The sequence below is a fragment of the Ovis canadensis genome, chromosome 15 (genome assembly GCF_042477335.2).
Source record: "Ovis canadensis isolate MfBH-ARS-UI-01 breed Bighorn chromosome 15, ARS-UI_OviCan_v2, whole genome shotgun sequence".
NCBI lineage: Eukaryota > Metazoa > Chordata > Mammalia > Artiodactyla > Bovidae > Ovis > Ovis canadensis.
This window is the reverse complement of record NC_091259.1, coordinates 86,490,483-86,562,571: the sequence shown is the minus strand read 5'-3', so window position 1 is coordinate 86,562,571 and position 72,089 is coordinate 86,490,483. Positions and strand designations below refer to the sequence as shown.

General features: G+C 40.6%; 1 protein-coding gene across 1 annotated transcript; it reads left to right on the top strand.

The window, feature by feature from the left end:
- Window positions 1-23,038: 23,038 nt before the first annotated feature.
- LOC138420214 (fatty acid desaturase 2-like protein FADS2B) lies at window positions 23,039-67,730 on the top strand. The gene is made up of 12 exons (XM_069553343.1): window positions 23,039-23,359; window positions 37,813-37,923; window positions 47,432-47,629; window positions 49,776-49,877; window positions 53,089-53,214; window positions 58,208-58,268; window positions 60,879-60,952; window positions 61,114-61,211; window positions 62,844-62,940; window positions 64,831-64,910; window positions 66,150-66,275; window positions 67,670-67,730. The coding sequence occupies exons 1-12, from the start codon at window positions 23,039-23,041 to the stop codon at window positions 67,728-67,730; spliced, it is 1,455 nt and encodes a 484-aa protein (XP_069409444.1).
- The last annotated feature ends 4,359 nt before the right edge of the window (window positions 67,731-72,089 follow it).

Sequence of the window (72,089 nt, the reverse complement as noted above, 5' to 3'; positions counted from 1 at the left end):
AAGAGAACTAAGCACATCCAAAAGTATTAATACATCCAAATGATGGTTGACTAGTCTCTGTTGCTAGAGGTAGAAGATTCTCTTTCCTGCCTCAGTGATGATGTTCTCAAACACAAGGGAGAATCACTGCTTTCTTCCTGCCAGTTAAGTTAAAGCTGGATATTCTAGACCTTAGCTGCTAATGTGGGACTGGCCACATATAAGCTCAACACCACTGTTGTAAGTGGTTCTCTGCTCAGATTAAAGGACTTCACTTGATGAACTTGCCAGCAGCTGAAATGAAAAGGATTTTGAGTTAAGTTAGAACATAAATCACAAAGTGCCTATAAGGTCTCTGTGAAGGATTGCTTGCAAGCTCTTCTCCTAAGTTGCTGCTGATGAACTCAAATTCACTAAAACTACTGCTTCTCTGAAAGATCGACCTCTCTCTTTGAGACAGTGTTTATCAGGGTGGACAATAACTAGGATTCAAAGGACAAGTTAGCAATTCAGCTCCTGACTTGAAAAACAACTGTAGTAAGCCTTTCTCCAATCACAACAAAAATAACACTTAGAAGCTCATAAGTAACAAACCTGGCTTTTTGATTGAGCAAAATACTGTCAAGATTAACTAAGCAATGTCGAGAATTATTCCTATATGTTCAGTTCAGTTCAGTCCCTCAGTCGTTTCCAACCCTTTGCAACCCCATGAACCACAGCACGCTAGGACTCCCTGTCCAACACCAACTCCCAACGTTTGCACAAACTCATGTCCATTGAGTCTGTGATGCCATCCAAATATCTCATCCTCTGCTGTCCCCTTCTCCTCTCGCCTTCAAACTTTTCCAACATCAGGTCTTTTCCAATGAGTCAGCTCTTCCCATCAGGTGGCCAAAGTATTGGAGATTCAGCTTCAACAACAGTCCTTCTAGTGAACACCCAGGACTAATCTCCTTTAGGATGGACTGGTTGAGTCTCCTTGCAGTCCTAGGGGCTCTCAAGAGTCTTCTCCAACACCGCAGTTCAAAAGCATCAACTCTTCAGCACTCAGCTTTCTTTATAGTCGATTTCTCACATCCATGCATGACTACTGGAAAAAACATACCCTTGACTAGACGGAACTTGTTGGCAAAGTAATGTCTCTGCTTTTTAATATGCTATCTAGGTTAGTCATATCTTTCCTTCCAAGGAGTAAGCGTCTTTTAATTTCATGGCTGCAATCACAATCTGCACTGATTTTGAAGCCCAGAAAAATAAAGTCTGACACTGTTTCCACCGTTTCCCCGTCTATTTGCCATGAAGTGATAGGAATGGATGCCATGATCTTCTTTATCTGAATGTTGAGCTTTAAGCCAACTTTTTCACTCTCCTCTTTCACTTTCATTAAGAGGCTTTTTAGTTCTTCTTCACTTTCTGCATAAGGGTGGTGTCATCTGCATATCTGAGGTTATTGATATTTCTCCCAGGAATCTTAATTTCAGCTTGTGCTTCTCCCAGCCCAGCATTTCTCAGGATGTATCTGCATATAAGTTAAATAAACAGGGTGTCAATATAGAGCCTTGACATACTCCTTTTCCTATTTGGAACCAGTCTGTTGTTCCATGTCCAGTTCTAACTGTTGCTTCCTGACCTGCATACAGATTTCTGAAGAGGCACATCAGGTGATCTGGTATTCCCATCTCTTGTAGAATTTTCCACAGTTTATTGTGATCCACACAGTCAAAGGCTTTGGCACAGTCAATAAAACAGGAGTTGTTTTTTTTTTTTTTCTGGAACTCTCTTGCTTCCTTGATGATCCAGCAGATGTTGGCAATTTGATCTCTGGTTCCTCTGTCTTTTCTAAATCAACCTTTCACATCTGGAAGTTCACAGTTCATGAAGCCTTGCTTGGAGAATTTTGAGCATTACTCTGCTAGAGTGTGAGATGAGTGCAATTGTGTGGTAGTTTGAACATTCTTTGGCATTGCCTGTCTTTGGGATTGGAATGAAAACTGACCTTTTCCAGTCCTGTGGCCACTGCTGAGTTTTCTAATTTGTGGCATATTGAGTGCAGCACTTTCACAACATCATCTTTTAGGATTTGAAGTAGCTCAACTGGATTTCCATCACGTCCACTAGCTTTGTTCAAAGAAATGCTTCCTAAGGCCAACTTGACCTCGCATTCTAGGATGTCTGGATCTAGGGAATGATCACACCATTGTTATTATCTGGTTCATGAAGATCTTTTTTGTATAGTTCTTCTCTGTTCTCTTGCCACCTCTTCTTAATATCTTCTGCTTCATTAACTTTATATAAGAAAGAGATTGGTGCGTGGACAAATAAATACATTCAAGGTTGTGTTTATATTAGGCTCTCAATGGAGACCCAAGAGAGTAATAGAAGTTGTTATGCAAATATTAGGTATTGGCACGTGAGATGGACTAGAGGTAGAAATGAAGTTTGAAATAAGCTGTGTAGTATTTATTTATGACCTATATGAATCCAATATCTTAAAATAAAAATAAAGTCTGACACACTTAAATTTTTTTAGTGAGTGTTTATTGTAGTTCATGACAGAAAATGTGAGAGACGGAACGCAAAAACTCTTTTTCGGAGGTCTTTGATCTTTAAGTGGTGATAGTTCTTGCATAGATTTTAGGGTGCCTTTGAAACTTTGAAACTGTACACAAAATATTGAATCTCTTTGCAAATGTGTATATTTCTAGGGAACCTGTGTGACATTTTCCAAAAGACCTCATGATCCAAAACAATGTGATAAATCATGGTTTTGAGGATTCATAATAATCTCCAGACTTATTTTTTTGAATATCAAGATACTATACAACATGGTGGTTATGAATATGAGTTCTGGACACAAGAGAGCTGGAATCTTCACTCAACTACTTCATTTAACTAGCTGTGCATCACTGGTTAATTTATTAAAACTTCCTAACCTCACTTTTCTTTATTTTCAATAGAAAGAAAATAGCAATACTCTCCCAATGGCATTGTGAGGGTTAAAATAATGCATGTGAAAGCGTTAGTCACTCAGTGGTGTCTGACCCCTTGGACTGTCTGCCAGACTTCTCTGTCCATGGCATTCTCCAGGCAAGAACACTGGAGTGGGTAGCCAGTCCCTCTCCAGGGGATCTTTCCCATCCAAGGATCAAAACCAGATCTCTTGCATGGCAGGAAGATTTTTTACTATTCAAGATACATAATAAAAATATTATTATTAAAATAATTGAACTACATATTAGCACGGTGATTACTCAGCAAGCTTTGGGATGGGTCAAAACTAGCACTGTGTTTTGGACATGCTGAATTTGAGATGCTTGCAGGATATCTAAAGAGACATCCAGTATAAAGTTGGATGTAAGGGTCTGGAATGCTGGGAAAGGTCTCTGTTGTGTTATTAAGTTTAGTTTCTGTCTATGACTAGTCCCTTGTTTAGCTCATCTAATTTCATTGTCATATGGGGTTGACTCTCAGATTAATATATCCAGTAGAAGTCTTCCTAAACACACACTCCACACACCTATTCAGCAAATAATATTGGATATTTTATAGGCATCTCAAAATGAATATGTCACAAATCAAATTCTTGATCATCCTCTCTTAACCTGGCCCATTTATAGCCTTCCACATACTAGGTTTCCCTGGTGGTTCAGATGGTAAAGAATCTGCCTTCAATGCAAGAGAGCCAGGTTCAATTCCTGGGTCAGGAAGATACCCTGGAGAAGTGAATGGCTTACCCACTCCAGTCATCTTTCCTGAAGAATTCTATGGAGAGAGGAGCCACATATTAATTATCAATGTTTTCATTTTTCTGGTTACTCAAGCCAAAGATGTTGAAGTCACTCTGATTTTCTTCCTTCTCTTCCACCCCACATAAAATCCACCCCACCCACCAGAACAAGACCCAATTTCCCCTGCAGTGAGTCTCTCCCATTAGGAAACTTTCATAAGCCTATTATCCCTCTCCATCAGAGGATAGACAGACTGAAAATCACAATCACAGACAACTAACCAATCTAATTACATGGACCACAGCCTTGTCAAACTCAATGAAACTATGAGCCATGCCCTGTAGGGCTACCCAAGATGGATGGGTCGTGGTAGAATGTTCTGATGAAATGTGGTCCACTGGATAAGGGAATGGCATACCACTTCAGTATTCTTCCCTTGAGAACCCCATGGACAGGATGAAAAGGCAAAAAGATAGGACACTGAAAGATGAGCTCCCCAGGTCAGTAGGTACCAAAAATGCTACTGGAGATCAGTGAAGAAATAACTCCAGAAAGAATGAACAGACGAAGCCAAAGCAAAAAACATCACCTAGCTGTTGATATGACTGGTGATGAAAGCAAGGTCCAATGTTGTAAATAACAATATTGCATAAGAACCTGGAATGTTATGTCCATGAATCAGGCAAATTGGAAGTGGTCAAACAGGAGATGGCAAGAGTGAACATCGACATTTTAAAAATTAGTGAATTAAAATGTACTGGAATGGGTGAATTTAGCTCAGATGAAGACTATGTGTACTACTGTGGGCAAGAATCCCTTAGAAGAGATGGAGTAGCCATCATAGTAAACAAAAGAGTCTGAAATGTGGTACTTGGATGCAACCTCAAAAATGACAGAATGATCTCTGTTTGTTTCCAAGGCAAACCATTCAGTATCATGGTAATCCAAGACGATGCTCCTATCAGTAATGCTGAAGAAGCAGAAGTTGAATGGTTCTATGAAGACCTAAAGACCTTCTAGAACTAACACTCAAAAACATGTCCTTTTCATTATAGGGGACTAGAATGCAAAGCTAGGAAGACAAGAAACCCCTGGAGTAACAGGCAAATTGGCCTTGGAGTACAGAATGAAGCAGGGAAAATGCCAACAGAGTTTTGCCAAGAGAACACACTGGGCATAGCAAACATCCTCTTCCAACAACACACACAAAAAACTATACACATGGGCATCACCAGATGGTCAACACTGAAATCATATTGACTATATTCTTTGTAGCTAAAAATGGAGAAGCTCCATCAGTCAGCAGAAACAAGATGGGAGCTGACTGTGACTCAGATCATGAACTCCTTATTGCCAAATTCAGACTTAATTTGAACAAAATAGGTAAAACCAATAGATCATGCATGTATGACCTAAATCAACTCTCTTATGATTATACAGTGAAAATGGGAAATAGATTTAAGGGATCAAATATGACAGAGTGCCTGATGAACTATGGACAGAGGTTTGTACAAGAGGCAAGGATCAAGACCATCCCCATGGAAAAGAAATGCAAAGAAAGCAAAATAGCTGTCTGAGGAGGCCTTACAAATAGCTGTGAAAAGAAGGGAAACAAAAGGCAAAGGAGAAAAAGAGAGAAGCAAAAGGCAAAGGAGAAAAGGAAAATATACCCATTTAAATGAAGAGTTCCAAAGAATAGCCAGGAGAGATAAGAAAGCCTTCCTTGGTGATCACTGCAAAGAAATAGAAGAAAACAACAGAATGGGAAAGACTAGAGATCTCTTCAAGAAAATTAGAGACACCAACGGAACATTTCATGCCAAGATGGGCTCGATAAAGGACAGAAATGGTATGGACCTAACAGTAGCAGAAGATGTTAAGAAGAGGTGGCAAAAATACACAGAAAAACTGTACAAAAAAGATATTCACAGCCCAGATAATCATGATGGTGTGATCACTCACCTAGAGTCAGACATCCTGGAATGTAAATACAAGTGAGCCTTAGGAAGCATCATTATGAACAAAGCTAGTGGAGGGGGTGGAATTCCAGTGGAGCTATTTCAAATCCTAAAAGATGATGTTGTGAAAGTGCTGCACTCAATATGCCAGCACATTTGGAAAACTCAGCAGTGGCCACAGGACTGGAAAAGGTCAGTTTTCATTCCAATCCCAAAGAAAGGCAATGCCAAAGAATGCTCCAAAATACCCCACAATTGCACTCATCTCACATGCTAGTAAAGTAATGCTCAAAATTCTCCAAGCCAGGCTTCAACATTGCATGAACCATAAACTTTCACACGTTCAAGCTGGTTTTAGAAAAGGCAGAGGAATGAAAGATCAATTTCCAACATCTGCTGGATCATCAAAAAAGCAAGGGAGTTCCAGAAAAAGCATCTATTTATTCTTTATTGACTATGCCAAAATCTTTGACTGTGTGGATCACAATAAACTATGGGAAAATTCTGAAAGAGATGGGAATACCAGATCACCTGACATGCCTCTTCAGAAATCTGTATGCAGGTCAGGAAGCAACAGTTAGAATTGGACATGGAACAACAGACTGGTTCCAAATAGGAAAACGAATATGTCAAGGCTGTATACTGTCACCCTGTTTAACTTATATGCAGAGTACATCCTGAGAAATGCTGGGCTGGAAGAAGCACAAGCTGGAATTAAGATTTCTGGGAGAGGTATACAGATGACACCACCATTATGGCAGAAAGTGAAGAACTAAAAAGCCTCTTGATGAAAGTGAAAGAGGAGAGAGAAAAAGTTAGCTGAAAGCTCAACATTCAGAAAACAACGATCATGGCATCCATTTCTATCACTTCATGGCAAATAGATGGGGAAACAGTGTTAGACTTTATTTTTGGACTCTAAAATAAAAGTACTAAAAGTACTGCAGATGGTGATTGCAGCCATGAAGTAAAAAGACGTTTACTCCTTGGAAGGAAAGTTATGACCAACCTAGACAGCATATTAAAAATCAGACATTATTGTGCCACCTAAGGTCCGTCTTGACAAGGCTGTGGTTTTCCAGTGGTCATGCATGGATGTGAGAGCTGTAGTATAAAGAAGGCTGAGCACCGAAGAGTTGATGCTTTCGAGCTGTGGTGTTGGCGAAGACTCTTGAGAGTCCCTTGGACTGCAAGGAGATCCAAACAGTCCATCCTAAAGAGATCAGCCCTGAATGTTCATTGGAAGGACTAAACTGAAGATAAAACTCCAATACTTTGGCCACCTGATGTGAAGAGCTCACTCACTTGAAAAAATCCTGATGCTAGGTAAGATTGAAGGCTAGAGGAGAAGGGACAACAGAGGATGAGATGGTTGGATGGCATCATGGACTCAATAGACATGAGTCTGAGTAAACTCCGGGAGTTGGTGATTGACAGGGAGGCCTGGAGTGCTGCAGCCCATGGGGTCACAAAGAGTCAGACACGACTGAGCGGCTGAACTGAAACTGACTGTATCAATGGCATGATCTTCATTTTTTGAATGCTGAGTTTTAAGACAGCTTTCTGACTCTCCTCTTTCACCTTCATCAAGAGGTTCTTTGGTTCCTTTTCCCCTTCTGCATATAAGTGGTATTGTTTGCATATCTGAAGCTGTTAGAATTTCTCCTGGCAATCTTGATTTCAGCTTGTGCATCATCCAGCCTGGCATATTGCTAAATATTCTCTGCATAGAAGTCAAAGAAGGAGGTTGAAAAGTACAGCCTAGCATTTCACATGATGTACTCTTCATAGAAGTTAGGTAAACAGGGTGTTATTAACTAAGCAGAACTTAAATAAGGTTGCCAGGGTAATCTCTTCAATCTGGAGACATGACATATTACCCCATCCATCATTCATTCAATCATGTCTCTTTCAAACATCAGAAAAAATGAGAGCAGCAGAGGCAGAGCAAAAAGAATAAACTGAAACATGGGAGAGCTCTCGCCAGCCCTCAGAGGCACTAACAAGCACCTGTGCTATGCCTTGGAAAACTGAGCAGTCGCCACAGGAATGGAAAAGGTCAGTTTTCATTCCAATTCCAAAGAAAGGCAGTGCCATAGAATGTTCAAACTACTGCACAATTGCACGCATCTCACATGCTAGCAAAGTAATGCTCAAAATTCTCCAAGAGAGGCTTCAACAGTATGTGAACTGTGATCATCCAGATATGCCATCTGCATTTAGAACTGGGAGAAAAACCAGAGATCCAATTGCAAATATCCATTGACTCATCGAAAAAGCAAGAGAGTTCCAGAAAAAACAACTACTTTTGCTTTAGGGAATATGTCAAAGTCTTTTACTGTGTGGATCACAATAAACTGGAAAATTCTTGAAGAGACGGGAATACGAGACCACCTCACCTGCCTTCTGGGAAATCTGTATGCAGGTCAACAAGCAAGTTAGACCTGGACATGGAACAACAGACTGGTTTCAATTTGGGATAGGAGTACAGCAAGGCTGCTTATTTGTGTATTGCTATCATGCTTATTTAACTTATATGCAGAGTACATTATGTGAAATGTCAGGCTGGATGAAGAACAATCTGGGATCAAGATCGTTGGAAGAAATATCAATAACCTCAGAAATGCAGAGCACACCAACCTTATGGTAGAAAGCGAAGAAGAGCTAAAGCGCCTCTTGATGAAAGTGAAAGAGGAGAGTGAAAAACTTGGCTTAAAACTCAACATTCAAAAAACTAATATGATGGCATGAAGTCCCGTCACTTCATGGCAAATAGATGGGGAAATAATGGAAACAGTGAGAGACTTTACATATTCTCCAAAATCACTGCAGATGGTGACTGCAGCCATGAAATTAAAAGATGCTTGCTACTTGAAAGAAAAGCAATGACCAACCTAGAGAGCATATTAAAAACCGGAGACATTACTTTGCCAACAAAGTGCTGTAGAGTCATACTATGGTTTTTCCAGGAGTCATGTATGGATGTGAGAGTTAGAGGATAAAGAAAGCTGAGCACCAAAGAACTGATGATTTTGACCTGTGGTATTGGATAATACTCTTGAGACTTCGTTGGACTGCAAGGAGATCCAACCAATCAATCCTAAAAGAAATCAGTCCTGAATATTCATTGGAGGGACTGATGTTGAAGCTGAAACTTCAATACTTCGGCCACCTGATGCGAAGAACTGACTCATTGGAAAAGACCCTGATGCTGGGAAAGTCTGAAGGTAGGAAGAGAAGGGGATGCCAGAGGATGAGATGGCTGGATTGCATCACTGACTTGATGGACATGAATCTGAGCAAGCTCCAGGAGTTGGTGATAGACAGGGGAGCCCAGCATGCTATAGTCCTTTGGGTCACAAATAGTCGGACACAACTGAGCTACTGAACTGAACTGATCTGTGACTTGGAGCAATTTCTTAAATTATCAAAATCTGTTTCCATATTTGCAAAATAAGGATCATATGCCAAGCTTTGATCTACTGGCATTTGTATTGAGTAATAAAGACACTGGTGCATTTCAAAGTGTTTTTTAAGCTAAAGCCATTGCTATTATGGACACTGAAAAATACCATCAGTTGATTGCCCGCTATTTGGTACTGCAAGGTACAAATTTGAACAAGGCACATTCCCTGCCTTGTACTTTTAACTATCTAATGCAGTAATACTCCAGGTTCATCTGATTTGCTCTTTGCTTACTGCTCCTGCTTATCAGAATCAGTTTTCTTCATTCTGGGTAAATATATATATATATATATATATATATATATATATATACATATATACATATATATATATACATATACATATACATATATATATATATACACATTCCAGTTGAGAACAATCAGAGGGTTGATTTCAGTCCCTTACCTTGAAATGACTCATTTGATCATCTCCAATTCCCTGACCCATGAAAGCAGCACCTGCACAAAACTCTATTTCCTCAAACACCAGGTAGGTGAGAAATATAACACACGTGGGGTGGAGGGTGGGTGGGAATGGATCTCACAGAAAGCAAATGTCTCTCCAAATTCACATCTTAGACATCTCTGGTAAGCTCTTAAGTGCAAAGCAGAGTCTTTAAAGACTACCTTGTACAATGTCTGTAATATTGTATATAAATCTCCCAGTTTGTACACCTCATTAATTCAGTCTACATCTGCGTAGCAAGAAACTGAAGTAATCAACGAGATAGTGAACACTGGAAACTTTGCCATTGAGAGACCTGAATTACTCCTCTAAGCTGACATCACCCAAAGTGGTTGGGAGAAAACGCTTCTCTCCACCTAATTATGTTAAAGCTATACACACTCACAGACACAGACACACACAAACACACATAGAAAATGTTATGTAATATGACATTATAATATACAGTTTAAGTTAAGCCTCCCCCAGTCAGCTTAGATGGGGAGAAATGGAGTTCAAGGGAAGAAATATGTGAATTAGAACTTAATTTATACCACTGAACACATATTGGGCTTCCTTGATAGCATATTGTGTTTAGGGTCTAAGTACCTTAAATATTTCTATAAAATGAGAAAACCTCTATAAAATGAGAAAACCTCTATAAAATGAGAAAACCAAGGTTTAAAAAAAAACAAAACTATTTACATGAAAAAAAAAATATTCTCTCTCTTCTGCTTCCCCAAGGTAAAATTAAGCTCAAAGTTACTACTTTCCTTTGGAGGGGGTGGGGGGGGGAGATTTCTCTCCAGAGAATTTTTAGAGGGAGAAGATAATTAGACTCCTTTTTGATAAGATATGCAGATTAATTATGAGTGATTATCTGACACCAAGGTGCAAGCAGCTGCAGAGCTGCTTTCCCCCTGAGCTTGCATCTTAGAGAGGCCATGGTTCTTTGGTTTCTGTCTGTTGTGGAACAAAACCAGAGCGAGATTGCAAAGAGGCAGGGGAAACACTGAAAGTCTTATTAAATGTAGAAGGTCAATCTAGGGAGCAGGAAAGTAGCCTCTCTTTGAAACAGTTTTTAAATTTTATTTAATTCTTACTCCAAATGTGACTGAAAAACAACTTCAAATGTTTCCTATATGAGGCAAGTTATGCTGTTAAGGTTAAACAAATAACCTGAGAAGGGACCTGAAAAAAAGTATTTGAAGACATAATAGCTAAAAATTTCCCTAACATGAGAAAGGAAACATTCAATTAAGTACAGGCAGCAGAGTCCCAGGCAGAATAAACCTAAATAGGAACACACTGAGACACACAGTAAGCAAATTGACCAAATTAAAGGCAAAGAAGAATTATTAAAAGCAACAAGGGAAAAGCAACAAATAATATACAAGGGAAATGCCATAAGATTATCAGCTGATTTATCAGCAGTAACTCTATAGGCCAAAAGGGAGTGGCATGACATATTAAAATAATGAAATCAAAGGCCCTAGAGCAAAGAATACTCTAACCGGCAAGGCTCACACTCAAGTTTGATGGAGAAATCAAAAGATTTACAGACAAGCAATAGCTAAGGCAATTCAGCACCACCAGAACAGCTTTGCAAACAAATGTTAAAGGAACTTCTCTAAGCACACACACACACACACACAAATGATCACAACCAGAAACAAGAAAATTACAAATGGAAAAGCTCCCCAGTAAACACAAACATAGAGTTGTTGCCATTGTTTAGTTGTCAAGTTGTGCTTGATTCTTTGTGACCTCATGGACAGCAGAATACCAGGTTTCCCTATCCTTCACTATCTGTCAGACTTTGCTCAAACTCCTGTCCATTGAGTCAATGATACCATCCAACCATCTTATCCTCTGTTCCCCCTTCTTCTCCTGCCCTCAGTCTTTCCCAGCACCAGGGTCTTTTCCAACGACTTGGCTTTTTCCATCAGGTGGCCAAAGTATTGGAGTTTAGGCTTCAGTATCAGTCCCTCCAATGAGGGATTTCCTTAAGAATTTCCTCTCCATTCCCCTCCAATGAGCTGATTTCCTTTAGGATTGACTGGTTTGATCTCCTTGATGTCCAAGGGACTCTCAAGAGTCTTCTCCAACACCACAGTTTGAAAACATCAGTTCTTCGATGCTCAACCTACATTATGGTCCAACTCCACGTTTCTGCATGACTACTGGGAAGGTGTGAAATCATTTTCACACAAATATGATATAAAAAGCAGCAACTGTGATAGAGGAGAGCAGAAACGCAGTATTGGAAATGCATTTAGAATTAAAAGACCAACAACTTAAAGCAACTTCGTTCATATATAGACTGCTCTATCAAAACCTCATGGTATCCTAAAACCAAAAATCTATTGGGTTGGCCAAAGAGTTCATTCAGGTCTTCAGACAAATCCAAATGAACACTTTGGCCAACCCAATGCAACAGATACACACACAAATAAAGAAAAAGGAACTCAAACATGACACTAAAGTTAGCCATCAAATCACAAGAGAAGAGGAAAGAAGAGGAAAGGAGGGGAAAGGCTTACAGAAACAATCCAAAACAATTACTAAAAATGGCAATAAGAACATGGATATCAATAATTACTTTAAACATAAATGGATTAACTGCTCCAACCAAAAGACACAGACTGGCTGAATGGATAAAAACACAAGACCTGTATACATGTTGTCTTTAAGAGATCCGCTTCAGGCCTAGGGACAGATACAGCTGGAAAGTGAAGAAGTGGAAAAGGGGAGTCCATGCACACGTGAATCAAAGGAAAGGTGCAGTGGCAATACTCACATGAGACAAAATAGACGTTAGAATAAAGACCATTAAAAAAGACAAAGAAGGACACTACATAATGATCAAGTGATCAACCCAAGAAGAAGATACAATAATTGTAAACATATACATACCCACCATAAGAGCATCCCCATACATAAGTCAAATACACCCAGAAAAGGAGAAGGGGAAATGACAGTAACACATTAATAGGCAGATCATCCAGAAAACAAATAAGGAAACACAGAACTTAAGTAACTTGTTAAGCCAGATAGATGTAATTGATATTTATAGAACCTTCCACTCAAAAGTAGCAGAATACACATTCTTCTCATGTGCACAAGGGAATATTCTCCAAGATTCACCACATGCTGGGCCACAAAGCAAACCTCAGTAAATTTAAGAAAATCAAAATCACATCACACATCTGCCCCAACCACAATGCTATGAGATTAGATATCAACTACAAGAGGAAAAAAAAAAAAACTGTAAAGCAGGTGGAGGCTAAATAATATGTTACTAAACAACTAGTGGATCACAGAAGAAATAAAACAGAAAATCAAACAATACTTGGAGACAAATGAAAATGAAAGCACAGTCATCCAAAACCTATAGGATGCACCAAAAGCAGTTCTAAGAGGAAAACCTGCAGCGATACAGTCTCACCTCAGAAAGGAAGGGAAATCACAGACCTGAGAAAACCATGACGTTATACTTAAAGGACTAGAGAAAGAACAAGCAAAACTCAGAGTTAGCAGAAGGGAAGAAAACAAAAAGATCAGGACAGAAATAAATGAAATAGAAAGGAAGAAAATGATAGGAAAAAAAAAAAAACAACTCAGTGAAACTAGAAGTGGTTCTTTTAGAAGATAAACAAAAATGATAAACTTCTAGCCAGACTCATCAAGAAAAAAAGGAAGTGGGCTCAAACTGATGAAAAGATAAATGAAAAAGAAGTTACGACAGACACCCTAGAAATAAAAAGAATCATAAGAGACTATTGCAAGCAACTACAAACAACATGCCAATAAAATGGACAACCTAGAAAAACTGGACAAATTCTTAGAAATGAACAAACTCCCAAGACTGAAGCATGATGAAACAGAAAATATAAACAGACTAAGCACAAGCATTGAAACTGAGACTATGATTATACAACTTCCCCATATGCTACATTTTCATCTATTCATCTATCTATGGATGGGCATATAGGGTGCTTCCATAGCTTGGCAATTATAAACAATGCTGCAGTGAGCATTCCGGTGTATATATCGTTTTGGAATTAGTGGTTTTCTTTTCCTTGGGTATATACCCAGGAGTAAAACTAATGGTTAAAGTGGTTCAGTTCAGTTCAGTTCAGTTGCTCAGTCATGTCCAACTCTTTGTGACCCCATGAATTGCAGCATGCCAGGCCTCCCAGTACATCACCAACTCCCGGAGGTCACTCAGACTCATGTTCATCGAGTCCGTGATGCCATCCAGCCATCTCATCCTCTGTCGTCCCCTTCTCCTCCTGCCCCCAATCCCTCCCAGCATCAGAGGTTTTCCAATGAGTCAACTCTTCGCATGAGGTGGCCAAAGTACTGGAGATTCAGCTTTAGCATCATTCCTTCCAAAGAAATCCCAGGGTTGATCTCCTTCAGAATGGACTGGTTGGATCTCCTTGCAGTCCAAGGGACTCTCAAGAGTCTTCTCCAACACCACAGTTCAAAAGCATCAATTCTTCGGCGCTCAGCCTTCTTCACAGTCCAACTCTCACATCCATACATGACCACAGGGAAAACCATAGCCTTGACTAGATGGACCTTAGTCAGCAAAGTAAGTATTCTGCTTTTGAATATACTATCTAGGTTGGTCATAACTTTTCTCCCAAGGAGCAAGCGTCTTTTAATTTCATGGCTGCAGTCACCATCTGCAGTGATTTTGGAGCCCCAAAAAATAAAGTCTGACACTGTTTCCACTGTTTCCCCATCTATTTCCCATGAAGTGATGTGACCAGATGCCATGACCTTCGTTTTCTGAATGTTGAGCTTTAAGCCAACATTTTCACTCTCCTCTTTCACTTTCATCAAGAGGCTTTTTAGTTTTTCTTCATTTTGTCCTAAGGGTGGTGTCATCTGCATATCTGAGGTTATTGATATTTCTCCCAGCAATCTTGATTCCAGGTTGTGTTTCTTCTAGTCCAGCATTTCTCATGATGTACTCTGCATATAAGTTGAATAAGCAGGGTGACAATATACAGCCTTTACGTATTCCTTTTCCTATTTGGAACCAGTCTGTTGTTCCATGTCTAGTTCTAACAGTTGCTTCCTGACCTGCATACAGATTTCTCCAGAGGCAGGTCAGGGGGTGTGGTATTCCCATCTCTTTCAGAATTTTCCTCAGTTTACTGTGATCCACACAGTCAAAGGCTTTGGAATATTCAATAAAGCAGAAATAGATGTTTTTCTGGAAGTCTCAACTGAAGAAGGATTCCTTTCTGAAATATCCAATGGCTCTGCTCAAACTCAGGGGGAAAGTCAGAGGGTCATTAGGATGCAGGTTGACAATAAACTGGTATGAACAAAATTAGTCATAATGGAATTACACTGTGTCAAAACAGAAAAGCTTCAGCTATGAAGCCAACCACAACCAAGTTCAAATCCTAGTTGAGTCACTTTCCAGCTATGTTACTTTGAGCTGTTCATATCTATTCTGAAACTCATCTGCAATGGGGCTAAGGATCAACTGTTAAGACTGGCTGAGAAGTTGCAATTAACATTTTGAAACACAGCAGTTGTGCAACAAAAGGTAAAAACAACTATGAGAATCAGAAGGTCAACTGCAGTGCTGAATGCAAAGGCATGAATCTGCCACTTGAAACAGCAAATGCTTCTGAGAAAACCACAGTTTGCGTCGTTTTAGTTTGTCACCTGAAGAGTTTGTTAGGCCGTCAGAAATCACCTTTTGCCCTTCATGAGAATTTACTTAGCAGACTTTGCAATTATCATCAGACTTAAAGATTATGTAAATGATGCAAGAATGTTAACAGCACATCAAAAGATAAATGAGTGCACCTAGCATTAAAGACCTAAGGACACTCCTCATCAGGTGAGAAAGAACAATCAGGGATAACACTGACATCAGTCACAAGGCTTGGCACTGCTAAGGTGAGATAGGAGCTGGGGGGTTAGTTTGAGTGGGACTTGCACTCACCCCCTTCATCTCCATCACAGAAAGCATACATGACAGAGTAGAGCGTGCACAACACAACGCTGGGTCTTAGCTTTCCACTGAACCAGTCATTCTCTCTGTAAGCACATACTGAACACTAGTTAGTGCCTGCTTTGAAAAATGCAGACGTGAGAAAGGCATGCTCCCTGCCTTCAAACCATCGCTGATCTAGAGGAGGAGAGAGACAACCAAGGTGACAGCAACACGAACAAGACGCGACCAAAGCGGCGACCTCGCTGCGGGAAGGGATAGCGGGGCACAAACGAGGAGCTTCAGCTCCATCGAGGCTGAGCACAAGGCAGCAGAAGCATGTGCTTCAACTGAACTCTGAAGAATGAGCAGGAGTACCCTGGAAAGGCAGGGTGGTGGGGACTAACCTGGGCGTGGTGACTTCTTTGTGACGTCACACATAGACCTTAACAGGAGTGCCGAAAGTCTAAGAGGGGGGCAGATGGGAAACCACTGTGAGCAGAGATCACACACCCTGCCTTTCCTGCGTATCCTCTAAGAAGGCCGAGCAGGATGATTGGCACATAGGTCTACAGGAGATAAATATTTATTATGAAATGTCATATTATCTGAAGATTTATTTGATATATAACAGTCACAGGTATTTATGATGAAATCTCATTTCATCTGAAGATTTAATCCCATATGTAACAGAGACAAGTATTTATTATGAAATCTCATATTATCTGAGGATTTAATCCCATATGAAATAGAGCAGAATCATAAGTACACTTTGTCCATGGTTAAGGGAGAACAGTGAAGACCCAACTTTACCAGAGCAAGGAAAACAGACAGGGCTTCTTTTTATCGAAGAGCCAGAAGGAATCTCAGATATTATCCAATGCACTGTTCAATGATGAGCCAAAAAATTGCTTTTGATTTATAAGTCAGTATTCTTTGGGATCCCTGAGTCCTTGAGAACAACATTAATGCATCACTCAATGTGAGATAAGGACATGGAGACCCCAAAAAGAAAAATGGTTGTGCAATGCATCCAGCTAATCAGCAATGTTCAAACTACCGTGCAATTGCACTCATTTCCCAAGCTAGCAAGGTAATGCACGAAATCCTTCCAGCAAGTCTTCAGCAGTATGTGAACCAAGAAGGACCAAATGTACAAGCTGGATTTAGAAAAGGCAGAGGAAATAGAGATCAAATTATCAAAAGCTGTTGGATCATAGATAAAGCAAGGGAATTCCAGAAAAACATCTACTTCTGCTTCATTGACTATGCTGAAGCCTTTGTGTGCATCACAACTGTGGGTAATTCTTAAAGAGATGGAAATACTAGACCATTTTACCTGCTTCCTGTATGTAGGACAAGAAATAACAGAACGGGATGGAGAAATGCACTGGTTCAAAATAGGAAAAGTACATCACGGCTGTTTATTTTCACCCTGCTTGTTTAACTTCTCTGCAGAGTACATCATGTGAAATGTCGGGCTTGGTGAATGACAAGCCAGAATCAAGTTTGCCAGGAGAAATAACAACCTCATGCACACAGGTGATATCACTCTAATGGCAGAAAGTGAAGAGGAACTAAAGAACCTCTTGATGAAAGTGAAAAAAGAGAGTGAAAAAGCTGGCTTAAGACTCAGCATTCAAAGAACAAAGATCGTGGCATCCAGTTCCATCACTTCATGATACATAGAGGAGGAAAAACTAGAAACAGTGACAAATTTTATTTCCTTGGGCTCCAAAATAACTGCAAATGATGACTGCAGCCACGAAATTAAGACACTTGTTCCTTGGAAGAAAAGCAATGACAAACCTGTTAAAGAGCATATTAAAGAGCAGAGACATCACTTGGCTATCAAAGGTTCATATATTGAAACTATGATTTTTCCAGTAGTCATGTATGGATGTGAGATTTGGACCATAAAGAAGGCTGAGCACTGAAGAATTGCTGCTTTTGAACTGTGGTGTTGGAGAAGCCTCTTGGGAGTCTCTTGGACAGCAAGGAGATCAGACCAGTCAATCCTAAAGGAAATTAACCGTGAATATGCATTTGAAAGACTGATGCTGAAGTTGAAGCTCTAATATTCTGGCCACCTGATGTGAAGAGATGACTCATTGCAAAAGATCCTGATTCTGGGAAAGATTGAGGGCAGGAGAGGGGGGCAACAGAGGGTGAGATGTTTGGATAGCAACACTGGCCCAATGGACATGCTGCTGCTGCTGCTAAGTCACATCAGTCGTGTCTGACTCTGTGCAACCCCATAGTTGGCAGCCTACCAGGCTCCCCTGTCCCTGGGATTCTCCAGGCAAGAACACTGGAGTGGGTTGCCATTTCCTTCTTCGATGCATCAAAGTGAAAAGTGAAAGTGAAGTCATTCAGTCATGTCCGATTCTTTGCGACCCCTTGAACTGCAGCACACCAGGCCTCCCTGACCATCACCAACTCCTAGAGTCCACCCAAACCCATGTCCATTGAGTCAGTGATGCCATCCAACCATCTCATCCTCTATCATCCCCTTCTCCTGCACTCAATCTCTCCCAGCATCAGGGTCTTTTCAAATGAGTCAGCCCTTCCCATCAGGTGCCAAAGTATTGGAGTTTCAGCTTCAACATCAGTCCTTCCAATGAACACCCAGGACCGATGTCCTTTAGGATGGACTGGTTGGATCTCCTTGCAGTCCAAGGAACTCTGTTTATCACAGTTTAGGCACCACCTGTTTGAATAGGCAGCTACCAGTACCACGACTTTCAGAATCTCTAATTACAGACCCACTCATAATTCACAATGGTCCAATTTATGTTTATGGTCAGAGTTTCAGCTTCCAGTTTATCTTGAACTAAAACTAAGTCTGTGGAAAGCAAACAGAAAGGGTCAGGATAAACTGGCCAGCTTACAATGATAAAAACAGCGTTTTTTTTTAAAAACCTGCATTCCTTGGCCTTGTCATATTACTGATTTGTGCCTTCACACATAAAAGTGGGGTTTGTCTTACATTCTGATTAGATGGTACCTTGAAACTTCTGAGCCAAAAGTAAGAATTGTTATTTTATTTATTGAAGGATGGTGGTAACTGATTTTTCACCAGGAAATTGTAAAAGCAAAGCAATCAGTTTGTGCTGTTCTTTACATACATATGATCCTTTCATCAGTAGTCCCTGAAGTGAAGTGAAGTGAAGTGAAGTCGCTCAGTCGTGTCTGACTCTTTTGCAACCCCATGGACTGTAGCCTACAGGGCTCCTCTGTCCATGGCATTTTCCAGGCAACAGTACTGGAGTGAGTTGCCATTTCCTTCTCCAGGGCACATTTCTGAGCCAGGGATCGAACCCTGGTTGCCTGCATTGCTTGTGGACGTCTGAGCCTCCAAACAGGCACATAACGAACATTAGTGTGTAATGAAATATACTAAGTACGAAGAAAACACAAGAGAGTTAAAGAAACCTTCACATGACTCCTTAAATGAGTCTTAATGTCTATATAGACGTTGTCCTGGCCAGGTAAAGCGAGAAGGTTCCCAAACAAAGTATACTGTAGAATCAAAGATTTTGTGCAGCAGAAGGAAGTTTCACGGCTGAGAAGTGTAACTATGGCTAGAAGACTAGTCATTGTGAAAGTGATTTGCCTGTCCTGCCACTGTGAGCTGTGAAAATAAGAGCAAGTTACTAAAGCATTTAGTGCTTGTCCCATAGGATTGTTGTGAGGATTAACTTTTCTAATGCACGAGAAGGGTTAGGGGTAGGGTTAGGATTAGTTAGTTAGAATACTGCTGGCACATCTTTGGTGCTTAGTAAACGTTTTCTTATTGTTACCACTGTCAAATCATCATCACCCTTATTTCGAACAAAAGTGCTATTCCTGGCAGTGTTTCTTTTACTTGTGAGAGGAGAGCCCATTTCGTTTATCATCATACCACAAATATCGTAATTTGAATGTGGCCCAGGTGCCAAGGAGTAAGTTCAAAGATCACATACATTCGGTTGCTGATAAGGTCATGGTAGATGCCATAGGCTTAGCTGAGGAAATTCCTTTCTTCAAAAAACCACATGCTGTTTTCACATAATCGTATACTCCCACCAAGAATTACCAATTCTCCTTGGTGCCATAAAAGATTTCTACTGGCTCTATCTGTCATTCAGCCCAGTCCCCAGCATGGAGTCCATAAACCAGAATCCAACTTCATTCTTTCAGAATAATATTCCAAAGCACGAACCAATCTCAAAAACGCAACTCCACACCATAGAGAGAGCTAAGTTCCAAATTTAGTATTATTTCCTGCCTATTCTTAAGACTTTGGATCAAGGGATGAGACCAAGGCTCCCTTAGGTTTTGGTAGGAGTTAGAATTGTTTCTCTTCCTGCCAATCCTTTATCTCTTCAGTCAATTACCAACCATGAGGACATTATCATTTTGAACCAGAAAAATCCATCCCCAAACCGCTATCTTTGTGGATTCTTTTATTTCTAGCTTTGCCAAGGACCCCAATCTTGCTTCTTCTGTACAAATAGGGTTCTTTGTATTAAAATTTGCCAATCACTGTCTAGGTGGTTAGAATGCAGATATAAAGGTCATGATCCTTAATAAGTGTCCCTGGGTGAAAATCAGGTGATTAAAATGAACACATACAACATTGTAGGAACCAGCAAAAGGCTGGCACAAGATAGACACTCAATGTGAGCATGTTCAGATGAATTTTGTCTCTTACACTGCACCATAAGACACTAATTATATTTGACTGGCTTGACCTTAAAAAAAGGCAATTATATATGATTTAACCTAATCAGCATTCTGATGGGATTAATCATTGGGTATTGTTGGAGTATAGGGAAATAGCTACATGGAATAAAACCCTGGCTTTTAAAAATTCAACTTTTTTCCTTGTTAGAAAAGCAATATATCAGAGAAGAATCTTAAAGAATAAGTTCATTTGCACAATCTCTCCACTTTAACTGCCACTCCTCATGTGCAATCCATCATCACCTCTCCCTTGGAGTACTGCAAGAGCTTCTTAACTGACTTCTCTGCTTTCATTCTTCTTGCACTTGGGCATGAACTTGGGTGAGCATACATGTATACATGTATTATGTACATGAGTTTGAGCAAGCTCCAGGAGACATCAAAGGACAGGGAAGCCTGGTGTGTTGCAGTCCATGGGGTCACAAAGAGGTGGACATGACCGAGCAACTGAACAGCATAAAAGAAAAACTGAACACATAGGAGACTTCCCTGGTGCTCTAGCAGTTAGGGGTTTGCCTGCCGATGCTGCGGACATAGATTCAATCCCCTGTCCAGGAGGATCCCACATGCCATGGAATAACTAAGCCACAGCTACACCACAACTACTGAGCCCACACTCTAGGGCCAACAAGACAGCTGCCAAAGCCTGTGTGCCTAGAGTCCATACTGCACAGCAAGAGAGGCCACTTCAACAAAGAGTATCCCTTGTTCACTACAACTAGAGAAAGCCCGTGCTATGCAATGAAGACCAAGCACAGTGAAAATAAAATAAATAAATAACTAAAAATAAACAAACGGGACCTACATAAAAGCTTTCCACAGCAAAGGAAACCACCAACAGAACAAAAAGTACAACTTAATGAATGGAAGGAAATATTGGTAAATGATATGAGCAAAAAGGGATCCAAACAACATAAATGGCTCATACAACTCAACCTCCAAAAAACAAACAACCCAGTTAAAATATGGGCAGAAGAAATGAATAGACATTTTTCCAAAGAAGACACGCAGGTGGCCAACAGATATATGAAAAGATGCTCAACATCATTAGTCATCAGGGAAATGCAAATGAAAACCACAATGAGGATTAAAGAAAAGGAAAAAAGAAAGAAAAGACAAAACCTCAAATTGTAAATAGAAACAAGAACAAAGTAACATATACACAAAAGAAACGAAAACAGAACCAAAAACAAAACACAAGAGAACTAAAGAAACTAAAGAAATCAATTTTAAAAAAGCTAAAAATAAATAAATAAATAAAACAAAATAAAAGTAGAGTGCCAACTGAAGAATAAAGCAAAGAAAACAAAACAGACGAAAATTATCAGAAATCATTAAAAGATAATTAAAATGACTGAAAGATGAAATCTTCACACTTTTGGAAATAGGGATGGCTCTTGAGAATTTGGGCTTCCCTGGTGTCTCAGATGGCAAAGCATCTGCCCACAATGTGGGGGAGACCCAGGTTCAATCCCTGGATTGGGAAGATCCCCTGGAGAAGGAGATGGCAACCCACTCCAGTATTCTTGCCTGGAAAATCCCATGGACAGAGGACCCTGGTAGGCTACAGTCCATGGGGTTGCAAAGACTTGGACACCACTGAGCAACTTCACGTTCTTGAGAATATTATACTAAGTGAAAAAAAAAAAAAAAAACAAGCAGAGAAAGACAGCTACCATATGACTTCCCTCCTTTCTGGATACAAATGTGAAATATTAAAAACAAACATACAGTGCAGTGGCTCCTCGAGTGGGAGTGCTGGGAGGATGGTAGAATGGGTAAAGAAGGTCAACTGCAAGGCGACTGATGGAAAATAAAACTTTTAGTGGTGAGCATGCTGTACTGCTTCAGAAGTTGAATTATAATTTCCCACACCTGAAATTTATATAATGTTGTAAACCATGTAACCTTAATAGGGTGTTACAAACATTTTAAAGTCAAAAATGCTTTTTTCAGAAGTTTAAAACCCTTAGGGAGAAATAACAGCTGTCAAAAGAACAATTTGCTGTATGACCGAGGGAATTCAAGCAGGGGTTCTATGACAGTCTGAAAGGGTGGGATAGGGAGGGAGATGCAAAGGATATGGTCGTACCTGTGGATGATTCTTGTTGATGTATGACAGAAAGCCACAAAATTCTGTAAAGCAATTATCCTTCAGTTCAGATTTTTTAAAAGAAAATTTTAAAGTAATCTGAGAAAAGCAGAAGAAAAGGAAAATTTCCAATCTTAACAACAACAAAGAAAGAACATTTCCCAATTCCAGGAGGCATTCATAGCCTCCTAGAGGTTTCGCAAGCTTCTGCTCATGTGTTGAGTTAAAACAACTCTTCCTTTCAATGGGGGAGAGCTAATGAGCCTGACCCAGCATGATGCCAGTGCAGACAGCAAAGAAGGAGCCCAGCCCCTCCTCCCAGGGGTCAGGCCACACCATTCCCTGGGCTGTGATTGGCTCTAGCTCTTGACTAAAGGACACTTAATGACGAATAAGAACTCTGCTAAAAGATCAGCCAGCAGAGAGAAGAGAGAAAGGTAGACCAACGTTCTGGAGTGTGGGGAAAGTCTTCATCAGGACAAAAAAGACTCAGGACAGAGAAGTGAGAGGCTGGGAAGGAACTCACTATCAGGTTTGCCAAGAGTCAAGTAGGCTAAACAGTTTTCTTTGAAGGCTTCTTACTTCACAGGAGAGGGAAAAGTTCATTCTGTAGTTCAATCAGGTGAGAATTAGAAATTCCAGGTGTCAAGCCAGAAATTCTAAAAGTACAAAGACAATGGAGTTTGAAGAAAAGCCTGAGGGCAATGGGAGCCTTGTAGATGAGAACCAGCTGGACCTAGGTGCGAAGCATCAGGCAAACGGGAAACCAGGAGCAAGTGGGAAAGCCAAGCTCTCTGCAAGGCAAGAGGCATATGCGAAGTGTGACTTGCCCAGAAAAAGCCTCAACAGGTACACCTGGCAGGAGATCCAGAGACACAATCAGAAGACTGATCAGTGGCTGGTGATCAATCGCAAGGTCTATGATGTTACTGGCTGGGCAGACAGGCATCCTGGTGGGCGGCAGGTCCTCAAGCACTACGCTGGGGAAGACGCCACGGTAAGGAGCTCAAAGCCTGCCCTCTCTCTCTCTGTTCCAGGTGCTGGGTGGCTGGGACCTTGGCTGTCTTTCCAAAATCATTTCAAGTACCTGTTCAAGCTCCATGATCACTCATCTCCTCCCAAACCAACTTTTCAGTATTCCTATCCAGCAAAAACTTGAAAGCTAATTAATCCTCAAGGTCTAGCTATTATTTGCACTGGGTTTGGGGTGGGCTCAGATGCTAACAGTAGATACTACGTGTATTGCAGGTTTTGGTTTTTGTTCTTGGCATTATGTTTTTTGTTTTATTTGTTTGGTTTTGAAATGTAGTTATTGTCTTATAAGGAAATTACAAATAGGTGAGTAAAATCTGGAAAAAATGTCATGACCCAAGTAGAAATTTCTCAGACTCCTACAACTGGAGTGCATGAAGTAGATAGCAGTCCATCTGGCGAGCATCAGAATGTTGAGCGCTGTTTGAAGCGTACAGTGACACAGGCTTTCAGACTTTGTAGAGTTCTTTTTAGTCGTGCAGTTCATTCAGTGGGATACAGGTGATACAGCCCACTTTTATGGAAGAAGTAACTGAAATCAGAGTGGTTAAGTGACTGACTCAAGTTCACCAAGACAGCAGATCTCAGATTCAAAACACTTATCTTTCTTAACTTTCAGTCTTAACCACTTTCCTTCACTGGTTTTCCTCATGACTCTCCTCCACCAAAATAGCTGAAAAAAACAGACTTCCAATGGATTCCTAACATACCATGCATCATGCATGTTAAGTAGCTTTCAGTTCAGTTCAGCTGCTCAGTCATGTCTGACTCTTTGTGACCTCATGAATTGCAGAATGCCAGGCCTCTTGTCCATCACCAACTCCCAGAGTTCACTCAAACTCATGTCCATCGAGGCCATGATGCCATCCAGCCATCCCATCCTCTGTCGTCCCCTTCTCCTCCTGACCCCAATCCCTCCCAGCATCAGAGTCTTTTCCAATAAGTCAACTCTTCACATGAGGTGCCCAAAGTAGTGGAGTTTTAGCTTTAGCATCAGTCCTTCCAAAGAACACCCAGGACTGATCTCCTTTAGAATGGACTGGTTGGATCTCCTTGCAGTCCAAGGGACTCTCAAGAGTCTTCTCCAGCACCACAGTTCAAAAGCATCAATTCTTTGGCCCTCAGCTTTCTTCACAGTCCAGCTCTCACATCCATACAGCCACATTCAACTCTTTGCGACCCTATGGACCACATCCGACCTAGCACCTCTGTCCTTGGGATCCTCCAGGCATGAATACTGAAGTGCGTTGCCATGCTCTTTTCCAGGGGATCTTCCTGACCCAGGGATCGAACCTGTATCTCTTACCTCTCCAGCAATGGCAGGAGTATTCTTTACCATCAGCACCACTTGGGAAGCCCTAAGATACCATAGACACATTCAAAGGCATGGCCTCACTTAAACCTCACCATAAGGAAAGTGAATGGTATTCCCATATTAAAGATGAAAAAAACTGATGCTAACACATGAAAATAATGTTTCTCACAGTCCGCAAATAACAGCGACAGATTTTAAAATCAGATAGGTTTTTTACCATAAAGCCTTTTATACCTGATGTTAAAAATAAAATTTCCATTTAATATTGAGGAAGGAGGTTTCTCAATCCTTAAATATATTTAGGAATCCCTTTTAAAATATTCTATAAGAAAGTTGGTTTTAGCCCAATTAGGAACTTTTTCTCCATATTATACACAAGAAGAAATGGAGAATAAAAGGTGTTAAATAAACTAATTCAAGATCAGAAAATTAAAAAAATTTCTCAAATTCTCTGTCTAATCAGGGTCTTCTACCGTCTTCTTGTCTTGATTCTGTAGTCAGAGGAATGCCTTTAGGAACAGACCCTTCCACATCTCCACCACTCCAATCTGATCTGATATTTTCAAAGCAAAGCTCAACCTTTTTCTGGGAAAGTGTGCATGAGCTTGTAGTCCATGATGGGAGTCTCACATGTGTCAGGAAGACCCTAGGAAGCCAGAGAGCTGAAGATAGAAGATGCCAAGTGACAGGCATTTGTGTATTAACTGAGAGAAAAATTAACAAAAATAAAGGGAAAAAATACTTGTTGACGAATAACAGAAAACCACAAAATTCTGTAAAGTAATTCTACTTCAATTAAAAAATAAATAAAGTGGCAAAAAAAAAGAGGGAAAAAATACCGCAGATCTCATCTCCACAACACAAAGAAAATATGGACGATGCTTTTCTAACACAAGTCACAGAATAGGCTCAGAGGATGTGTTAGAAAAATATGTACCTTCAACCACCTAGAATATAACTGGTAGATGTAGCTTGCAGAAAGTAGGTCAGCTGATGAATTTGCAATTTGCTGGTGAGTTTTTTAATCTCCCAGAAGTTAGAGAAAGACCACGATTCTGCATCCAATTCTAGTCAACAAGGAAGAATTGATTAATAAAATAGAAACAATCAGAACCTGTGGGAAGATACCCATGACACCTCAGGATTAGTGCCTTAAGGATGAACACCCTGAGCATGGTCAGTCATGTACCCTAGACTTTTTTTTTTTTTTAATAGTTTTTTTATTTTATTTTATTTTATTTTATTTATTTCTCTTTATTTATTTTTTTATTTTAGTTTTTTATTTTTAAATTTTAAAATCTTTAATTCTTACATGCATTCCCAAACATGAACCACCCTCCCACCTCCCTCCCCATAACATCTTTCTGGGTCATCCCCATGCACCAGCCCCAAGCATGCTGAATCCTGCGTCAGACATAGACTGGCGATTCAATTCACATGATAGTATACATGTTAGAATGTCATTCTCCCAAATCATCCCACCCTCTCCCTCTCCCTCTGAGTCCAAAAGTCCGTTATACACATCTGTGTCTTTTTCCTGTCTTGCATACAGGGTCGTCATTGCCATCTTCCTAAATTCCATATATATGTGTTAGTATACTGTATTGGTGTTTTTCTTTCTGGCTTACTTCACTCTGTATAATCGGCTCCAGTTTCATCCATCTCATCAGAACTGATTCAAATGAGTTCTTTTTAACGGCTGAGTAATACTCCATTGTGTATATGTACCACTGCTTTCTTATCCATTCATCTGCTGATGGACATCTAGGTTGTTTCCATGTCCTGGCTATTATAAACAGTGCTGCGATGAACATTGGGGTACATGTGTCTCTTTCAATTCTGGTTTCCTCGGTGTGTATGCCCAGAAGTGGGATTGCTGGGTCATAAGGGAGTTCTATTTGCAGTTTTTTAAGGAATCTCCACACTGTTCTCCATAGTGGCTGTACTAGTTTGCATTCCCACCAACAGTGGAAGAGGGTTCCCTTTTCTCCACACCCTCTCCAGCATTTATTGCTTACAGATTTTTGGATCGCAGCCATTCTGACTGGTGTGAAGTGGTACCTCATTGTGGTTTTGATTTGCATTTCTCTAATAATGAGTGATGTTGAGCATCTTTTCATGTGTTTGTTAGCCATCTGTATGTCTTCATTGGAGAAGTGTCTGTTTAGTTCTTTGGCCCATTTTTTGATTGGGCCGTTTATTTTTCTGGAATTGAGCTGCATAAGTTGCTTGTATATTGTTGAGATTAGTGGTTTGTCAGTTGCTTCATTTGCTATTATTTTCTCCCATTCAGAAGGCTGTCTTTTCACCTTGCTTATAGTTTCCTTTGTTGTGCAGAAGCTTTTAATTTTAATTAGATCCCATTTGTTTATTTTTGCTTTTATTTCCAGAATTCTGGGAGGTGGATCATAGAGGATCCTGCTGTGATTTATGTCGAGAGTGTTTTGCCTATGTTCTCCTCTAGGAGTTTTATAGTTTCTGGTCTTACATTTAGATCTTTAATCCATTTTGAGTTTATTTTTGTGTGCGGTGTTAGAAAGTGATCTAGTTTCATTCTTTTATAAGTGGTTGACCAGTTTTCCCAGCACCACTTGTGAAAGAGATTGTCTTTACTCCATTGTATATTCTTGCCTCCTTTGACAAAGATAAGGTGTCCATATGTGTGTGGATTTATCTCTGGGCTTTCTATGTTGTTCCATTGATCTATATGTCTGTCTTTGTGCCAGTACCATACTGTTTTGATGACTGTGGCTTTGTAGTAGAGCCTGAAGTCAGGCAAGTTGATTCCTCCAGTTCCATTCTTCTTTCTCAAGATTGCTTTGGCTATTCGAGGTTTTTTGTATTTCCATACAAATCTTGAAATTATTTGTTCTAGTTCTGTGAAAAATGTGGCTGGTAGCTTGATAGGGATTGCATTGAATTTGTAAATTGCTTTGGGTAGTATGCTCATTTTCACTATATTGATTCTTCTGATCCATGAACATGGTATATTCCTCCATCTATTAGTGTCCTCTTTGATTTCTTTCATCAGTGTTTTATAGTTTTCTATATATAGGTCTTTAGTTTCTTTAGGTAGATATATTCCTAAGTATTTTATTCTTTTCGTTGCAATGGTGAATGGAATTGTTTCCTTAATTTCTTTTTCTATTTTCTTATTATTCGTGTATAGGAATGCAAGGGATTTCTGTGTGTTGATTTTATATCCTGCAACTTTACCCTAGACTTTTAGAAGGCAGATCCAGAATGTTCAGAGGAAAGTCTGCAGTTGCTGATGGCTAGAGAAGATGGAAGGGTGCCAGGAGAATTCTGACAACCGCGGTATTCCATGGCCACTCAGAGTCCATGGAGCCGGAGGTGCGGTATACTGGTTAGATAAGCCTGGGAAAGTCCCTGAAATGCTCTGGAACTCAGCTTCATCATCTGCATAATGGGAATGACCTTACCCATCTAATTAGTAAATGAGACTAAAGCTTGTAAAGTGTTTAGCATAATGCCAGATACCCTTTTCATTAAACCATAGATATTGTTATTTGTATCACACGTCCATAGACTCAGAGGTATGCTTAACATTTCCTGTTTACCACCTGCTTAGAAACCCTGATTGTTTGCTGCCAACTCTTTGGGAACAGAGGAGTATGTGGTGGGGAAACGGCGAGACTCTAGTCAGAGAACCTGAGGTCAGATGCTGTCTCTCTACAGCCTAAAAAGTGTTTGCAGGTGGTGCCCTGAAAGGCAAATGTGCACCGAATATGATCTCTGTGTGCAAGCCCTGGACCGTAGCTGCACCTGCCCAGAGGGGGGGCATCTTTCCTTATTTACATAGAAACTCTTCTCCAAGCGTCCATCCTTCTCATGAAAAGTACATAATGATACCAAGGTAGCTTGTTCCATAGGGCCACTCATTCATTCATTCATTCATTCATGTGGTCAGTCATTCCAAAACTTTTTGAGGTGTCCAGTCTAATTATTAAGAGTACAGATTTGGGCATGAAAGAGGTGTGGTTTGCATCTGGTCTCCACCAATTACTAGGAATGTCCTGAGGAGCTTGCTGAAGCCTTGGAGCCTCAGCTCCTTTATCTAGAAAGTGAGATAATGATACTTCTATCTTAGTATGGATGTCAAAGTCAGCAGAGATAAAATAAAGGTTTTCTTCTTATACCTGGCACAGATTAAACACTCAAAAATGACATTTATTATTCCTTAGTTATTCTGAGATAAGTTGTCATTTTGTCCAAAGAATTTTACTAAGAGTTAGTTAGTCAGTTCAGTTGCTCAGTCATGTCTGACTCCTTGCCACCCCATGGACTGCAGCATGCCAGGCCTCCCTGTCCATCACCAACTCACAGAGTTTACTTAAAGTCATCTCCATTGAGTCAGTGATGCCCTTCAACCATCTCATTCTCTGTCATCCCCTTCTCCTCCCACCTTCAGTCTTTCCTAGCATCAGGGTCTTATCAAATGAGTCAGTTCTTCGCATCAGGTGGCCAAAGTATTGGACTTTCAGCTTCAACATCAGTCCTTCCAAAGAATATCCAGGACTTATTTCCTTTAGGATGGACTGATTGAATCTCCTCGCAGTCCAAGGGACTCTCAAGAGTCTTCTGCAACACCATAGTTCAAAAGTATCAATTCGTCAGCGCTCAGCTTTCCTTATAGCCCATTCACACATCCATACATGACTACTGGGAAAAAATCATAGACTTGACTAGATGGACCTTTGTTGGCAGAGTAACCTCTCTGCTTTTTAATATGCTGTCTACATTGGTCATAACTTTTTACCCAAGGAGTAAGCATCTTTTAATTTCATGGCTGCAATCACCATCTGCAGTGATTTTGGAGCCCCAAAATATAAAGTCTGACACTGTTTCCACTGTTTCCCCATCTATTTTCCGTGAAGTGATGGGACCGGATGCCGTGATCTTTGTTTTCTGAATGTTGAGCTTTAAGCCAACTTTTTCACTCTCCTCTTTCACTTTCATCAGAGGCTCTTTAGTTCTTCACTTTATGCTATAAGAGTGGTGTCATCTGCATAACTGAGGTTACTGATACTTTGCCTGGCAATCTTGGTTCCAGCTTTTGCTTCATCCAGCCCAGCGTTTCTCATGATGTACTCTGCATACAAGTTAAATAAGCAGGGTGACAATATACAGCCTTGACGTAGTCCTTTTCCTATTTGGAACCAGTCTGTTGTTCCATGTCCAGTTTGAACTGTTGCTTCCTGACCTGCATATGGATTTCTCAAGAGGCAGGTCAGGTGGTCTGGTATTCCTATCTCTTTCATAATTTCCCACAGTTTATTGTGATCCGCACAGTCAAAGGCTTTGGCATCATCAATAAAGCAGAAAAATATGTTTTCCCAGAACTCCCTTGATTCATTGATGATCCACCGGATGTTGGCAATTTGATCTCTGGTTCCTCTGCCTTTTCTAAATCAACCTTGAAAATCTGCAAGTTCATGGTTCATGCAATGCTGAAGGCTGGCTTGGAGAATTTTTAGCATTACTTTATTAGCATGTGAGATGAGTGCAATTGTGACCTAGTTTGAACATTCTTTCGCATTGCCTTTCTTAGGGATAGGAATGAAAACTGACCTTTTCCAGTCCCATGGCCACTGCTGAGTTTTCCAAATTTGCTGGCATAATGAGTGCAGCACTTTCACAGCATCGTCTTTTAGGATTTGAAATAGCTCAATTGGAATACCATCACCTCCACTAGCTTTGTTCATAGTGATGCTTCCTAAGGCCCACTTGACTTCACATTCCAGGATGTCTGGCTCTAGCTGAGTGACAATACCATCATGATTATCTGGGTCATGAAGATCTTTTTGTACAGTTCTTCTGTGTATCCTTGCCAACTCTTCTTAATATCTACTGCTTCTGTTCCGTCCATACCATTCTGTCCTTTATTGAGCCCATTGTTGTATGAAATGTTCCCTTGGTATCTTTAACTTTCTTGAAGAAATCTCTAGTCTTTCCCATTCTATTGTTTCCTTTATTTCTTTGCATTGACCACTGAGGAAGGCTTTCTTATCTCTCCTTGGTATTCTTTGGAACACCACATTCAAATGGATATATCTTTCCTTTACTCCTTTGCTTTTCACTTCTCTTCTATTCAAAGCTATTTGTAAGCCCTCCTCAGACAGACATTTTGCCTTTTTGCATTTCTTTTTCTTGGGGATGGTCTTGCTCCCTTTCTCCTGTATAATGTCCCGAAACTCCATCTGCTCATCAGGCACTCTATCAGATCTAGTCCTTTGAATCTATTTCTCAATTCCACTTAATAATACTTACAGATTTGATTTAGGTCATACTTGAATGGCATAATGGTCTTCCCTACTTTCTGCTATTTAAGTCTGAATTTGCTAATAAGGAGTTCATGATCTGAGCCACAGTCAGCTCCCAGTCTTGTTTTGCTGACTCTATAGAACTTCTCCACCTTTGGCTGCAAAAATATAATATATCTTTTCTTGGTGTTGACGATCTGGTGATGTCCATGTGTAGAGTCTTCTCTTGTGTTGTTGGAAGAGGGTAAGTCTATTATACAAGACACAGGTGCATCAATTCCTATTATAGAACATATTGTTTATTTGATTGTTTCTTCAAAATATATGATTTAAAACTAATGCACAATGCTAATAACTAAAGTTAAGGCTTAGACCTTCTCGCCTAGAAAAGCTTACCTATGAAAAGCCAGAAACAACCTATATGTCTAACAAGAGGAATTAATCACATAGATTACAACATGTCCATATGAAGCATCCTGCATGCTAAGTTGGGCTAAGTTACTTCAGTCATCTCTGACTCTGCGCAACCCTATGGACTATATCCCACTAGGCTCTTCTGTCCTTGGGGATCCTCCAGGCAAGAATACTGGGGTGGGTTGTCCTGCTCTCCTCCAGGGGAATCTTCCCTACCAGGAACCGAACCTGCATCTCTGATGTCTCCTGCATTGGCAGGTGGGTTCTTTACCACTAGCACAACCTGGGAAGTCCCAAGTTTTATACAAGTAAGTGAACTATATTTCCGGGCTCCACAAAAGAAGTAAACACACACCTCTTGTGAGGTATGCACAAGAGCAGACAATTCAGAACAAAGAAGTCATGGTTATTACCAAAGCTGCATGCTAAGCCACCTCAAGTCTGAACATCAGGGTCTGAGACGGACACTGAGAAACTCAAGCTCTTCATCAGAGTAAAAATCCAATATGACAGGAAAAAGTTGACAAAAGCCTGGAGGAAATATAGCAAAATTTGTTTCAACTGCTTGGAAGACTGCAAGGTGGACAAGGATAGAGCTGTGTGCAGGTCCAAAAGACTCATGTGGAATCAGCAGAGGCAAGGCTGGGGTGGGGCAAGAGAGGAGGTGTACAGCGGTGGCATACAGATCAGGTTCACAGCGCGAGTAAGCACCAGCAGAATAGGTCTCCCGGCCTGGCCACATCCTTTGCTCAGCGCAATCCTGGTCGATGTGATGGCTTGAGGATGAGAAGAGGGGAAGGAGGAAGAGAAGATGAAGGGTGTGCGAGGTAAAGAAAGAGACAAGAGAAGGAGGAGGGAGAGAAAGGGTCTTGAGTTCTGAGCAAAGGACTCTGGATTTTACCATCGCTGTAGGTCTTCCTCTCCTCCCACTGCAGGTAATGACACTTCTCTAGCCCAGCATCCCTCCCTACACCCAATCCTACAGGGAAACCAACCAGGATTCTAGCTGCCTGTAAAAGGAAAGTTGTCATCAGTCATAACTGCATCTTTTGTGGGCTGTCAACATTTTTTACTTTAAAATTAAATTTTCATTTGATTTTCATTTGAATGATGGTTCAAGTTGAAAACAAGGTACAAGAGTAAAGAGACAAGTGCAGTTAAAGGGATAATGGGTGGCAAAGGCCACGAAGAGGGACTCTTTTTCAAACGTCAGCCTGGTGGTTAAGTAAAGGCTGAAGATCAAGAAGCGTTAGTCAAGGCAGAATGGATAAAGGCATCTGTAAGGCTGAGTCCCTTTGCTGTCCACCTGAAACTATCACAACATTGTTAATAGGCTATGGCCCCATATACATTTTTTTTAAAAGAATCAAAAGGAAGGAAGGAGTCCAGGGAACATGCTGAAGTCCTGAGAAAGGCAGTGACAACAGAAATGAGGAAGAGGGGTGGATAACCAGGAGACATAATTTATAATAGGGGATAAGTGGCTGGGTAAGTAAGCAAGAGTAAGGAGTCTAAATTGTCTGATGGATGCCTTATGTAGGTAGGTGGGTGGCAGTTGCCATTATGAGATAATGAAGCCAGAAAGATGAACAGGTTTGGTGGGGGCAGTGGAGATAGAGAGAGTCTGGCCTGGAGCTTAGTTAAGTATATCACAGGAAAAAATCTCAAATAATAGAGTGAGTTATGGCAAAAATAAATAGATAAATAAATACTCCTCTGTTTATCCGTGTGGGTGGAGGGGAATCTTGGTGACTTCATGTAAACATTCTCCACTCCAAAGTGGCTCTTTTCCCAAATGAAGGCAAAGACTATAGTCTCCAGATAAATCAGCCTACTCAAAACTTGTGATCTCCCAGAAATACAAGGGACCTTGATTTAGCATTTGTCTTGAAACAGGTGAGATCTGAGAAGGAACCAGAAGAGCAACTACCCAAAGGTGTAGGAATGGGTGTCCGCGGTTGGGTATTGGATATTCTGGTGAGGTGGGTTTTGGCTTTTTGTTTTTGTCTTTGTTTTTGCTTTTGTTTTGGCTGTGCTGCAAGGCGTGTGGGACCTTAGCTGCCCAACCGGGATGGAACGCACACCCTCCATTGGAAGCATGGAGTCTTATTCACCAGACTGACAGGGAAGTCCCCTGTGAGCTTTTTGAGATAAGGAAATCAAAATCTATGTTCTAGTTATATTGTTTTGTGACTATATACATAAATTCACCATGGGTAGGTGTTTTTTTTTTTTTCTGAATTTTGGGAAATTTCAACCCACTTCAGAGGAACCAAATAATGATAATAACATAAAAACATCATCATTTTAATAGCATCTGGTTCCAAAGCTTAAGCTTTCTGATGCTTGGCTAAGTCTTCGGCAAGGTTTTGTAATGACGGAATAAATGAATGACGGAATAAATGAATGAAGGGATGAATGAGCCCATGGAGCAGACTAAGCAGCATCCACAGTCAGAAAGCAAATCGAAGCTCCAGAGATTAAGCAAATTTCCCAACATAAACAACATGCTGCACTGCTCCCTATAGTGTATTTTGGTGTAAATTTAATAGGCACACACTTGATTGATTACAGAGCAATATTTGGCAAATGGAGTGTCTCCTGAATTTCAACCCACATACCCTCTAGGCCAAGTGCCTTGATGCAGGGCACAGCATGTGTACAGTAGTTAAATTATAAGGACATGATCCTTCTCAGGCCTTCTCACTTTACATACTTTTCTCTCCCACTAGGGATCATACTGGTCTTCCAATAATGGGCACACTTCCAGACCCCATTAAATATCAGCAAAAAATCAGCAGGATTTCAAAGTTACTGTGAAAGCAAAGATAATCACATCTTTCCTCTCTGCTGATACTGTTTGGCAAATGATCAGTTTTAAGAGGAGCTACAGTGTTAATTTATGAATAGGTTAGTAAATAGAGATAATGGTTGAGAAGTGAATCAAAAGATAACAGATGAAAATGAGAGATAACAAAGTAGTTAAGAGATCAGAAAATAGAGATGCTGAGGGAAGGGAAGAGACAGCAGTGCTTAAGATCCATATCCTTTGAACTCAATACTTCTCAACTTTCTCCTTTTTAGAGAAGTGATATACTGCTCTATTCATTCACCCTTCCCCTTATTCATCCGACATCTCTTGATCACATGTCATATTATGTCACATCACATATCACAGGCACAGCAAAAAAAAAATCAGGTATAATTTAATCAATAATGCATTGTCTCAGTCTTCAAAAAAAGTCAAAAGCCACTAGAGAAGGCCTTTGTGAATACACAGGTTCACTGCAACATCATTTGAAAAGCTTTAGGAACAAAGTGTCATGGGAGCCCAGAAGAGATCATAAATAACTTTCCTACCTGTGTTAAGAAGCCATATTTCATCTGGATGTTCAAGACTGAGAAGGAACTTCTAAGTAGGAAAAAAAAAATCGAGGAAAGCAGTCAAGGCAAAGGGAGCAGCATGTATTAAAAGCTTCAGAACTGTACAGGGTCCTGGAGTGTTTATCGAATAGGGAGAGTTCCACTGGACAGGATGAGGCATGAAGCGTATGGTGAGAGGTCAACCTGGAGAAGTAGGTTGGGGCCACAAAGTGATGTACATCATTCAAACCTAAGGTGGGGAAACACTTTACTAACTGCCTAGCATGCACATACTGATCTCAACATCCTCCCAAACAATCTTGTGTCACCCTTCTTTCAGGAAAAGAACTGTACATGTTAAGGCTGGAATGGACCTTTATGGCTTCCTGGCTGTAAAGCCACATAGCCTTGAGTTCAAATCCCGGCTCTCCCACTTACTGTGGCAATGTTCTGAGATTTGGAGTCTTTATATGTATAACAAAGATGATGGAACCTCACAGAAGTAAGTTGATGGTGATGAGTTGGCCCACAGAGTGCCCTAACCCTGGTACACAGGATACACTAAAAACATGGTGTCACTCCCTCTCCCCTTCATTTACCCCTGGACTTTCTTCAGGAGGAGCATGCTTGTCAAATAAAGTTAATTAAGAAAAAAATAACAACTCATTTTTGAAGGTCTTTTGAGAAGATTTCACAACTTACTCAGTATCTAGACTCTAATAGTGAATTCCTTCAAACTGAATATTCTAAGACTGCCTGAGCCATATTTGTACTGCCCATTAATGCAATGAAAAGAGTTCCACACAGCAAGGCAATTCTTACTCTTCTGGAAAACTCTGTAGGTCTTCAGGCTCTGTTGTCACAGTATTGACCTGTGAATCTTGCTGAAGATCAGAAGAAACAGTGAACCCAGAGTAATATTAGCATCAGCAAACTGTTCCAGGGCTCTGAGCGACTTGTCAGAGTAAGATGCAAGTCCAGAGCCTCTCCCCTGTTCTGCACCCTGACCTTGATCCCTCAGAGCATTTCTCACCCTCCTCTGTTCCTTAACAGCAGGCAGACCATGATTTTCCAGTATGGGCCACCCTGAAATGTTTTAGTCACATGGTTAATCACCGAATGACTCTCATCCTGGTTAGGTAAACTAACTTTAGGGTCATTGAATGTGACAACGAAAACACATCTTTGAAAGCAGCATTTCCCAAGGGGGTCAGAGCAAGTGTGCAAAGGCAGAGGGAGCAGCAGGTCCTGGACTGGTTCTCACGGACACAAATCCCTTCTTCCATCACTGAATCCAGAAAAGTGAGTCTAAAGAGTTGATATTGCACCCTTCTGAATAGCCTCATTCATGTTATATATATACATACAAGCCTATACACATGAAAATGCTCCATGTGTAGGTTTGTATGTAGTTCTAGATGTATCTAAAGTTGCTTTAGATTTTGAAGATGGAGGGTTCATTGTATTAACTAAAACAATTCAGAGCTCACTCCGAGTGGAGTATGGAAAGAAAATCTCTGAACTGTTATATTTTACTGAAGAGAAGAAAGGCAGGTAGCTCTTATCCGGGTATGTCTTAGTCACTCAGTCATGTACAACTCTGTGCAACGCCATGGACTGTAGCCCACTAGGCTCCTCTGTCCATGGAATGCTGCAGGCAAGAATACTGGAGTGGGTGCCATTCCCTTCTCCAGGGGATCTTCCCAACCCAGGGATCTAACCGGGGTCTCCCGCATTGCAGGCGGATTCTTTACCATCTGAGCCACCAGGGAAGCCCAGAGGCACACGTATAGGAAAGAGAGCTAATATGTTTGAGAATTTACTATAAACCACTCAGATTCTAATCAGCTCACTTAATTTTTATAACTTTATAAATTGAGTAGCTATTACCCTCACTCCCATGTTAGGGAAGAGAAAACAGGAGCATGGACTGGTCAAGAGATTAGTCCACAATTACACAGCAAGCATAGACTTACGTGTAGGAAGGCTGCTCAGGGATCCAGTTTCTTAATCAGCACTCTGCAACACCACCACTCCAGGGTATTGTGTGTGGATTCCACATATTCAAATTAATAAACCTTGGTTATTTTTCTTCATATTGACCATTCCTATTCTCAAAACCATAATAGCAAGAAGTCCAGTGTCTTACTCTTGGAGAAACCTCCTTCCCCCAAAGCAGTTTAAATCCCTGGAGGAAAAAAAAAAAAAAAGGTCTATGTCTTATTTCCAAACTTAAGCAGGACATGAGAATCAACACTGCTTCTCATAGCCACTTGGAGTTACTACTTAACATGGGAGTGGAGTTGGAAAAATATAGTGGGTTAGCTATTTTGTGCCTGTCTCCAGCCCCTACAGAGAATGCTATGGTGCTTTTTTGATTGTTTTTTGTTGTTCATTCATTTGTTTTTGTTTTAGAAAGAATGCTAAGGCTTCTTCAGTGATAAACTTAGCCAAGAAAGTGCCAGTTTAGACAACTAAGGGTTCGAGGGCTTTGCTCCCATGCTCTCTTAGACATTTGTTATCATCATCAACTTTAACTTGTCTTTCCTTGGAAATAATTCAAGAGCCTCTGTCCCCTGGTCCTTGACCAAGAACTAAAAGGGAAACTGATAGATGTGGTTTGTATAGGCAGTCTTGGTTTCTGCACGCTCCAAACAATGTGGGCAACTTCCACACCAAGCCTGAGGTTTGACTCTAAAGATTCACCGTTGGCCCACAATCTCAAAGCCAACTACTTCTTCTCATGCTCAATAAAATAAACAACGATCTCTTCCAATGCTTGGGGATCAACTTTCCACCCAGGACTAGCCTAGTAAGCCATGCACTCAGTGGGTGGATCTCCAGTGTGAGGCTCTCATAGAAGAATTTCAAGGGTAACACTGATCAATGAATTTGAAGTGTCAACCTAGAGTTAGAAATAAATGCTCTATAACATAGTCTGTGCTGATTCCTAAGGTCGGTACAGAATGAGGTAAGAAAGGGGGGATATCTGTGGGTAAGCATTTCATTTTTAAGCCTCTAACAGTTCTCTCTGATTCACAGGACGTCTTCAGAGCCATGCATCTGGACCCTGACATTGTGCGGTTGTACCTAAAACCACTGCTCATCGGAGAGCTTGCTCCAGAAGAGCCCAATCAGGAGAGAAACAAAAATGTGAGTGAGGTCTCGGGACCCAAGAGTATGTGGAGAGATGAGGAAGAGGTATATTTCAGGGCCAACTTATCATTTTCTGTGGGAAACCAGCCATTCTGCCTGGGAGGACCTGCAATAGCATAAATGCTGCTAAGTCACTTCAGTCATGTCCGACTCCATGCGACCCCATAGACGGCAGCCCACCAGGCTCCCCCGTCCCTGGGATTCTCCAGGCAAGAACACTGGAGTGGGTTTCCATTTCCTTCTCCAGTGCATGAAAGTGAAAAGGGAAAGTGAAGTCACTCAGTCGTGTCTGACTCTTAGCAACCCCATGGACTGCAGCCCACCAGGCTCCTCCGTCCTTGGGATTTTCCAGGCAAGAGTACTGGAGTGGGTTGCCATTGCCTTCTCCAAATAGCATAAATGAGTGGATTCCAAATATTTCAAAATAATGACATCCTCCTGAGATCCTCAGAATTCTTAAACCTCTGAGAAACAAAGGAGTGGGATGCTTGGCCCTGTGCCAAATGGTAATTCCATGTTTCTAACTACCTACTTCTTGCCACACAACTTACAAGTAACTTCTTTTTCCATGACTGCTTACAATTGTTTGATGTTCCCTGTTAAACCAGTTTCCATGAGAGCAGAGACTATGTCAATTTTGCTCATCCCTCAGTCCTCAGTACCTACCGGTGCAGGATTGGACCTGTAGTAGGAATTCCATAAATAGCTGTTGAATCAATGATGTGACTATATCCTAATTATAGTTCTTTTTACAATTGGAGAAATTAGTTTCAGGAGAATAAACTACCTTCTGTAAAGCAAAGACAGGAACTCCAGTTCACCTCTTCCTGGCTCCAGACCTTTGGGTATTCCCCACGAAAAGCACCACTTTTTTATTTCACCAAGACTTTGCTTGACTGAAAAACTGTCTTCAAAGGGCAGGGCCTCCAGAAGACTAGAATTCACTAGAATGGTTGCACACAAAGCTTAAAGGGATTTTAGTAATATTAAGCGCTTTTTTTTTTTTTTGCACTTCATGTTTTAAAACAGCTTACAATTGTACCATTCTTTTGAAATACTTTGTACAAGGTGGTGATCCAGATATCACTGTGCGGCAGAAAGAATATGAATTATATTTCCATTTTAAGAAATGAAGAAACAAACTCACAAGGGGATAGCAGGAATCTGAGGAAAGAGGACTGGTTAAGTGCAGGCCCAAGACGAATACTTAGGCTCACTCCTGAGGTCCATGTGCTTCCCTCAAGGCTGTGTGTCAGGAAGCAATGCACGGTACTGAGATGAGTGGGCCATCAGGCACACAGCCTGGACACAGCCCAGTTCCTATGACAAAGTGTAGGAGTCGAGATATTGTTGTTCGGTCAGTAAGTCATGCCTGACTCTTCGCGACCCTGTGAACTGCAGCACACCAGGCCTACATGTTCCTACACTATCTCCCAGAGTTTGCTTGAACTCATGTCCATTGAGTCCATGATGCCATCCAACCATCTCATCCTCTGTCGCCCTCTGCTCTTCCTGTTCTCAACCTTTCCAGGCACCAGGGTCTTTTACAATGAGTTGGTTCTTTCCATCAGGTGGCCAATGTATTGGGGATTCAGCTTAACCATCAGTCATTGCAATGTAAATTCAGGGTTGATTTCCTATAGGGCTGATAGGTTTGATCTCCATGCTGTCCAAGGAACGCTCAAGAGATTTCTCCAACACCACAGTTCAAAAGCAACGATTCTTTGATGCTCAGCCTTCTTTCATGTCCAACTCTCACATCCATACCTGACTACTGGAAAACCCATAGCTTTGACTATATGGACATTTGCTGGCAAAGTAACGTCTCTGTTTTTGAATATGCTATTTAGGTCTGTCACTGCTTTTCTTCCAAGGAGCAAGCATCTTTTAATTTCATGGCTGCAGTCACCAGCTTCAGTGACTTTTGGAGCCCAAGAAAATAAAGTCTGTCACTGTTTCTATTTTTCCCCATCTATTTGCCATAAAGTGATTGGACTGAATGCCATGATCTTCATTTTTTGAATGTTGAGTTTGAAGCCAGCTTTTTTTACCCTCCTCTTTCACCTTCATCAACAGACTCTTTCATTCCTCTTCACTTTCTGCCATTAGAATGGCATGATCTTATCTGAAGTTGTTGATATTTCTCCCAGCAATTTTGATTCCAGCTTCTGCTTCATCCAGCACAGCATTTCACATGATATACTCTGCATATAATTTAAATATGCAGGGTGATAATATTCAGCCTTGACATACTCCTTTCCCAATTTGGAACCAGTCCATTGTTCCAAGTCTGGTTCGAACTGCTGCTTCTTGACCTGCATACAGGTTTCTCAGGAGGCAGGAAAGATGGTCTAGTACTCCCATTTTGTTATGAATTTTCCACAGATTGTTGCGATCCACAAAGGGTCAGAAGAAACAATAAACCCAGAGGAATGTTAGAGTAGTCAGTGAAGCAGGTTTTGTTTTTGTTTTTGTTTTTTTAAGTCTCTTGCTTTTTCCATGATCCAACAGATATTGGTAATTTGATTTTTTGATTCCTCTTCCTTTTTTTAAATCCAACTTGTATATCTGGAAGTTCTCAGTTCATGCACTGTTGAAGCCTAGTTTGAAAGATTTTGAGCATTACCTTGCTAGCAGGTGAAATGAGAGCAATTATGTGGTATTTTGAATGTTCTTTGGTCTTGCCTTTCTTTGAGATTAGAATGAAAACTGATTTTTCAAGTCCTGTGACCACTGCTGAGTTTTCCAAATTTTGCTAGCATATCGAGTGTAGCACTATAATAGCATTATCTTTTGGGATTTCAAATAGTTCAGCTGGAATTACACCACCCCCATTAGCATTAAATCGCCTCCATTAGCATTTTTCATATCAGTGCTTTCTAAGGCCTGCTTGACTTCACACTCCAAAATGTTTGGCTCTAGGTGAATGACCATATCATTGTGGTTATCTGGGTCATTAGAACTTTTTTTGTAGAATTCTCTTTATTCTTGCCACATCTTCTTACTATCTTCTTTTCGGTGAGGTCTTTACCATTTCTGTCCTTTATTATGCCCATCTTTGCATGAAATGTTTCCTTGACATCTCCAATTTTGTTGAAGAGATCTCTAGTTTTTCCCATTCTATCATTTTCCTCTACTTCTTGCTTTGTTCGCGTAAGAATGCTTTCTTATCTCTACTTGCTATTCTCTGGAACTCTGCATTCAGTTGGGTATATCTTTCCTTTTCTCCTTTGCCTTTCACTTCTCTTTTTTCTCAGATATTTGTAAGGCCTCTTCAGATCCCACTTTGCCATTTTGCTTTTCTTTTCCTTGGGGATGAGTTTGATCACCACCTCCAGTACAATGTTATGAACCTCTGTCCATAGTTCTTCAGGCACTCTATCAGATCTTATTCCTTGAATTTATTTGTCATTTCCACTGTATTGGCAATAAGGAGTTCGTGATCTTAGCCATAATCAACTTGCGGTCTTGTTTTTGCTGATGTATAGAGCTTCTCCATCTTTGGCCACAAAGAATATAATCAATCTGGTTTCAGTATTGACGATCTAATGATGTCCATGTGTAGAGGCGTTTCTTGTGTTGTTGGAAGAGGGTGTTTGCTTTAACCAGTACATTCTCTTGGCAAAAATGTGTTAGCCTTTGCCTAGTTTCATTTTGTACTCTGAGGCCAAGCTTGCCTATTACTCCAGGTATCTCTTGACTTCCTACTTTTGTGTTCCAATTCCCTATGATGAAAAGGATATCTTTTTTTTGGTGTTAGTTCTAGAAGGACTTCAGAGAACCATTCAAATTCAGCTTCTTCAGCATTAGGGGTCAGGGCATAGATTTGGATTACTGTGATACTGAATGATTTGCCTTGAAATCGAACAGAGATCATACTCTCATTTTTGAGACTGCACCCAAGTACTACATTTTAGACTCTTTGGTTGACTATGAGAGCTACTCCATTTCTTCTAAGGGATTCTTGACCACAGTAGTAGATACAATGGTCATATGAATTAAATTCACCTATTCCCTTATATTGTAGTTCACTGATTCCTAAAATGTTGATGTTCACTCTTGACATCTCCTGCTTGCCCACGTCCAGTTTACCTTGATTCATGGACCTAACTTTCCAGGTCTCTATGCAATATTGTTGTTTACATAATCAGGCTTTACTTTACCCACTAAACACATCAATAACTGGATGTCATTTCTGCCTTGGCCTAGACTCATATTCTTTCTGGTGCTATTTCTCCACAGTTTCCCAGTAGTATATTGGACATCTACTTACCTGGGGGGGGGGGGGAGGGCGCTCATCTTTCAGTGTCATAGCTTTCACCTTTTCATACTGTTCATGGGATTCTTGAGGCAAGAATACTGAAGTGGTTTGCCATTCCCTTCTGACCATGTTTGATCACAACTTTCCACCATGGCCCATCCGTCTTGGGACCCTGACTTTGAAGGGCTTGAGACTGTGGGATATGAGTCTAGGCCAGTTACCAAACCTGTCTGTGGTTCAGTGTCTCTCTGTGTAAAATAGCAACAATAGAATCAACCATATAAGTGTTATTGGGAGATTACTGAAAGGGTTAAAGGCATTTAAAGGGCTTAGAACAGTGCTCGGAATGTAGAAAATATTCAATAAACTTTAGAGACTACAATTATCATAAACTCAGCAGTCATGCAAGTAACTTGCAAGCCTCTAAGTTTACAGAGTCATTTAGGGCAGGACGCACTAGGGTAAAAAGAGGAAATGATGCAGAGCTTTGTTGTTTTCCCTAAATATTTTCTCTAAGTAAAACATAATCCCATTCATGGTTGAGAGCTATAATTGTTGATTATCTAAAACAGTGTTGATCCCTGAGGGTAAAGAGCTGATATGAATTTTCTTTGTGCATCTGTGATTACCCAGAGATATGTATATAGACAATTAGTGTTTGAGCACAAAACTGAATGTCAGGAAGTACAGGCTAAAGTCCAGCTTCCATCACTTGCTGAGGATTTCACATTAATTACTCTTCTGGGCTTTAGTGATCCCCAACAGTACAGTGACTGTGATGGTAAAATCAGCCAAGCTTGGAAACACCCTGTTGCTATTGTTCAGTTGCTAGGTGTGTCTGACTCTTTGTGACCTCATGGACTGCAGCACGCCAGGCTCCCCTGTCCTTCACCATCTCCCAGAGCTTGTTCAAACTCTCATATCCACTGAGTCTGTGATGCCATCCAGCCATCTCATTCTCTGTTGTCCCCTTTTCCTCATACCTTCAATCTTTCCCAGCATTAGAGTCTTTTCCAATGAGTCAGCTCTTCCTATTATGTGGTCAAAGGATTGGAACCTCAGCTTCAACATCAGCCCTTCCAATGGATATTCAAGACTGATTTCCTTTAGGATTGACTGGTTTGATCTTCTTGCAGTCCAAGGGACTCTAGAGAGTCTTCTCTAACACAACAGTTCAAGCATCAATTCTTCGGTGCCCAGACTTCTTTATAGTCCAATTCTCACATCCGTACATTACTACTAGAAAAACCATAGCTTTGACTAGACAGTCACTTGTTGGCAAAGTAACGTCTCTGCTTTTTAAAATGTTGTCTAGTTTTGTCTTTTCTTCCAAGGAGCAAGCCAGGTTCAGTTTCATGGCTGCAGTCATAGTCTGCAGTGATCTGGGAGCCCAAGAAAATAAAGTCTGTCACTGTTTTTATTGTTTACCCATCTATTTGTCATGAAATCATGGGACCAGTTGCCGTGATCTTCATTTTTGAATCTTGAATTTTAAACCAGCTTTTTCACTCTCCTCTTTCACCTTCATCAAGAGGCTCTTCAGGTCCTCTTCACTTTCTGCCATAAAGGTGCTGTCATCTGCATATATGAGGTTATTGATATTTCTCCTGGCAATCTTGATTCCAGCTTCTGCTTCATCCAGCCCAATATTTCTCATGATATACTCTGCGTAGAAGTTAAATAAGCAGGGTGGCAGCATACAGCCTTGATGTACTCCTTTCCCAATTTGGAACCACTCAGTTGTTCCATGTCCAATTCTGTTACTTCTTGACCTACATACAGGTTGCTCAGTAGGTAGGTAAGGCGGTCTGGTATTCCCAGCGATTGAAGAATTTTCCACAGTTTGCTGTGATCCACATTGTCAAAGCCTTTAGCATAGTGAGTGAAGCAGAAGTAGATGTCTCTTGGAATTCCCTTGCTTTCTCTATGATCCAACAGATATTAGCAATTTGATTGCTGGATTCTCTGCCTCTTCTAGATTCAGCTGGAACATCTGGAAGTTCTTGGTTCACATATTGTTGAAGCCTAGATTGGAGAATTTTAAGAATTCTTTTGTTAGCGTGTGAAGTGACTGCAATTGTGCAGAAGTTTGAACATCCTTTAGCATTGCCTTTCTTTGGGATTGGGATGAAAATTGATTTCTCTGGGCCTGTGGCCACTGCTGAGTTTCCCATGTTTGCTGGCATATTGAATGCAGCACTTTAACAGCATCATCTTTTAGGATTTGAAATAGCTCAGCTGGAATTCTATCACTTCTGCTACCTTTGTTGGTAGTGATGCTTCCTAAGGCCTACTTGACTTCACACTCCAGCATGTCTGGCTCTAGGTGAGTGATCGCAAAACCATCATGGGTATCTGGTTCATTAAGATCTTTTTTGTATAGTTCTTCTCTGTATTCTTGCCACCTCTTCTGGATATCCTCTGCTTCTGTTAGGTCCATATGGTTTCTGTCCTTTATTGTGCCTTATTGTCCTTTATTGTACTATTGCTTTGCATTGATCAGTGAGGAAGGCTTTCTTGTCTCTCCTTGCTCTTCTTTGGAATTGTGCATTCAGATAGGTATATCTTTCTTTTTCTCCTTTGCCTTTCACTTCTCTTCTTTTCTCAGATATTTCTAAGGGCTCCTCAAACACTGCTTTGCCATTTTGCAGTGATTGTCCTTGGGGATGATTTTGATCACCACCTCCAGTACAATTTATGAACCTAGGTCCATAGTTCTTCAGACACTCTGTCTATCAGATGTTATCCCTTGAATCTATTTCTCACTTCCACTGTATAACTGCAACTGATTTACTTTAGGTTATACATGAATGGCCTAGTGGTTTCCCCTACTTTCTTCAATTTCAGTCTGAATTTGGCAATAAGGAGTTCATGATCTGAGCCATAATCAGCTCCTGGTCTTGTTTTTGCTGACTATATAGAGCTTCTCTATCTTTGGCTGCAAAGAATATAATCAATCTGATTTTGGTATTGGCTATCTGGTGATGTCCATGTGTAGAGTCATCTATCATGTTGTTGGAAGAGGGTGTTTGTTATGACCGGTCTGTTCTCTTGGGAAAACTCTGTTAGCCTCTGCTGAGCTTCATTTCGTACTCCAAGGCCATGCTTGCCTATTACTCCAGGTACCTTTTGACTTCCCTTGCATTCTAATCCCCTATGATGAAAGAAAGCTAAGTGCTGAAGAATTGATGCCTTTGAACTGTGATGTTGGAGAAGACTTTTGAGAGTCCCTTGGACTGCAAGGAGATACAACCAGTCCATCCTAAAGGAGATCAGTCCTGAATATTCATTTAAAGGACTGATGCTGAAGCTGAAACTGCAATACTTTGGCTATCTGATGTGAAGAACTGACTCATTTAGAAAGACCCTGATGCTGGGATAGATTGAATGCAGGAGGAGAAGGGGATGACAGAGGATGAGATGATTGGATGGCATCACCACCTAAATGGGCATAAGTTTGAGTAATCTCCAGGAGTTGATGATGGACAGGGAAGCGTAGCGTGCAGCAGTCCATTTGGTCACAAAGTGTCAGACACGACTGAGCGACTAAACTGAACTGATGATAAAAAGAACATCTCTTTTTGGTGTTAGTTCTAGAAGGTCTTGTAAATCTTCAGAGAACCATCCCACTTCAGCTTCTTCAGCATTAGTGATCAGAGCACAGACTTGGATTACTCTGCTAGTGAATGGTTTCCCTTGGAAATGAACAGAGATCATCTTTCATTTTTGATTTTGCACCTAAGTACTATATTTTGAACCCTTTTGTTGACTAGCACACTTGTGTGATCTATTAAAGTTATCTGTGGCCACCAGCATTCTGATGTTCATGGGGTCTTTAGAGATGAGCCCATCCAGACCCTTCCCAGGTATTGGATCATTTAAAAGTTGTATCAGTGAATCTTGAAATGAATTTTCTTGCTTCTAGGATTGTTCATAGCTTTTTTTGTATTAATATTTCAAATTTTACTCTTTTCTTTTACATCTGAACAATCAAGTTTTCATTCTTACACCCTGGTCACTTTCTCAACAGTCTGAGTTTCAAACCCACTATAGTTATTAAGCTAAGGAGATATTTCTTCCCAGGCCTTCCGCTGACTCTCGAGTATGTGCAAGTTCATAAATCCATGCTAGCGCTTGACGTACATACGTAAGCACAGTACATGTACACAGAATAAGGACTCCTTCAGCCAATAGACACACCACAAATACCACAGGACACCCTGTCTCGTTCCTGCAGAGCTTCTGAGCATCTCACAAGAAATTCATCCTTTGAGCTAATCTAAGTGAATGCTATCTTTCATAGAGGAGTCTTTTGCACACACTAAACAGATGATAACATAGAAAGTAACACAGATCCGTATAGATAGCAAACTTCCCCAAAGTATAATCAGAGATCAAACAACACATTGATTTAAAAAGGCAATTATTATTAATAGCTACACACTTCTACATACAAAACAGAAAAACAACAAGGACCTACTGTTCGGCAGGGATCTATATTCAATATCTCGTAATGGTCTACAATGGGATAGAATCTGAAGAAACAATATGTGTGTGTGTGTGTGTGTGTGTGTGTGTGTGTGTATATATGATTTGCTGTACACCTGAAACCAATACAACATTGTTAATCAACTATACTTCAATAAACCTTTTGGTTTGGAAAAGTAGAAAATTAATTTAAGGGGTTTTCCCTGGCAGCTCACTTGTTAAGACTTCTCCTTTCAATGCAGGGGGTGCAGCTTTGATCCCTCGCCAGGGAATCCAGATCTCACATGCTTCACAGCCCCCAAAAAAAAACAAAAACATAAAATAAAAGCAATATTGCCACAAATTCAATAAAGACCTCAAAAGAAATTATCTGCATCAAATTTGTTTAATTAATCAGTTTTAAGAAGAATTGTTAAAGTTATGTATCTGTTCACTGAACCTCCTCCATCCCCCCAAAAAGAAGTAAGTTATAAGTCCCATTACAATGTGAGGACAGTTTACAAATCACTACTCATTTGTCTCTTCTCCAAAAAAAATATATTATCATAACTTGTTTTAAGCATTTTGCTTTCTGTTAATTTGTTAAGGTTTCATTTTCTTGTTTAAATTATGCCTAATTAAATTTATTAAATAAATAAATGTCTATTCATAAAATTAAGGTATCATACATTGATAAAATAGATTAATAATACATGCTCATCTGTGCTCCCTCTCCACTGAAGGAACTAATTCCTTTCTTGCATGCTTATTTCACAGTCCCGGTTGGTGGAAGATTTCCAAGAACTGCGGAGGACATTAGAGACCTTGAATATGTTCAGTGCCAACCTGGGGTTCTTCTTCCTTCACCTCGCCCAGATCTTGATTTTGGAGGCCCTGGCTTGGGTAATAGTGTGGCATTTTGGCAGTGGCTGGCTTATCACAATATTCATTTCTTTTCTTCTCACGGTTGCTCAGGTAAGTAGGTATCTTAAGCCCAGGCAGTGGCTCTATGGGAAGCCTCAGAATTTTTCTTCTCTCTTTACACTGGTATCAGTGGCTGCCTGGCACTTCCTGTCAAGCTAAGTTATCAAAACCCACAGGGCCCCAGTTCTCTTATCTGTAACATGGGGTAACAATGTTTTATGGAAATATTCTGAGGAGAACTAAGCAAGTTACTCTGTAGAGTACTTAGCACAGAGACTGGCATGTGGTAAATATCCTTGACAGTTGCTGCTCTTTCCCTGACATTATCCACACAATGTCAGAAACTGCAGTTCCTTTCTAGGCCACGTAACCTTCACCTTTGTCTTTTGTTCATTAACCAACCAACATTTTTCTTGGTTGTTCAATGATTTTGTTAAGACTATAGGCACACACACGAGCTTATTTTGTTCTCTTTTTAATCGCTCAGTTGTTTCCAACCTTTTTGACCCCATGGACTATAGCTGGCTCCTCTGTCCATGGATTTCCTCAGGCAAGAATACTGGAGTAGGTTGCCATTCCCTTTACCAGGGAATCTTCCTGTCCCCGGGATCAAATCCGAGGCTCCCACATTGCAGGCAGATTCTTTACTGTCTTAGCCACCATGAAGAAAGGAAGCCCCACATTAATTTATACCTATACGGGTGTGTGTGTATATATATATATGTATATGTATATATATATATATATATATCACTATTTATACATGCTGTTTAAACATTCTTCTACTTTAAAAAAAAAAGATTCTACTAAAAAGAAGTTATATATCTGTATTTTTTTTTTAAATTACCTGTGACCCTAGCCAAAAGCCTCATGTCACCAATACTTATCAATACACCAGTCTATGAAGAGAGTCTATTAATTATTATATGATAATAGGATGGTTTTTCCAGTGGTCATGTATGGATGCGAGAGTTGGACTGTGAAGAAGGCTGAGCGCCGAAGAATTGATGCTTTTGAACTGTGGTGTTGGAGAAAACTACTGAGAGTCCCTTGGACTGCAAGGAGATCTAACCAGTATATTCTAAAGGAGATCAGCCTGGGATTTCTTTGGAGGGAATGATTCTAAAGCTGAAGCTCCATTGCTTTAGTCACTTCATGCTGAAAGTTGACTAATTGGAAAAGACTCTGATGCTGGGAGGGATTGGGGGCAGGAGGAGAAGGGGACGACCGAGGATGAGATGGCTGGATGGCATCACGGACTCGATGGACATGAGTCTGAGTGAACTCCTGGAGTTGGTGATGGACAGGAGGCTGCGATTCATGGGGTCACAAAGAGTTGGACGTGACTGAGCGACTGAACTGAACTGAAGGATCATGTATTCTACCAGAAATGGCAATCAGCAACTGGCATGTAGCAGGGCAATTGATAAATCCTTTGAATGAAGCACAGATCTCTGAAGATGGCATTCTATGACCACAACACTGTATTGTGGACACAAAGGGAAACACACCTGACCCTGCACTTGGGAAATGGTCTTCCAGGGGAGGAGCTGGTCATTGAAATATCTAGATATGATATAAGGCAGAAGGAAAAGAAACAAGCATGTGCTGTTGGAGCAGAAAGAGGTATCTAATTCTAATTGAGGCAACTGGGGATGATTTCATGGAGAATTAACATCAGTGTTACTTACAAAATTTTATCTGCTCATTTTTTTCTTGAAAAGTCAACTTGCTTTATTCTTTGAAAAACAACTTTTGGAATCAAGAAAGGAAACAAATATTTGACTGCTTAGCATTATCAGGAATTTTACATGTATTAGGAGCAGCTGAATAAGCAAGGTATAGTATAATCCCTGCTTCTCAAACAAAGAACTGAGTTCAGAGGTACCGACTAGCTTGCCAAGAGTTGTATAACTTGTAAAGTGGTGAAGGACAGTTTAGAGCCCTAGTCAACCTGACTCCAAAGGCATCCTCCTTCCATTCCACACTGGAGATTGTGACAGTTGAGAGAAGAGTATTGTCAGCTAACAGAACCACCTGTGCAAAGGCACAGAGATGGGAAAGAACACAGCAAGTGTGGCAGATGCACACAGAGCTCTCTCAATATTCCCAGGGGCTCCCAAGTCTACCAGAGGGCTCACTTACTACTTTCTTCTTAACTTGTCAACTTCTCTGACAGTAATCCTGTCTCTTCTAGGCTCAGGGTTCATTTTTGCAACATGACATGGGACACCTTTCCATATTTAAGAAGTCCAAGTGGAACCGCCTGATGCAAAAATTTGTGATGGGTCATCTCAAGGTACAGAATGTTCCAGGAGTATGATGGGATTCTGAAAGTCGTTTCACTAAGCAGTGCTTTCTACATACACTTATCAGCAAAAAATGTCACTACACACCCCACAAGTAAATGTAAATATACTAACAATGTAGTGACTGTACACACACACACACACACACACACACAAACATTATAACATATATGCTAAAATTAGAATTTTAAGTGTTTAGGAGAAATGGTTAATTTTATTTAAGAAGTTCTGTTTTTCTTAGCCAACAAACGATTTGCCCCAATCCCTGGTACACCATTAAAGAACCACTTCTCAGGACATATACCCTATAAAGTCATGAGGAGAGATATTCTTAGAAGGGGTCTGGACATGTACTTCTAGGAGGCTAGGGGAATCCAGCAAACCATTTAATCCTGGGAAGACAATGTACAAATAAAAGAAATGATGCAGAATAGATAAAAGTTTAACAAAAGAGAGAAACTACGGAAAGTTAGATGGCTCGGTTTAAGAGTTGAGGGTTGCAAAACCAGACTACTGGAAAAAGCAGGGGCAGTTGGTCTTATCCCCCTCAGAATGCTCCAGAAGGACAGGAACACTATCCTATGCACCCCTGAAATGCAGCGCCTAACAGAGTGCCTAACACACAGTAGGCCTTCAATAAGCATTTATAGAATGCATGAAGGAATGGATGGATGGATGGAATGATGGATGGATAGATGGACAGATGCTAGATAACAGGACATGGATTGATGAAAGTAGGTTTTAGCCCAGGCTCTAATAATGCTCACTGTGCAACCCTGAACAAGTCAGATTCTATCTCTGGCTCTCAGTGTTCTCATCTCTAAAACTAGTACTTCAACTGGATATCAGCTTTTCTATGATGTTCTAGGATTTGGAGAGAAACCAAATGACAGAATGATCTCTGTTCGTTTCCAAGGCAAACCATTTAGAATCACAGTAATCCAAGCCAAGCTAACTCTGCTAGCCTTTGCCCTGCTTCATTTTGTACTCCTTTTCAGTATTCTTGCCTTGATAACCCCAGAACAGGATGAAATGGCAAAAAGATATGACATTGAAAGATGAAGTCCCAGGTCGGTAGGTACCCAATGTGCTACTGGAGAAGAGTGGGGAAATAACTCCAGCAAGAATGAAGAGACGGAGCCAAAGTGAAAACAGTGGATGTGGATGTGACTGGTAGTGGAAGTAAAGTCCAGCGCTGTAAAGAGCGATATTGCATAGGAACCTGGAATGTTAGGCCCAAGAATCAAGGCAGATTGGAAGTGGTCAAACAGAAGATGGCAAGAGTGAGCATTGACATTTTAGGAATCAGTGAACCAAAATGGACCAGAATGGGCGAATGTAATTCAGATGAACATTATATCTACTACTGTGGGCAAAAATTCCTTAGAAGAAATGGAGTAACCCTCATAATCAACAAGAGTCCTAAATGCAGTACTTGGATGCAGTCTCAAAAATTAAAGAATGATCTCTGTTCATTTCCAAGGCAAACCATTCAATATCACAGTAATCGAAGTCTATGCACCAAACACTAATGCCGAAGAAGCTGAAGTGGAATGGTTCTATGAAGACCTACAATACCTTCTAGAACTAAAACTGAAAAAAAGATGTCCTTTGCATCAAAGGGGGCTGGGATGTAAAAGTAGGAAATCAAGAGATACCTGGCGTAACAGGCAAGTTTGACCTTGGGATGAATGAAGCAGGGCAAAAGCCAACAGAATCTTGCCAAGAGAACACACTGGTCACAGCAAATACCCTCTCCCAACTTCATTATTCTTGTATATACTTCAAATGTTTTCATTTTAACACAAAAGAAATATAAAAATTATTTTTTTCATTCTGAGGCTTTGAATCTAGTATGTATTATATCCTTACACAGCCCACCTCAATTTGACTGGTCACTTGTTAAGTGCTCAGTGGCCACACATAGATAAGGGCTACTCTATTGAGCACTGGAGATCTAAAATACACATTAATCACTTTTTGAGAGATGTCATATATTCAGTAAAAGCTATGACTATTGCTTATTCTTCTATAAATGATTAACATAATAGGGGAAGGGAAGAGAAATTTAATATCTCAATATGCCAGTATTCTACAGACAGCAATTCATGTCTCCTTAAACAACCCATGCCGGTAAATGTCATTGTTTTACACTATATTTACTGAAGATGAAACTGAACATCAAAGGGTAGATGATTTTCCCAAACCACACAGATGCATTTATACATCCAGTGGATGCAAGTAAGTTGATGTGCTTCCAAATCCTTTTCTCTGTTAAAACCTTAAGATTTTCACTGAAAGAGAAAAAAGTCCCAAACAACTTAATCACAGATGACATGAGCTCAGCATCAACTAAAATACTTTTATTCTTTCATATGTAATGAGATCACTGAAGCTTGAACATGTGATGATCAGAGGCAAGCCCCCATAGGAGATGACTTCAGATCCATGATTCTTTAAAATATTCATTGAAGTAGGAACCCTGGGGCCATTTTCCCCCCAGAACTAATTAGTTTTAGAGCTGAAGTTTCTTTCTTTATAAAATAAAAAGTGTTCTATCTGCTCTACCTATTTTATGTTTCTTTTTAAAAGGAGGACAAAAAAAAAAAAAGAAAGATGGACAAACATTTCATTTCAATGGTTTTTATTCTTCTTCATTATCAGGAGTTGTTTTAACCTGGAATTTGTGTTCCTGGGTAAGATAATTATTTGCTAGTAAGCTTCTAGAGCCTCTAGGCAATGAATCATTCTGTGACCCAGGAATCAGCGGTGGTGGCATGTTCCAGGAATCCATATCCTAATTAAACTTTGGAGATGTAGGCAGAAAACTCTGATTGTTACTATTCAGATGCTGGTCAGGTCCGACTCATTGTGACCTCATGAACACAGCACACAAGGCCTCCCTGTCCATCACCAGTTCACAAAGTTGCTTTTTTCATGTCCATTGAATGGGTGATATCATCCAACCATCTCATCCTCTGTCATCCCCTTTTCTTCCTGCCCTCAGTCTTTCGCAGCATCAGGGTCTTTTCCAGTGAGTTGGCTCTTCACATCAGGTGGTCAGTATTGGAGCTTCAGCTTCAGCATCAGTCCTTCCAATGAATATTCAGGGTTGATTTTCTTTAGTTTTGGAAAACTCTGATAATGAAAGATATTTCAGGAGAGAAATCTTGCATCTAATGAATGTTCTTTTCTCCTTAGGGCGCATCTTCAAAATGGTGGAATTACCGGCACTTCCAACACCATGTAAAAACAAACATCTACCCCAAAGACCCAGATATTGACACAGGCCCATTTTTTGTACTTGGAGATTTACAACCTGTCGAGGTATGTTTAGAAATCCTAAGCACTAGAGAAATGTTTCAGGATGTAGTTCTTGGAAAGGTCTACGCCTTTGTCTTGAGGAGATCAGGCTGGAGATTCTGGCTTCAAGTATGTTATCAGAGCATCTCTTTTTAAGCCCAGGATATAGATTTTATTTATTTTTAATATAAATTTATTTATTTTAATTGGAGGTTAATTACTTCACAATATTGTTTTGGTTTTGCCATACATCAACATGAATCTGCCACAAGTATACACATGTTCCCCATCCTGAACCCCCCTCCCACCTCCCTCCCCATACCATCTCTCTGGGTCGTCCCTGTGCACCAGCCCCAAGCATCCAGTATCATGCATCAAACCTGGGCTTCGTTTCATATGTGATATTATACATGTCTTAATGCCATTCTCCCAAATCATCCCATCTTCACCCTCTCCCACAGAGTCCAAAAGACTGTTCTATACATCTGTGTCTCTTTTGCTGTCTCGCATACAGGGTTATCATTACCATCTTTCTAAATTCCATATATATGTGTTAGTATACTATATTGGTGTTTTTCTTTCTGGCTTGCTTCACTCTGCATAATAGGCTCTAGTTTCATCCACCTCATTAGAACTGATTCAAATGTATCCTTTTTAATGGCTGAGTAATACTCCATGTATATATGTACCACAGCTTTCTTATCCATTCATCTGCAGGATATAGATTTTAAATAAGTGAATCTGGTGTTGTAAGAAAAGAAGAAAATGTGAAAGGAATGACTTCATGATCTTAAAAATCATTCAGGCTAAATCACATGGAAGGCATGGCAGTACATTCAACAAGTGCTAAATCATGAAACATCTATATATCTAGTTATGTCAACTAATTCTAGCTGTTGGAGGAAACTAAGCTGTTATTTTTAGTTTAGGTTCGTTTTGGTTCATTTATACATGAAACTCACCTCAAATGCCTCATAATACACAGGACCTCGCCTCTAATTCAGATTTCTTAAGGAAAAGAAAAAGGAAGGCAAACTCCAGGATGTCTCAGCTGTTGACTTTCTTAAACCTCAGCTTAAACACCAGCATGTAAGGATTATTACCAAAATTTTTAGAGTCTGCTTTCAAGACAGAAGGCAGAAGGATGACCACAGAAAGGTATCTCTTTCCTTGAGAAGAAACGATGGATCCTGAGAATTACGTGCTTAGGAAGAGGCTCTGCTTCCTTCTGGAAGAATTTAGGAGCTTTCTAAAAACAAAGGAGTGCAGCTTGGTCACTTGCTGGGTGGACTTTGTGGTAACCAGAATTGTGCAACTTTCTCAAAATAGGTTTTCCCAGTTTGGGAAGACAACCTTCTTCCAATTAGGGAAAAGTCTCCTGCCAAGATATAAAGAAAATAAAAGAAAGAAAGAAACCTTGACTGCATTCTTCAGTCAGTTGTTCTTCACAATGACTCCACAAACAAGTCAGAGCTCTCCAAAGTTTGCAAACACCTAAAGTGAAGTCGTTCAGTCCTGTCTGACTCTTTGCGACCCTATGGACTGTAGCCCCGCCAGGCTCCTCCACCCATGGGATTTTCCAAGCAAGAATACTGGAGTAGGTTGTCATTTCCTTCTCCAGGGATCGAACCTGGGTCTCCCACATTGCAGGCAGACTTTACAGTCTGAGCACCAGGGAATCCCTGTGAACTCCTCGGCTGATCACTAAACTTATAACACTTTGAATTCTCTCCTCATTCCCTCACAGCAATGAAGATTTGTCTCACTGGAGTTCATGAGGCAGCCTGGCCCCCTCCAGAAGTCCTTTCTGTAGAACTGTATCCAGTTCACACGCTGCCTCTTCACAGAGGATGGAGACATCATCACTTCTCCACCATTCGAGAGACATATCCCTTGAGGCTTAGGTTTCTATTTACTATAATTTCAAAGCCAATGCACACCACATTACTCACAATCAGTTAATCTCTAAATTCAGCTGTTTTGCAACACAACTAATTCTGATAAGCCTTAAATGTTTCTGTTCTTCCCATTTTACTGTCAGTCTTTCTACCACTTTCTTCAAACATTCATTCCTTTAACAAGTATTATTTAAATCCTCTAGGCCCAGGTCCTTTGCTCATACTCTGGAAAAGTTAGACTTCTCCTTTGGAACCATACTCATAAATCAATCCTTCACCTACATTTGCCAACTCTCCAAAATTCTCCACCAACTCCGTCTTCCAAGTTTCCTACCACTTAAATATCCAGAAGCTTGGGAGTAACTGCAAATAACTATCATTACTTTATCACCATGACATTTATTTTTATTTATGATAGTAAGAGAACCAAGGGTCAAGTCTAATATCTAAATAACAGAAGAAATATATAGAAGGGAAGGTGTCAAAAGAATGGGAAAAGCAAAAAATTAAACACGGCTCACAGTGTTGTAACTGAACATAAGGTAAAATTATAGAGGGGGTTTGAATTATCATTTATTCATTAATTCCTTCAACTAATGTTTATCAAGTGTCTCTTAGGTTATAGAGTTAAACCATTACTTCTATGCCTCCTCTCAAGATATTTGCTGCCTTTGTGCATTTGGGCACAGACTAAATTAACTAAGAAGACTCCTAGGAAATGCCTCAATTTCCCAGTGGTAATTTTATATATTATCAAGCCTTAAAATGAGTAAACCACAGCATGAGATCCATGATGGAATTAAAGGATGAAAGATGAAGTAGATACCAGAGTTATGACTATGTGTTTTATAATGTAACTATTCAACAAATATCTGTTAAATGGATGAACGGATACAAGCAGACTGAGCTTCAAACAGAATTCTAAGCACATAGGTTGAAGAAGACCTTGAAAACTTAGAAATATTTCTCCTCCATCACCATTCTATTTACACCAGGATTAAAATTTTATTTTATTTATTATTATTTTTTTTGCGATTACCTTCTTGTTTTATTCAATTTGATCATGTTTGAAAAAATTATGCCATCTTTTAAAATTTATCTAATCTTTTCATTGGCACATGTAATCTCTACATAATATGGTTCATTTTCTGATACATTTAAACTTAAATTCCCCTTCATCTTTCCTAATTACCAACATACTTTTTCTCCTTTTTTCTTTCTTCACTTGAATGAATCTGGCATTTTTATCCTGTTTTAGCTCATTACTACATATTCTCCTTTTATTTTTTAGCATAGAGATAACTACACTCATCTTTGGCTTTAGAAGCTAATATAAATTAACCTAGAAATTAAACTTGATCACATCTTTGAGAATTCATGATCATTATATACTTCAAATAATGCATTATTTTATATATTTAAAGTTTATTTAGATATACGTACATATTTTTATCATTAATACCTATTTCTGTTGCTCTTCATCCCTTCCTCTATTTCTTTCTCTTAATCTTTTTTTTTTAATTTAATGAACTTTCTTTTTTTTTTTTTAGTCTCTCCAATACTTGTTATTTTGCATTTTATTTTTTTTTTAATTTTTAGTTTTTTATTTTTTAAATTTTAAAATCTTTAATTCTTACATGCATTCCCAAACATGAACCCCCCTCCCACCTCCCTCCCCAGAACATCTTTCTGGGTCATCCCCATGCACCAGCCCCAAGCATGTTGCATCCTGCGTCAGACATAGACTGGCGATTCAATTCACATGATAGTATACATGTTAGAATGTCATTCTCCCAAATCATCCCACCCTCTCCCTCTCCCTCTGAGTCCAAAAGTCCATTATACACATCTGTGTCTCTTTCCCTGTCTTGCATACAGGGTCATCATTGCCATCTTCCTAAATTCCATATATATGTGTTAGTATATGGCTCGCATGAGAATGATAATAAACGATCAGTTCACTTCAGTTCAGTCGCTCAGTCGTGTCCGACTCTTTGCAACCCCATGAATCGCAGCACGCCAGGCCTCCCTGTCCATCACCAACTCCCGGAGTTCACTCAGACTCACGTCCATCGAGTCCGTGATGCCATCCAGCCATCTCATCCTCGGTCATTCCCTTCTCCCTCTGCCCCCAATCCCTCCCAGCATCAGAGTCTTTTCCAATGAGTCAACTCTTCACATGAGGTGGCCAAAGTACTGGAGCTTCAGCTTTAGCATCATTCCTTCCAAAGAACACCCGCGGCTGATCTCTTTCAGAATGGACTGGTTGGATCTCCTTGCAGTCCAAGGGACTCTCAAGAGTCTTCTCCAACACCACAGTTCAAAAGCATCAATTCTTCAGTGCTCAGCTTTCTTCACAGTCCATATCTCACATCCATACATGACCACAGGAAAAACCATAGCCTTGACTAGACAGACCTTAGTTGGCAAAGTAATGTCTCTGCTTTTGAATATGCTATCTAGGTTGGTCATAACTTTTCTTCCAAGGAGTAAGTGTCTTTTAATTTCATGGCTGCAGTCACCATCTGCAGTGATTCTGGAGCCCAAAATAATAAAGTCTGACACTGTTTCCACTGTTTCCCCATCTATTTCCCATGAAGTGATCAGACCAGACGCCATGATCTTCGTTTTCTGAATGTTGAGCTTTAAGCCAACTTTTTCGCTCTCCTCTTTCACTTTCATCAAGAGGCTTTTTAGCTCCTCTTTACTTTCTGCCTTAAGGGTGGTGTCATGTGCAAATGGAATAAAGCATCCCTGCAAGAATTGCCCACATTTAAATAAAGAAGAAGGCACCACAATATTTCCTTCCCCTTCAGTTCTGGTTCCTCAGTGCCTTCACTTTGACAGTAAATGGACTCTGACTAGATGGCTCTTTCCATAGCGATTCTACACACACACACACACACACACACACACACACGCACACAGAGACACACATGCACACAGAGACACACACGCACACACAGACACACATGCATGCACACACACACACATATATGCACACACACATGCACACACACATACAGACACACACACGTGCATGCACACACACACAACCTTGAGTATAGTAACAGAAGTCTAGATTGTTCTTACTTTTGTTCTGTTCTCTCTCCATTCAGTATGGCAAGAAAAAAATCAAATTCTTCGACTATGAGAAGCAGCACCTGATCTTCTGCCTGGGTGAGTCACCAGAGAGCCACAATCCTTATCACCCCGTTTCCTGGAAGCAAACAGCTGTCGAGTCAGAAGGCATGACTGAAATGCTCCCACAGAGAGACGATCCCAGGCCTTGTGCCTCAGAAAAGCAGCCTGTTTTATTTCAGACTTACTGGGGTGGTATCTGAAGAGGAAAACAGAAGAACAATTAAGCATTCTTAATGGGCATCTCATCACTCTGGCTACTGTACAGGGAAGGTGATGGTCCAAGAAGGATGGGAGGCAGGATGCCAATCAAGGGGTCTGGTGTCTGTGACTCTCGTCCTGGATAAACTAAATGCAATACTTATCAAGAAGAAAAGGACAGTGGTATATGGATAGGGAGGAAAAACAGGAAAAGAACTCTCAAGCACTGACAGTAGGTGCCAGGAAAAGCAGAGGCTCATGAATAAAAGCCAGCTGTAGAGCTTCTGTGTGGAAGAAAGTTGACTGTTCCCACAGCTTACATACAGCTGTAGAAGGTATTTTAGTGGACAGATACACACACACACATACACACACGCACATATTTAATAAGACAGGTCAGGATATGTTCTAGGCTTGAGAGAAAATAGAGTAGCTGAATAATGCTAATAACAATACAAATATTAGAAGCAAAAGTGTTTTGCTCTTAACCAAGTCAAACTCATGATTGCTCACAAAGAAAAGTTTAGGACCCCAAAATATGCTCATCTGAAACACACTTACTCATTTGGAAAAGAAACCCAAATTAGGAAAGATTCCAAACATTTCCTATAGATCAGTGGTTCTCAGCTAAGAGCATTGCTGCCCCCAGTGGGACATTTGACACCGTATAGATACTTTTTTGATTATCGCAACAAAGAGGGAAGAATGGTATTGACACCCATGGGGCAGAAGCCAGGGATGTTATGAAATGTCTTATAGTACACAGAACAGCCCTGAACAATAAAGAATTATCTGACCCTAAAATGCCAACAGTGTTAAGATTCAGAAACTGTTACAGATGATCTGGCTTGCCCAAACATTGACCACCAAGGGTCATCTGTCTCGTGCCTGACCGGGATAGCCTGTAAGTCCATTTTCTGAGACACGAGGCTCAACCACCACTGCAGCCTCTTCCAGGGCTAGAATTCTGAGGACTTCTCCTAATGCAGTTATTCCCTTTCATGACCAAAAAGGGTGTGGAGGACATTGGTGCCCCAGTTTGAAAGGGAACTCTTCCAGCCCAGACAGACGTATATTCACATAAGAAAAAACTGTTGGAGTCTCTTATCTGAACTCTCCTCCTGTGTGTAGTAAACCAATACAGCCTTAGCTTATGAGGAATAGATGAATACTGTAGCTCGCTGCAGAATGCCCAGCTTACAAACCACATCATCCTCAGGAGCTGTTTCATTTTGTCATTTTCTTTCAAATGTCTTCAACGTAGTATGACAGGTACAAATGAGTCATACTCAACCTGTCAGAGAGAGATGAGGCTTGACACTTCATAAAGGTGGCGAGACAGCTTTCATGCAGATTCCTGTAGTAGGGAAAGGTAATTCAGTATAGGCTGAGCTCAACTCTCCAGAAATGAAAGGTGGGAGACTTTTAAAACACTGGGACATGCTAATGGAAATCAGGGAAAGAGGATAAAGGGAGGGGAAGCTGGTCATGTGGTTAAGCCACCCGTGGCTTCTCACTGGTGCTTATCAAAGTCAAACTCCTACCCTCCCAGAGGCTACAGGAGAGAGCCCAATCTTCAAAGATTGTATTTCAAAGGGATAACTCCCAAGTCCTTGAGAAAAACATTTCTGGGTCAGAGAAGATCCATCTCAGAGGGACAGATTAAGAATTTCATAATTGTGAGTTTTCTAACAAATGATTGAAGAAAAGGAGGTCAGAAGCCTACTGAACAAGCAGTATGTTCTTTAGACTGTCTTGAACTTTCTCAGGCAGGGACTTTAAGGTGTCAGTGTCATCCCAGGAGCACGACCTTAAATTGTTCTTAGAAACTATTTCTAGCATTTGTGTGAGTTTCTTAGTGTGTAGGGTGGAGAAAATCATTTGTGCTGACAGTAGGCAGACTCTGAAAATCTATGGGTCACGTCTGAAGCCTAGTTAGGACGGGGACTCAGAGCATCTGACTAAATTTTGATTAAGAAGAGAGTTGTCAAAATCTGAAGGGTCTCCATATGACTCCTACCTGCTCCAGGCAACTTCACTGGTCCTGGGGGAGATGCAGGTCTGCTCTGTATCTGCCACCTCAACATATTGTGACAGGGCCCAACATGAAGGATCATGAAGACTTGAAGGATTCCAGGGACCTTGAGAAAACTTGAAAGCTCACAGCAGAAGCCCTTCCAGGATGCCTTCATGGAATGACTCAGATCTTCCAAGCTTCCCTAGTCTCCTTAAGGGAGCTTGAACCAAAGTCCCGGTTCACCCTCAGAGGCTCTGAAAGCCCAGCAGCATCCAGGATGTGGTTGTGGATCTCCACCATGCATCCTTCTCAGGGGCAATACTCCAGGGGCAGCTTGTTAGGAGATCACCTCCCACTAGGGATCAATCTGCTCATGTGTTCACTACCTTCTTGTTGTTTTTGTTTTTTCTTCTTCTTCTCCTTTTTCTCAGTTTCCCCCTTTCTCATACCAGTATATTTCTACCCGGAGTCCATTCTACATATGTGCCACAGAAGGCACTGGGAGGTGAGTAACTCGATTCCTTCTCTAGACCTAGATCAGGCTGGTAGAAGAGGGGAAGGGTAAATGCTTGATCCTTTCCAGATGCAGCTTCCTTGAGTATAAGGATATAAGACTTAACCAGTTTTATTTCCACTAGCTTAACTTTCAAGCACTTCTTTCTACAGGACATTGCCTGGGCCATCAGCTTTTATATCCGCTATTTCATCACATTCGGTCCTTTCTACGGAATCTTCGGAACCATGGTGCTCATATATTCAGCCAAGTAAGAAAACAATAATATTATCCTACACTTATTGCCTGGATGGTCCTCTTACCTTTCTTACTTGATCTATTTATGATTAGCAAAGGTTTGCAGTTTATGACACAAGACTGCATTCTTGTAGCTGAGACACTTCAAGAAAATGTGGGATAAAACAGCTGAAATAGTTGAATGAGTTTCTGGGAAACTGCATTTGCCCAGTCTTGCCTGTTTTCCCACGTGATTAATTCCCAATTACAGTATAGTAGTCCCTCTGCATCTGAGGAGGATTAGTCCCTGGACCCACCTCAGTTACCAAAATCCAAAGATATTCAAGCCCCATAGTCACCTATCCAGATATGTGGTTCCACAACTGTGGACTCAAGCAACCACTAATCTTGTAGTACTGTGTGTTTTCTTAAAAATATCCATATTTAAGTGGACCTGCATGTTTCTCAAAGGTCAACTGTATTCTGCCTGATCACCAAGTCCTTCAAACTGTAATCGAGCTGGACATCATAATTCTTACCAAAGAGAACAGGAGGCCAATCTTTTTAAATTTATTTTACAACTACAGATTTTTCCCAAACCAAAATGACTTTAAACTGAATAACCCTCTTCAACTTCCCAATGTATTCCTTCCTCATTCATTTGCATTGCTATTAATAAAATAATGGTAGCTACTATGCATCAGGCAATTTGCTAAAGGCTTTACCTTGTGGGCTTCCCTGGTGACTCAGACAGCAAAGTGCCTACCTGCATTGTGGGAGACCCGGGTCAATCCCTGGGTCACTAAGAACCCCTGGAGAAGGAAATGGCAACCCACTCCAGTATTCTTGCCTGGGAAATTCCATGGATGGAAGTGCTGATGGGCTACTGTCAATGGGGTCGCAAAGAGTCAGACACAACTGAGCAACTTCATTCACTTTACATGCATTATCTTATTGGATATAATCAAAAATGCACAAACAGGCAATGTAGATAGTGTCAATTTCATTTTTCTGATAAGAGAACTAAAGTTCAGAGAAATTAAATCACTTACTCAAGAGCAAATAAGGGCCAGTGGCAGTGCCAAATCAGAGCTTGTACTCAGTTCTATCTGATGACAACAGCCAAGCTGTTAATCACATTGCGTATATCTTTAATTTGTTGTTGCTTTAGTCGCTAAATCATGTCTGACTCTTTTGTGACCCCATGGATTGTAGCCTGCCAGGCTCCTCTGCTTTGGGGATTTCACAGGCAAGAATACTGGAGTTGGTTGCCATTTCTTTGTCCAGGGGATCTTCCCAACCCAGGAATCAAGCCTGGATCTCCTGCATTGGCAGATGGAATCTTGACCACTGAGCCACCAGGGAAGCCTGACCTTCAGTTATCTAGGTATCTTCTGAGCCTGGCACCAATGCCTACAGAAAATACTGGGGACACTGCTCTGGTCCAGTAGGCTGCAAGACAGGTAGTGTGACTGAATACCTAGTATGCCATCTTTAGACATAAAAGGTCTGCAAAGATGAAAAACAAACCACCACCACATGATGGAACCTTTGAGTCACTGCCATTTCCTCTACTGCTCAGCCAGATCTGCCAGTGGCTACGCAAGCCCAGTGACTGGAACTTAGACTCCCCAAGGAATGATCATATCTTCCTATTCTCTTAAAGGTTTTTGGAAAGTGTCTGGATTGCATATGTTACCCAGATGAGCCACATACCAATGAAAATAAGCAAAGAGGAGAACCGGGACTGGTTTAGTTCTCAGGTAATAATGCTGTTCCGGGAAAACATCCACCAAAGCACTCTGATTACTGTCTGCTTACCTCAAATAATGTTTATTGGAGGCTTGCCAGGGGCCAGGCACTGTCAACTGTTTTGCATGTAGCTACATGAGATGTAGCTACATGTACCTACATGCTCGGAATATTCGCGCTTTGCGAATGAAAACATTGAGGTATGAAGAAGCTGCACAACTTGAGCAAGATCACACAGCTAAGTGGCAGAAGCAGGTTGTGTTTATTAATTTGGCCACACTGTGCGGCAGGCAGGGTCTTAGTTCTCCTACTAGGGATCAAACCTGTGTTGAGCACACAGTCTTAACCAGTGGACCGGTGGAAATTCCCTAGAAGCAGGTTTAAAACCTCAGCAGTTTGATTTCAGAACCTTGGCTTTTAACCAAGGCTTAATAAACTACAGTCCAAGGGACAATCTAGCCCAGATTTTATTTTATTTTTTTAAGTTTTATTGGAACACAGCCACACTCATACATTAGGTATTCTCTATGATAGTTTTCATTCTAAAATAGCAGAACTGCGTAGCTGTGATGCAGAATTGAAACATTTACTGGGCGGCACTTTACAGGCAAGGTTTACTAAACCTGCCTCAACATGATACGATCTTTCAATGAATCTCACACTCCTAGAATAACCGAAGGGAGAACCCTGGAATCCCCCTCATTTCATTGTACAGATAGTGGGGCCCAGAGAGGAGACTCAGTATTCTCAGCAAGCATGCTGTTAACGATTACAAGATTCATGACCCATGCAGAATACCACTGCCTGCTAAGCCTGACCCTGGCTGTGCCGTGATTAACTGGAGAATCCAGTCATCACACTGCTTCCTTCTCCACGCTCACTTGCAAATTCAGTGGACATTCCACACAGTAGTGGTTCTCAATCTTTTTGGTCAGGAAACCACTCTTAAAACTTATTGAGAACATAAAAGAGCTTTCGTTGCTGGAGGTTATATCCACTGATACTTACTGTATTTGAAATTGAAACTGAGAGTTTTTAAACATCTATTAATTAATTTTAAATAACACGATAAAGCCGATAAAGGTTAACATCAGGGTGATTACATCATCCCATGTTTAATAGCCTCTGGAAAAAACCATGCTATAAGTGTGCATGATGAGAATTAAAAAAGGCAAATACTGTCTCAGAAGTATTATGGGGATCATTTTGACCTTGAAGATCCCCTGAAAGTGTCTTAGGGACCCCAAGGTCCTCTAAAGTACACTCAAGGAACCCTGACATAAAGCAACTGCAAAAATACCATTCAACATGGCAACAACCCTAACAAGAATTAAATCTTAGAAAGGCGCTGAATAAAAGTCACATTCATAAGCATTCTAAGTAGTCTGAAGAATCCTATGAACTTTGTACAAAATAAAATACATTAGATTAAAAAGGAAGCTACTTGTATATATTAATAAATGTATTTCTATGCACAAAACTCTTGATTTAAGACCTTGCATGCTTTATTCCCCATTTAGAAGTCCTTTAAGTCTATTCTGTGGTAACCATATTCAAACTCCTATAATTTCTACGAGTCCTACAATCCCGCTTCCATCTGCCAAAGTCCTTACCCATGATACCTTAGTCTTCTGATTTTGAGGGCTGATAGTGACTTAGTCCTCTCAGATCCTATTCACTTCTTCATATCTGTTGCCTTATCAATACTTCTTAGCAAAATGCCTATTTCCTTTATAATTGTAAGGTCCCTGAGACCTGGGACTTATTTTTATCCCACATGGTTTGTTACATAAAATACGTACTCAATCAGCACTTGTTGAATGATGGATAAACAAAAGAATGACTAAATATCTTGTTTGATACGGGTTCATTTATATCTAATGTAAGCTTTTTCTTTGCAGGTCTTGGCCACCTGTAATGTTGAACATTCCTTTTTCAATAACTGGTTCACTGGGCACTTGAACTTCCAAATTGAGCACCAGTGAGTAAGAGAAATAGTTTATGATAAAGGGCAAGGGCTGTCACTAATAACCGCCCTCCATAGAGTCCAGAGAGGAGCAGTAGACTCACAATCTTAAGGGAAAAAAATGAACCAGGATTCTCTAAAGGATGCTATTTTTCAATTAACGACAATGATAGATAAGGGAAGAAAGAAATGAAGGAAGTGTCACAATTGCAAGTAAATGGAGTGAAATCTTGGAAAAGTATCAGTGACTCAGCTTCCAGATTCCTATGGGCTTAGGAAATGGTGATGTCTTTGCATTTTCTTTGTTGGCAAAACCTCAGAAAAATCAGGACACTTGAGTAACCAACTTGTGTTCAAACTTAACTATGCTATAATTCAAATATTTATTTATCTGTGTCTTTAGAGCCAAGTTTACAAAATAATTAATGAAGTGGAGTCCCTGCTGCAATTTATACATGGTATCTGGAAATACTTTGCCAATGGGTCAGTTACAGAGAGGAAATGGGTAGTTCACACCTTGATGCAAGTTAAAACACTGAGAGTCAATTTCCCCAGAGTGTCAGGGGAAAGGCTTTCCACATTATCTTTGTCTAACCATGTGAGTCTGTGATAGTCAAAGAAAGAACAAGACCTTTATTTGTTCAAGGAATTTTTTTTCATTCTATCTCTCATATTAGGGCTTGAAAATTTCAGCAAAACAAAACAAAAAGACTCTTACTCACAGTTTCATTAAAGGAGAGGTTTCCATCCAAGACGATCATCTGGGAGACTGATGAAAACTTGGGATTAAAAAGTCCATCTCTCCTCACTTATTCCTTTCCTGGGACTTTTAGCTATTTCCCATTACTTAATAAACATTAATCATCTTGATAGGAAGGTAGAAAGAGAGACTAAGACAGAGATTAGCAGGGGCAGGGTGGGCAGTTCAGTATTTCCAGTTCTCTAGGTAGTTCTAAATGGTAGAAAGTTCTAAATGATTTACTTTCATTGGATCAGGCCAAAAATAACAAGTCGGTGGAGCTAAAACATAGTCTCTTAGTTCTTCCTAAACATCTGCCACCCACAAGGCTTGTAGAGGTTTAAGGGATAAGATGAGTCTGGCAGCAAGTTTAATTTCCCAGAACAAATGTATTGTGCAAGGTCAAGGTTGGGTCTGTGTGGCTGATACCATTTTATTTTGTAAAAGGGGAAAGGGAACTTTGGGTTTCTCCTTAGGTCTGAGAAGTTTTATATCTCCTTTCTCTGTTTCCCTAGTCTATTTCCCACAATGCCACGCCATAATTATCACAAGGTGGCACCTCTGGTGAAGTCACTGTGTGCCAAGCATGGACTACCATATGTGAAAAAGCCCATGTTGAAGGCATTTGGAGATATTCTCAGGTAATAACAGTCCCTCAACCCACAGCTCTCATTTCCCTTCACTGTTGCTCACCAGACTCTTCACTGCTTTATGAATCATTCAGCCAATAGCTACTTATTAAGGAGCATCCACGTGCCCAGCATGGACATGAGGCTCAGTACGGAACAACACTAACACAGAAATGATAACAGTCATTCCTACCATTTACCTGCTGCCTTCTGGGTACTTCTTAGCGAAAATACCTTGACACCCTACTAAATTTCAAGCTTCTTATAAACCAGGGTTCTGCATTATTTGTCTTTGTATCACCCACAGAGCCTTGACATGCTTTAGAACTTAACCAGTGGGAGGGACTCTCAAATTATCTGGTCCAGGGTTGCAAACTAAGATGCTTGCAGGGTCTGGTGGGACAGGCAGGCGTGACTCTTCCTACAGGAACTGAGAATCCATACTCATCCTGAAGCATTCACAGTTCCCTGGAGGATCCTGTGCTTGTCAAATTAACTGCCAAAACCTTGGTTACAATTTTTTTTTAAGATTAGGAAAAAGAAAAACAGTATCCTATTAATATGAATAAATAATGCAGCAAGGCTAGACCTAGTCATATCAGATCCTTGAAGAGTGATCCATCTTCACTCTACCATTGCCCTCCTCCTTTCCTGCCCTCCAGATATCTGACCTCCCTACAGTTGCCACATAACTCCCTGCCCCTTGCCATGACCCATCCTTGGTCACCTTTTCTTCTACCGGAATAATCTTCCAACTTGCCACCCCCCTCCTGTCACCTTCTCAAGTTCCATTCACTCTCCAAAGCTCACCTGAAAGGTCTTTTCTTCATCTCAGTCCTCCCTTGCCCCCAAGACTACACCTGTAGAGAAGAAGAGAAATGCTTGGTTCTCTTCATGTCTGACCTTTATCACAATCATGATTCAATAGCATATTGGGTAATACGTGTCTCCCAGTGCAGACGAGGAATTCCAAGTGGATAAGATTCTCATCACTCCTATTCACACCTGTATCACCAGAGCCTAGAAAAATATTTCCCTTTATAAAGTAGGTGAGGTAGGTGGGTACAGGATGAGTTGGTTTATAGTTATATGATTTATCTTATAGTGATTCAGCAGAGCTTTTTCTTTTAATACTGGAGAAAAGGGAAATGATGCTTTGGGGTACAGAAAAGCATGCAACAAAAGAAAATCTCAATCTCCTCCATATAGAAAATGTGAACTCACCTTCTAAAACATAAGCCAGAGTGTATTTGACTCCCTCCACCGGGCAAAATAGAAAGAGGCCTTTCAGATATAGCTGAAAATGACAGCATTGTAAAGTATTAAGTAAAAGAGCAAATGTTCCATGAAGTAGCTCCTTTGACCCGAATCTCACCTACTCATGATTTTGTCTGCTCCTCTTACAGGGCCCTGAAGAAGTATGGAGCCCTCTGGAAGGAGGCTTACTGCACACATCCAGAAATATAATCCAGATGTGCTGGTGCTAAAGAGAAAAACCACAGGCCCTAAAAGTGTCACTTCTGCTAAAGCCCATGATACCAAACCTCTACAATACCTGACAGAATTGCACTTAAAGCCTTCCCCAGAAATACAATCTTAATCAACTAGTCTGGAATTTTGGGGTAGGCACTGTGGTGATAATCTGTTGCATTTCACTCCTTCTCCATTCCTGCCCCTGGCCCAGAGAAAGATTATATATATATATATATATATATATATATATATATATATATATGCATGATAAAACCTTGTAATCCCTCCCACCTCATAAAAAAAAAGGTGTCTGCCCCAAATATACTTTGCTGATGGCTTCCTTGCCTTTCCTTTCTTCCTATAAAAACCTTCCATTTGCACAACCCCTCAGAACTCCCTTCTGCTTAATAACTGGGATACTGCTTGATTCATATAAGTCATTGAATAAAGCCAATGAAGTCTTCAAATTTACTCAATTGAAGTTTTTTGACAGCTTGTTCAATAAACTTCCCAGAGGAAGACATGAAGGCCTATTACTTTCACAATTTCCCAGATCACTGAGCATGGTGTTTGAATTCAGATGATCAATTCTGTGGATCATGTCTGCCCTCTGCTCACTGGCCACATGCATAAAGATGGCTTAACTGGGCAGACTTCCATTTAAACTAAATGACTCATGAGAGTTATGTTATAGTCCTACCTGAAATTATTCAATGGATTCCCATTGCTCTTGGAATAAAGTTGCAATCTGCAAACTGGTGATTGACAACAGACTACCAGCATTGGCCCTCCTCCAGGAACCCTGCCCCACCTTGTATAGTCCCTCCCACAGCTTCAGCCCCAGGCAGCCAAAGTAGGCACAAGGGAAGAATTTTTGACCTCAAATAACACCCCAAAACTAAGTCTCCATACCACCTTCAGGGAACCAAAGGATCAGGACATGACTGGAATTTGAATGCCAGAATCCTTTTAGAAGTGAAGGGTTCTCCATCCTAGAAGATCCCATGTTGAAGCTTCAACCATATCCCATCATAAATGGACAAGTTACAAAATCCACTAATTGAAACCTGCTTCACCAACATTTCTGCCAACTAATACATCCTCCACCAACTCATAATGTTTGACTGAATCTCAAATCAAAGACACAGATTTGAGCCCTCCCCACGTCTCCTCGCCAGCTGGCCTCAAAATAGAACTCTTCTCAAAAGCTGGTGCCATATTATTGGTTTCTATGTGCTTCAAGTAGTGAGCCCTTTGCTTGGAAGATTTTAGGGAAGCGTCCCCATTAATTCAAGGCCTCCTTTTGATATATTCTGTAGTAATTACTAAAGGTATAATTTGATATCCATTTCTGTGATTCCTTAGTTTTCCACTGTAACCTGCAATATCCATAAGAGTAGAGACTGCCTAACATGACAGAGACACTCAATGACAACGTGCAGAAGGGAGGTAGGGAGGGAGCTGGAGAGGAGAAAGGAAGGGGGGAAAGAAGGAGTTTGTCAACTACAAATTGGCACTTGACAGCTACCTCTACAAGGAATAAATCAAGTGCTGCTGCAGCTGCTGACATTCAATACCCTCTGAAAGGAATACACAGTGGAGAACAGGAATGAGGCACTCTGTACTCTTGGAAAAACTGGCAGGGCAGGTCTTCAGATCGTTAGATATTTGCAGAAGAAGATTTTATGAGCCCAGTTATTACATCTCTTCATATCCAGAAAAGCACTAAACTCATTAATGGCGAATTTGCTCATGACTAGCAGCAAACCTCTGCCAAAATGTGTGCATGACTGCAGGTGCCCCCTTCACTAAAATCATGTACAACACTTACCTTATCCCCTAACAAGATACTGAACTTTTTTCAGAGATAAGAGAACAAAACTGTAAGCCACGCAGAAGTTCCTCTTTGGAGCAGTTTCTCAGAGCTATCAGAAATCCTGTCTCCCAGGCTATAGTCCTCATTTTGCCCCAACAGAACTTAACTCACAGCTCTCATACTGGGCCTTTCTTTCAGTCTATAGAAAGAAGGGAGGGAGGGAGGGAGGAGGCAGGAAGAAAAAGCTGTGTGTAAATGTTGCTGTTGTTCAGTCTCTAAGCTGTGTCCAACTCTCTTTGTGACCCAAGAATTGCAGCACACCAGGATTCCCTGCCTTTTGCTGTCTCCCAGGGTTTGCTCAAACATATGTCCATTGAGTCAGGGATGCCGTCTAACCATCTTACTCTCTGTTCCTCCCTTCTCCTCCTGCCCAGTCTTTCGCAGCATCAGGGTCTTTTTTAGTGAGTCAGCTCTTCAAAACTAGGTAGCCAAATATTGAAGTTTCAGCATCAGTCCTTCTAATGTATATTCAGGGTTGATTTCCTTTAGGATTGACTGGTTTAATCTCCGTGATCTTCAAGGGACTCTTGAGAGTCTTCTCCATCACCACGATTGAAAAGCATCAATTCTTTGGTGCTCAGTCTTCTTAATGGCCCAGATCTCACATCTGTACATGATGGCTGGAAAAACCATAGCTTTGACTATATGGATGTTTGTTGGCAAAATGCTGTAAGTATCAGTTCAGTTCAGTCGCTCATTCATGTCCGACTCTTTGCGACCCCATGAATCACAGCATGCCAGGCCTCCCTGTCCATCACCATCTCCCAGAGTTCACTCAGACTCACGTCCATTGAGTCCGTGATGCCATCCAGCCAACTCATCCTCTGTCGTCCTCTTCTCCTCCTGCCCCCAATCCCTCCCAGCATCAGAGTCTTTTCCAATGAGTCAACTCTTCACATGAGGTGGCCAAAATACTGGAGTTTCAGTTTTAGCATCATTCCTTCCAAAGAAATCCCAGGGCTGATCTCCTTCAGAATGGACTGGTTGGATCTGCTTGCAGTCCAAGGGACTCTCAAGAATCTTCTCCAATGCCACAGTTCAAAAGCATCAATTTTTCAGCGCTGAGCTTTCTTCACAGTCCAACTCTCACATCCATACATGACTATTGGAAAAACCATAGCCTTGACTAGTTGGACCTTTTTTGGCAAAGTAATGTCTCTGCTTTTGAATATGCTATCTAGGATGGTCATAACTTTTCTTCCAAGGAGTAAGTGTCTTTTAATTTCATGGCTGCAGTCACCATCTGCAGTGATTTTGGAGCCCAAAGAAATAAAGTCTGACACTGTTTCCACTGTTTACCCATCTATTTCCCATGAAGTGATGGGACCAGATGCCATTCTCTTTGTTTTCTGAATGTTGAGCTTTAAGCCAACTTTTTCACTCTCCTCTTTCACTTTCATCAAGAGGCTTTTTAGTTCCTCTTCGCTTTTTGCCATAAGGGTGGTATCATCTGCATTCCTTCTAATTAGAGAGTAAGATAAATTTTATCAAGTTTATGAAGAGCATTTCTATATTCTAACTCTGAATTATTAAAATTCTTAGCAATAGTTATGAGCATCTTCTAAGCAGCAAGTACTGAGTTGTACCCTTCATAAGTATTATTCCATTTAGTTCTTACAACAATTCCAAAGGGGAAGCTTTATAATTCATCTCATTTTGTAGATAAAAACATGAGACTTAAGGGAAGCTGAGCGACTTGCCTGATGGCACAGGTGAGCTGAGTGTAGTCTCAGAGACAGGGATGTCTGACTCCGTAGTCAACACTCATTAACCTTCAACAAACCAAAAGTAAAGGGGAATTAAATGGCATTACAAGTCATGAGCAGTGGGCACATTTGAACTCTAATAGCTTCTCAGAAGCTGATGGAATAAGTATTAAAGGAGTTATCATTCCATCTCACTAGGATCAGCCACCTGGGGAGGGGAGGATACACGGAACATATGACAGGCACAGCAGCAGCATAGTAAGGATGCCTGTTGGCTAGTCTCTACTCCCTAATCCTAAAAGAGCATTATTCACCTCAGAGAAACTCACTGGGAGAGAATCAAGCAGAGATTTCTCCTTTCAGAAGGGACAGACACTGCAAAAAACATGGAAGAACAGAATGGAGAACTGGATTCGAGTCTTTGCAATTATGTAGCATGAATTCAGCCTGGGAAGAGTTCACCTTCCTTGGGCTTTTCTCTGATATTCTAATTCCTTGAAATAGCCTCCCTCCTTTTCATAAAATCAGGTAGTGAACTATTCCCTATATTTTCAGTCGGGCATTAGACAAGGGTAGCTGCTTGGATTAGAAGTCAGGAGCCTCAGTCCTAATTTCAGCTCCTCAATACCATACTGTGAAATTGCCCATGTCTCTCACACATTGCCTCAATCTGTAAAATAGGTGGGTACATACTATTACCTGGCTTATCTGCAACATAGCATTGTTGGGAAAACCAAATAAAGTAAGGCAAATAGAATACTTTCATAAGCC

Excerpts from the sequence above, each read along its gene's own strand:
- LOC138420214 (XM_069553343.1), top strand. The coding sequence starts at position 23,039 with ATGGAGTTTGAAGAAAAGCCTGAGGGCAATGGGAGCCTTGTAGATGAG. Across the intron at positions 23,360-37,812 it reads ACGCTGGGGAAGACGCCACG|GACGTCTTCAGAGCCATGCA; the intron begins GTAAGGAGCTCA and ends TCTGATTCACAG. Across the intron at positions 66,276-67,669 it reads GCATTTGGAGATATTCTCAG|GGCCCTGAAGAAGTATGGAG; the intron begins GTAATAACAGTC and ends CTCCTCTTACAG.